The 72089-nt window shown below is 39.1% G+C and overlaps 3 protein-coding genes and 1 long non-coding RNA gene across 6 annotated transcripts in view; 1 reads left to right on the top strand and 3 right to left on the bottom strand.

The window, feature by feature from the left end:
- Window positions 1–12463: 12463 nt before the first annotated feature.
- On the bottom strand, window positions 12464–28805 carry gpr83 (G protein-coupled receptor 83). Its single transcript, XM_056372230.1, has 5 exons — window positions 28296–28805; window positions 27579–27704; window positions 16236–16369; window positions 13741–15188; window positions 12464–13651 (listed from the first exon to the last, which is right to left on the bottom strand). Exons 1-4 carry the CDS (start codon window positions 28740–28742, stop codon window positions 14471–14473), a joined length of 1425 nt encoding a protein of 474 aa, XP_056228205.1. The 5' UTR covers window positions 28743–28805; the 3' UTR covers window positions 12464–13651; window positions 13741–14470.
- A 4782-nt stretch (window positions 28806–33587) lies between these two features.
- On the top strand, window positions 33588–39951 carry ankrd49 (ankyrin repeat domain 49). 2 transcript variants are annotated; one of them, XM_056372938.1, is made up of 3 exons: window positions 33588–33655; window positions 35122–35357; window positions 39207–39951. In XM_056372938.1, the coding sequence occupies exons 2-3, from the start codon at window positions 35127–35129 to the stop codon at window positions 39681–39683; spliced, it is 708 nt and encodes a 235-aa protein (XP_056228913.1). In that variant the 5' UTR covers window positions 33588–33655; window positions 35122–35126; the 3' UTR covers window positions 39684–39951. The 2 variants fall into 2 exon arrangements, with proteins under 2 accessions (XP_056228913.1, XP_056228914.1); XM_056372939.1 differs by having other exon boundaries at window positions 33634–33655; window positions 35125–35357.
- LOC130167023 (uncharacterized) lies at window positions 39506–45543 on the bottom strand. Of its 2 annotated transcripts, XR_008827219.1 has the most exons (4): window positions 45074–45543; window positions 44581–44643; window positions 42101–42190; window positions 39550–39635 (listed from the first exon to the last, which is right to left on the bottom strand). It is a non-coding gene; the product is annotated as an uncharacterized LOC130167023 (long non-coding RNA). The 2 variants fall into 2 exon arrangements; XR_008827218.1 differs by lacking the exon at window positions 42101–42190 and having other exon boundaries at window positions 39506–39635; window positions 45074–45537.
- Window positions 45544–57574: 12031 nt separating this feature from the next.
- si:dkey-117m1.4 (serine/arginine repetitive matrix protein 1) overlaps window positions 57575–72089 on the bottom strand; it is an 18864-nt gene continuing 4349 nt past the window's right edge. Inside the window, exons 2-9 of the mRNA XM_056371931.1 lie at window positions 68506–68600; window positions 68053–68134; window positions 66954–67317; window positions 65779–65853; window positions 62928–64081; window positions 61103–61932; window positions 60575–60829; window positions 57575–59446 (exon numbers count right to left, since the gene is read on the bottom strand). Coding sequence (XP_056227906.1) covers window positions 59193–59446; window positions 60575–60829; window positions 61103–61932; window positions 62928–64081; window positions 65779–65853; window positions 66954–67317; window positions 68053–68134; window positions 68506–68600 — 3109 coding nt within the window. The 3' untranslated portion in view covers window positions 57575–59192. The remainder of the gene's footprint in view (window positions 59447–60574; window positions 60830–61102; window positions 61933–62927; window positions 64082–65778; window positions 65854–66953; window positions 67318–68052; window positions 68135–68505; window positions 68601–72089) is intronic.

The raw sequence follows: 72089 nt of genomic DNA, 5'->3' as shown, positions 1-72089 counted from the left end.
GCTTTCATAAATCCAAAGCAGCGATGTTGCTCTGTTCCTCTCAGATTCTGTGTGGTTGTGACATGAAAGCATTTTGTTTGTGTGCCGCAGTCTGTTTAATTTTGTTTTCAAGGCTTTGAGTCTTTCTTTACAGATTCAACAGAGAAGACTCCTCCATATCCTCAGGCTAGAGCCAAAGAATCAAAGGGAAAGGGATAGTCAGAGGGAGAAAGATGCATCTGTTTTGCAGTAGACAAAATTAGTCAGTGGGTTTAAATCTATTAGTTTCATCGAGGTAGTCATACTTTCTCATTTTCTTGGGGCAGACTTCAAGCAAAAGGATTCTTTGAAATAGATCACTGATATTTTGAATGGTGAGAAACTAGAAAAGGCAAAGAAATTTGACATGGTCCCAGAAAGAAGATTATAAATTGAAGGATTTTTTTGGGCAGACCTAGAATGTCTTCTGAAAGAGAAAACTGGCTGAGCTGTCACACACATGAGTTCTGAGATTATACTGACAAATGAAAGATTCATTTTGAGGTCTCATATCTTACAATGTAAAACTCAAAGTGTAATTACCAGTGGCAAGAGGTTTGAGCTTTGTGGTCTGCCTTAAAAGACAGCAGGAATTATGCATGCAGGACAGGAGACTAAACCAGCGATGGTTTAAAGCCATTTATAATGTTTTTTTCACAGTGTAAAAGGAAAGGAAAGGCAGAGCACATCCATCAGGTTGTAGTACAATATAAACATGTACTCATAAGATCATAAAATGACAGAATCTTCATCTGTAGAGCTTTTAAATGAGTATTATCAAAGTCCAGAAGTTTGTACAATACTTGTTTGCATATATTTATTAGTTTTGGTGTATTTAGCCTTTAACTTACTAATAATAATAATGATAAATAGTAAATATGTATAGTGTAATTCATCATTACATCATAATGTCATACACAAGCTGCATTTCTTTATCAATAGTTCATAAATGCATCATGCATTCCTGAGTAAAAGAAGATGCATCCACATCTCGAGAGCCACCAATAAACAGTTAGTGCTCCCATTTTGATTTTCCAGTGAAGGGCAATACAATATTGTGCCTGTAGAATGCAAAGGTTTATTCCTGAGATTTTGACTGTTACAGTCATCAGAAAAGATTAAAAAAAAACTAAAACAGAAAAATATTTTAACACTCTGACATTTGGCATCTTGGCATACCAACCTGCAGGTTTCCCTAAATCCACGGTAGAAAAAGGTGGGTTAGAAAGGTTAGATAACGATACATTTATTATAAAGCAGAAAGAAATGCTGACCATGATTCTTATTCATCTTGTCTCAATTCATAGTCACCAAGAAATATCCCACTAAAAGATTAAGACATATATCACAGTATTCTGGTGTAAGAGTGTACCGACAGCAACAAAAATATTATTCTTTGGACAGTACAAAAAAAAGCCCTGAGACATAAAATTAGATAAATAGATAAATTTAAAGGACAGCACAGCACACAGAATGTCTGCAATTTATACAAGAACAGAAACACCAGGTTTATATTATGGAGGTAAATAATAGAAGAGAAGGTGGATAGGTGTGTTGCCTCTCAGGCTTTGCATAGCTCTGGTAGATGAGGTTACCAAAGTACCCAGATGTGAGACATTATTCTTTGATCAATATATTCTGGCTAGAGGGAAAGCTGCTTAGAGAACACAGGCATGACCTTGTTGCTGTGTTTTAATGTGCATTAAAGTAAAAGCTATGTTTATATTCACTATCTTAAAGAGGCTATGATCTATTTTTTTTTAACAGTGTAACACATGACAATGTGAAAACAATTAGATGATGTGAAAGAGGTTACTGATGTTGAAGAACCTACAGATAATTACAGATATCAATGATTATCTGAAAAGCTGTAAAAACCCACTGTACACTACTTATACATCAACAAAAAGCTGACAGGCACAATTAGGGGGTAGCTCAGAGCTGGTGAACGTAATGGAGCATTTAACAGGCTACAGAGCCAGATATTTCTCTCAGGACCAAACACAGAGCTAAAAGAAAGTAGCATATATATATATATATATATATATATATATATATATATGTGTGTGTGTGTGTGTGTGTGTGTGTGTGTGTGTGTGTGTGTTTGTGTGAATATAGTGGTCAGAAACACAACTCCAAATGACATCTGTTACATTCAAGCCTTTGCCAAATGAGTTCACACAATGCTGATTAATCCTATTAGAACTAATCACTTTATGTTTTGCAGTTCCTATACCAGAATTTTAAATCTGGTGTCTGTGGCGACATTCCCGTTCTGGGGCACCAGTAGTTGCTCAACCAGCAATGACTAAGGAAGGAAGCTAATGAAGAGAGAGATTATATCTCCGGAGACTAAGTAGGTTACAGCAACTAGAAGTATGGTAGAGCCTATGGCGGAAAAACCTAGGAAGCGTCCAAGAAAATTCTCTGATGCTCCAGGTAAAAAAGAAATTTATTGTTGTTGTTGTACTGCTTTTGGTCAGGTTGGCAGTTGTAAAACTCTTACATCCACTCTACCTAAATGATGGATAATTGTCTTTGAACTAAGTGTGTGTCAACAGTATTTTTGTATATTACTCTCACTGCCAGGAGGGGATTAAAAAGTTTCACGCTGCAGGTGAAGAAGTTGTGAAACAGCTTGTTTCCACTGCCCTCAAGTAGCGGATTCATTTTCTCCATTTAGACAATTAGGGGAAATACTTATTCAACTATATTATTTCAAAACTTTTTCAATGAAAACTCAAAATGTTCAGTGTTGTTCTTGGCAGGGGACAATAATGTGATGGTTGATCTAAATTTAGCAAATGCTCCACCATAATTCACTTCATCTGACTTCATTTTTTCTGCGAGTATCATCATCTCAGCAAGCATGTCTCCTGCTTTTTTCAGCTGCACCATTTTCACTCCTGCTTATCTCTGGTGCGTCATGTCCTCATTTGTTCTCATTTAAGCATATAACTTAAACCAAGGTGGTGTTTTAACTTCTTTTAATCTTAAAATCAAAAGTTTTTACAAGTGTTTTGGTATCTTTCTTGAAAATTGGTTGTAGTGTAGTAAATTACTACTGTTGTGAATGTCTGTGATTCGGGGAGACGGTGCTTCTCCGCTCAACAGTCAGGACATGTAAATACACTCTGTGGTCTTGAAGCTGAAAGTAAGAGTTGGACACGGTGTTACCCCATTTTCTGCCTTCATACTTCTAGTCCATCACATTTGAGAGGCATGTGTTGTAATACCACTACATTTATATAAGAGCTTTAGTTACTAGTTAGATTGCAGATTCTGATTATGAATAGAAAATAACATTAATATCAACATGTTAGTTTCAGCAGCATTTTAAAAGGCATATTTACACATGGCAGAGAAAATAAAAAAATTACCGCTTTGCGGGTTGTGTGCCTCCGTCAACCAGCCATGTTGCAGGACATATGGTCACAATCTCTCCTTCCTGAGTTACAGCATTGAATAATGGCCAGAAGTATTTTTGCAGAACATTATGATGTCACAATGAAGTTAACCTTTGACCTTGACATTTGAATATACAATTTGTCACTTGATTTTATCCTTATAGACATTTCAGTTAAATGGTGTCATAAATAGTGTATGAATTTGTGAATCATGGCCAAAAACATGTTTTGTGAGGTCACAGTGTGCCAGAAGTAATGAAATTCACTCCATGTGTTCCTGATATATTACATTCACAAGAATGTGAGATCACCGTGACCTTGACCTTTGACATTTGACCACCAAAATCTAATCAGTTCATCCTTGAGTCCAAGTGGACATTTGTGCCAAATTTGAAGAAGTTCCATCGAGGCGTTACTGAGATATTGTGTCCACGAGAATGTGACAGACGCACATACCAACGAACAGAAACCCGGTGCGGAGGCATTAAAAAGAAAAGCAGATAAGAAATGTTCACAAATTTCTAGAACACACAACAATCTACAGGGACTAAGAGATGATTCATGATAACTGCATATGACTGATGAATTACCCAGTGAGGTGCAGGCTGATAAGACAATAACAGTCACCCTATTTTAGTTTTTTTTGCACGTAAATGTTTAATTTATAGTTTAATTAATTCAGATTCAACACATTGTAAACCAGCAGGAGTTGAAGCGGTGAAGACTCCCTACCTGTCACTGTGTCTGTTCCTCCATTACTTATACTCATTTAGTCCGGAAGTGTCCACACATAAAAAAAATCAAAAGAGTTTTTCATAAAAGTATTCCAAGTCATGAATATTGTCATCCGAAGTCTTTGCAGACTGTCCTCTTGATTCGCAATGCTCTTCATATTTCTTTCTCCTTCCGGCTGCCGGACAGTGAGTACGCTTGTTTTCCGCTCCAGTCCAGCTTGTGAAGGTGCATGGGGTCTGTCATCTTCTGCTTGAGGATCGGACTCGTGCTCTAAACGAAGCCGCCACAACCGTTTGTTTACACCAGACGTGCGGAACGTGTCATTAGGTGCCTTTGAGTTTGACTTCGGCTGACAGCGCCTGACTTGACAGTCAAGGTGAGTTTCCGGTGACTTCAGGGGCGGAGTATCAAACGACTGCGGTCAAGTCAGACAACAGTCTACTTCAGTAGCGCGAGTTCACCTGTGTCACAGCAGCAGGTTGTTCACACAACTCACTGCGGAAAACTGAAGAGCTGTTCTGTTTTTTAATGTAAATATTATGAGCCTTACCCTCAATATGTGAATATATGTGACAAACATGACTGTTCTGCAAAATCTATTCACACTGTTTAGTCCCCCGAAACAAATGTTCTTAAACATGTTCAGACCAGACACAAGTTTACATTAGACTTTTGACACATGAAATAAAATCTTAGTAATGTTTTATGAAAACATGGCAGGGGATGGGTTAAGGTGTTTGGAGGGAAAGGTAACACATTAAATACATCAACACTTATAGGGAGATAACAATTTTTATTTATTTCTCTTTTATTGAGAACCATAGACTTGATAATAAAAAAGTGGCAACCATTTTGTCAGGAGGTGAAAAGAACATAGGAACATTACTTCTTTTACAGTAACAAACTCTGATCTAAACTGTTTTACAGTTTTCTGTTTGGAAATGAAAACTATTGAATTGGTGTCCATATAAAAAGAAAAAGAAAAAAGAGCTGTTAGACGGAGGAGATCAAATAAATTGCTTTCCCTTAGACAGAGATAACCATGAAAGAGCTGGGGTGGACAGTATAAGTACATTTAATTGAGTCCTGTACTCTTGATCTTCACTCCAATAAGCTTAAAAGACTTATTAAGCCTATTGTAGGCTACTTTTGACTCAACATACTATGAAGTAGCTTTTAGTCAGTTGAATGAACTTTCTTCTATTATGGAAAATGTGATAGACCATACACTGTGTCCACCACAGGAATAAAACAATCACAGCCAACTCTCTGTCAGTCAATTTTGAACCTGTCAGTGCCCTTAGGATGGCGACGTTAGATAGATGAGGCAGAAGATTCTTCACCAAAGAACATGGTCTGATCTGAAGTCTGTGTTTGAAGGTTTAAAGAAAGATTAATTTAGTTTGAAATGTTTGCTATGTTTATCACGACCACACTTCATCACCGACTAAAAAAAATACGAAAACAAAGGCTCCTTCTGTTGATTCAGTTGTTTTTATGTCTATGTCTAAAGTCTGTATCATATTCTACAAGCTTTTATTCTCCAGATTCTACTGTCAATCAGTCAGTCAGTCAGTCAGTCAGTCAGTCAGTAGGTTGTTTCAGAGTCATCAGGTTCAATAAATGTGGAACAATACAACAATATGTTGACACAAAAAAAATTTACTTTTGAACACTCAAGTATTTTAAAATCAAGTAGTCCAGTGTTTTAACTGAAGTAAAAACTAAACTAAACAACTTTCACTTGTATTGGAGTCATATTTGACCAGGAGGATCTATGATCTGACTAAAGTAATGGAGCTGTGTACTTTGTTCACCTCTGTAAAGGAGGATCTGAAGTAGAACATAGAACACAACTTGTGTGTCAGTGAATCCTTCGGCCAATCAGGATAAAGTGCTGTCATCACAGAGGTGGTTCCCAGTCGGTGAAGCCAGTGGAGAGCAACTGCAGCCGCCTGACTCTGAAAACTGAAGGCACCTTGCTGCCACAAGGTTTTAATGAGCAAGTAAATCTATTTTAGTAGACACGAAGAATGAAACGATTACCACTAAAATGGCCATAATAGGTCCTCTTTAAAACCCTTTTAATATGCAGCTATGATTGGTGACATGACAGCCCATGTCACTGTAACGAAATTTCCTTTCTGGCATGTGAATTTTCCAGGTACACAACAATCAAATCAAGCAATAGATTATGACAAAATCTAAACAAGTCTGCATAGTGTTTCTTTTAAATAGAAATGGTAGGCTACATGAGTGCAGGACAGCATGAGTGCTGTGTGGGAGAGAGGGCATGAGGGTTTCCATGGAAATAAATAACTCACTATTAAGTGGTTAAGCTTGGTTAACTTTTGGAATCAATGGATAGTGAACAGTAAAAAGAGATTTCTGATAGATTATTTTATTATTATCCCGCCACCACAGGTCAGCTCAGAAACATGGTCAGAAGAAACACTAAGAAATTTCACTCTTGAAAGACATTAGTCTGCTGCAGCCTCATATTAGCTAAACTAATGCAATTTTGCAAAATGAGGACGTGGATTTTGTCGCCCATCTCTTACATTTTAGTCGTGCGAAGAAGGCAGAGGAGTAAAGATTACACTGAGCAATAGCTCCTTACATGTGTAAATAACCATGCTGTAAAGCACATTTACCTAACTGCTGCACTTAAGCCACTTGATACTTCTACCCTGTTGTAGCCTGAGGTTAAGAGCTCTCTCCCTGCTGCATTTAAGGGAGGGGGAGCAGGGAGGAGGGAAGGAACGATCTTCTGAGTAGCAGACCTCAAGTCCTACCAGCAACTAAAGATGCATAAATGACGGAGCACAGAGTTTTATGATCTTTCAATGAACTCTGCAACTTAAACAAGTGTACTGAGGGAATTCATACTAAACTGTATGTTCAAGGTATAATCCCGTAGAAAGGGAGGCTTTGGAGGTTCAATTGCTGGGCAGAAATACCAACATTTGGTGATGCAGAGTTTTGAGGGTGTGAACCTGGGTTGTTTAGAGTCACATCCAAAAGTATAAGAAGTCAGGCATTTTCATATTATGGGGCTTCTTTGATGATTGCTGGGAACTCTGTCGGTCCAAGGTTGGTTTGTCAACGCTTTTTACTTTTCTTTTTGCTTGAATTATTCTAGAATGAAGCTGTTTTCCTACTTAGACTAAATATCATCCATGTTTGATAAATGCCTTTAATCTGCTGGTGAATGATTATTCCTTAATTATAGATTGCTTTGACATAGCAGAGAGCTGAGAGTTTATTACTGTATGTTCTGTAGTCTTTGATCTGACTACAAACGTATCTGCATCCCCTTCACTCTCCTTTTTTCTGTACAGTCAATACTTTAACAACTGTGAACAGAAGACATGTAATTATTTTACATCGTATGTCTTGACATGCCTCTGACAACATGATTGTGTGCGCTGACAGGGAAGCAGTCCTGACGAACAATGCAGCAGTGTATTTTTAGTGTTCACACATCCTTTGACAGTCTCCTTCATTTCAAGTAAAAACAAAACTTGTTGCTTTAGTGATGAATTGATCAAAACAAAAAAATTATTTTAAGCTATTGCAAATAATTTATATATTATATATATTATATATAATAATTATTTATTTATTATTATTATTATTATTTGCTTTTGTATAGCCAGCAACCTCAGCAATACTTTTTAAATCCTATTTCCATTTCAAGGAATCATGGGATACTGAGAAATAAAGTTCGAAAAAAAATCATCACATCTTGTGGATCTCCAGATTCTCAGCCAGCGGGTGCATTAGAGGTGAAGCAAGAAAAACATTGATTTGGTTTAAGTGCAACAACATTTTGCTAATTAGTTATGGATTGGCTGAATACAAAAAAGTTGTGTACAAGCAGGGTGAGGTTTAAAGACTGTCTTTCGCCCACATTGTGCTTGTTTTATGTAACTGTTGCTTCAGTAAGAAACAGGCAGATACGGGTTCATAACCAGCTCGCAGGTAGAGACTGAAAGAAAAAAATGGAAATTTCAATCCACTTCATGAGAAAATGAACAAAGGATGAAATAATCTTTTTACAAAAGTATGCATGGCCTGCAAGGTTGTCAGACTTGTGTGTCTGTCTGAAGCAGACAAGTGGAGAGATCCTAGAAAAACACAGTAACTGAAACTGTGAACTTGATTTTGTTAGGTGCAAATGTTGCTAACACTGTGCAAATTGATGATAATATTAATCAGCTAAAACCTAATAAATGTTCTGCAACACACCAGTCAGCAAGGTATTTTATGTTTGACAATTAAATGATAATAAAAAGGAGCCGTGAGACAGCAGATGGATGTGATGAATATTAAGGCTAAAGTGTGAAAACTGACGTGAAGCAGCCTTCAGGTGCACGACTACTGGCTAACAGAATAAAATAATTAAATCAAAAAGACAACACATGCAATTATAGTGGTTAATAAAGTAATTACATTTCATACAGTGTGCCCAATCTGGAACACCATCATATTTCAGCCTCTTTTCTCAACACAATTCAATTACTGTGTGACGCTTTCACTATTGGGTTTTACTATGTTATAGAGAATATTTCCATCATGTTTATTATATCCATTAGACCCCAATGATAAGACACCTCCTATTTTTTTAATTGCAGAATCAAAGTGAATTAGTTTTCAACAAGTGACAAGCAACAACAGCTTTAACTAGAATGGCACTTAGTAGAGCACAAACCTCCACTAACAAACAATCCTACATTTCTGTCAGATCTAAATTGTACAAAGTCATAGAGGAGGCCATGTCTGATTTGAATAGAAATATGTTAAAGTCCCTGAAATCTTGGCTTAAAATTTGAACAATTTCTCTATGACATTAAATATTCATGAATAGATTAAAAAAAGTTTTCCATGTAACATGTTTTAATTAAGAGTTTTTACTATGAGTTTGAATTTATTAAGACTAATTTAGGCAGAAAAGCCATGTTCTGATGCCCTCTCTGGTTGAATATTTCAAGTCTGTTTCAGCCAGCATTTCTGATGGGTGTCGTCAGAAGTGTGCTCTGTTTTACCTGTAACCACACCCAGCAGGGGGTCCAGAAGTTGACCAGTACATCACTGCAGCAAGGTAAGAAGTTAGGTAGGAAAAACAAGACTTAATCAATCTGCTTCATCGGGACTGTGTGGGTGTGGCTTGATCAGATCTGACTGTCAGCGAATGAATAACCCACTCACTCTCAGATTCTGATTCAAACGTTGCTGCATCCTGGTGTATGTACAGATGTACATGTTGAACTGCCCATTTTCTAGTGTTAAGTAATCAAAACCATTATAACTGTAGAAGAAAATAGTGTGCTCGTGAAGGATCCCATCTCTAAGAAATTTTCCCGTAGATGTGCCTTAACGAATGAAAAAGATTGCATTCCCTTGTCAAACTGTCCCGCCAGAGTCGCCATAACCCAGACAGACTCAGACTCATGACGAGTGTGAGATGACTTAAAACATAAAAAACTCAGGATCCGGGCAGTTTAAAGTCAGTGGTAATGCACACTGTCTACTTGGCAGACCTTGGGCACCAGGCACACATCAAACCGAACACAACCACCAGGATTGTGTTTGGCTGGATTGCCTGTTTTGCTTGAATTTTTGTACACCTGTTTTTTCCCAAGTAAAGTCTTTTTACTTTTACATCTCGCTCCTAAGTCGTGTTCCTTTTCTGAGAACCATAATAATTTTCATAATGGCAAAATGCACTGCAGGTCAGTGCTTGCACAATCAAATGACTCATGCTGAGATTGCAGTGTGTCTCTGTCCCATCATCTCTCCTGGAATATGCAACTCCTACAACAGTGATTTTCTTCAGATGGCATTGTATTGACACTGCCGGTCAGTATGACCTTCATCAGCTCATCCATTTGGCATTACCCACATTTCTGTTTCTACCCAAGGTCTCCCATCAGTGACAGGAGTGTGTATTATTTTGAAGTAGACTGTCAGGCTGTGGGAGTCCTGGTGAGTGACCTGCAGCTAATTTTGTACTTTTGTACTAATTGTCATTTCTTTTGTGGAGGTGGGAACATCTAAGTAGTTGCAGGCAGGTCCAATTTGAAGTGAGGTTCAGGGGTATGGCAAGTCCCCTCATAAAGAAAATTATCAAAAAGATCCCTTGAATTGCAATCCACCTTTTCCATTACCTTTGAATAAAGGGTACTACTCCTTCATTTAATTTCCAATATATCCACTTGTTATATCACATTACAAATTTGCAAAGTTTTACAACAGAAAACAGACGCTCACATTTTGTCTCTCCCTTTGTGCCCTGCTCTCTCTTTCATTCGTGTAGATGAGGGTAGAGACAATTTCAGCCTCAAATAACAGAGGATTGATAGCTTTAGACTTCAGACTAAATTGGAACCTGAAAACCTATTTCAAAGCTACGAATTACAGCAAGACAAAGAAAGGTAGTCTCTCTCTTAAGTTAACCCATCACCTCCATCACTAAATTCAATTCGTCCCATTAATACAATGCCTTCAAACAATACGAAGGCCTGTTCAGACCTGGCATTAACATGTATCAGTGATCCGATTACAACTACACAGCTTTAATTACATGTGTGAATGACCCTAACCCAACATGCACTGAGGTGTGTGCAGCACATTGATTTACTCAGCCCTTCCTTTTGTTTTGTAGGTATTTGGTATTAAAATCAAAGTATTAGACAAAGTGAGATTTTAACATGACAATGGCACTTGATGAAAAGTCAACACAAAAGAAAAAGTCTGTGTGATTCATTGTCTGGGAACCATAAGCATCTGTACAAAAATTCATAAGAATCCATCCCCAAGGTTGTTGAGATGTATCAGTGAGGTGCACTGGGTTGGACTGACATTGCCTTTCTTAGAGCATGAGCTGTTGGCTTGGACAAAAATCTGCTGCCATTAAGTTTCCTTTCTCATGGTTTAACTGTTGTAAAACCGCTGGGTAACTTTGCAGCTCTGTGTTTGTGAGATAAGTTTTTTATCCTGACCAAACATGCTGCTGGGATGCTATAGAATTGCATGCATCATTCAACAGGGCTCCTGGGAAAGATTAGGCCAAGACCCCAAGGATGGTTGAACTCAGCACACTCTCTTTACCCACCCCCCTTTGCAGTGTAATCTTCAGATCAGACTTTAGTAGGAACAAAGGGTCTTAGTGACTGGACATCTTCCTGTTTGTCTCCCACAACTATAATTCAGTGTTAATGACTTTAAGTGACAACGAAGTACAATGTTTCCTATGGTCAATGGTCCACTCAGAGTTTGCTACTGCTGTGGTCTTCATGTCACAAATAACATCCTTGCTGGGCATCGAGGATGCAGTTCTGTGATTCAAGATATGCCAATAACTGTCATGTTTTGACAAGTTTCACAAAGGACCTGGTTGGATGCCAACCCCCTCTCTCCACAAGCTTTATTATACTTGTGCATCTTAGTGTTTGGCAGGTGCCTCAGGTCTTGATTTAAAGGGGACCTATTATGCAAAATGCACTTTTCCATGGTTTTCTATCAGTAGTATGTGTCCCTGGCGTGTCTACGGACCCCCCAAACATGAAAAAGTCCATACTCTCGTTCTTTTGCTTTCTCCACCTTTCAAGAAATGTGTGCTCAAACGAGCGGATTGGAGATTCGCCCCTGGTGACGTCAAGAAGGGCGATGCCCCTCCCCCCGGGTGGGTGACGCTCCCCGAGCTAGGTGTGTGTTCCGCCCTCTGAGTCCGTGTTGCAGACGGTTTAAGTTTAATAAATTATTTCACCCATTGATACCGGTGCAAAAAAAACAAAAACAGATGTATCTGTTGTTTGTTATCTGGCTGAAACATGCATGTGGATGTTGCTTTCTCCACAGTAATTTTGTTTATATTCTTTCATTCACTTTGTAATACATAGTGCCAATGGGCATTAAATTGTGTTTACACACTTGCATTCATTGTAACTGAGAGCAACAATGGCAGTGAGCGGTAGGTTTTGCAGTGAAAGCTTCCTCACTGCAGCTCTCCCTGTGCTATTATGTGTACTGTATGGGACAAAAGCACACATAGAAGGGTCCCACCAATGTTTCTAGCCCTGCTTTTCTTATTCAGAGACGAGATCCATTCTTTTTGAAGGTGCATTGTGTTGGAAATGCAAGATCTCTTTTTTTCCTGCACCATATATTGAGAATCAAAGCAGTTTTTATTGCTCTATCAGAACCTTTGATTGTTCCAGAAAATAGAGAAAAAAAAAAGTCTTAACTTTCAAAGCCCACATTTACAATCACATTTAGTTGTTTTTATTGAATATATTTTTTCTTGCAGATGTGGTACCGGGGAGGCAAACAATCACAAAAGACAGCAAAAATATTACAAATCACAAATACTTTAAGACAAAGGCGAGCACACATAGTATCATTCACATTCCTGAATCATTACCTGTGGGAGATGAAACTACCTTAACAGATGATTGTGTGTTGCACTTGAGGGCACAAATGAACCAAAAAGAAGGCAACTGATTCATTAGTTACGATGATAAAAATGCTTTTACAAAACATGTACAACCCACAGGCACATGTACACACACTTTACTATTTTCAGTTTCTTAGACATAAAAATCCAGTTTGTTCACAAGAAACACAGAACATTCACAATAATATAGTTTCAGTAATTTCACTGTCATTTTTGCTTTTACTGCATGATTGTGTAAATGCTATGTTAGGCGTGATTGTGAAGAGCCTGAGAGAAAGACTGAAGTGTCTTATTTCCATTTCATTTAAAAATGCTGGAGCACAATAATGTCCCCTAAAAGCTGATAATATACATTATATAATATATATTTTTCATTCTTTATTTTCAACTGTCATGAGGAAATTCCACAAAAAACTATTCAATGAATATGTGTAAACACAGTAACACAAGCAAGTTTTTGATAATCAGCTGATATAATTTTCCCTCATTTGAAAAAAGATAATAGGCTACGAGAGTTTTGCTTTCAACACTGGGGTGACCACCATCCAAGTTTCATTGGGCTTCATGTTATTCAGACCAGTAATGTGATGTAAAGGCAGGATGTTGCAGTGGAGATGGGCCCTGAACTTTCTCTGTCACTCTTTCAAAAGGAAAACATGTTTTTTCCTTTTCAATTTCTCTCTTTTTCTTTTTCAAAATGACAGTATTTAAGCCCACAAAATAGAGACATAAAATCAATATTTTTTTCTGTGTATACTCCACAAGCCCTCTGGCTGGATGACAGTGAAACAAGGAGGAGCAGAAAAAATGTACGAACAGTAAGACGGGGTTGAAGTCGCCTGTGGATCAATGTGAACATGATTTCATTCACAACATGTTCATACATCCACTGAGACGCTGTCTCTGTCGGCAGAATGGTAAACTGAAGTAAAATCAAACCTGCTGATACACTCCTTTTTAGACAGTTTCAGGGAGATTCTGGAGGATGATAGGACTTTGTTGCTACTCCGACAGTCATGCTGGTCTGTGAAGGCTATTGAAAGAAAAGAAACACACTGTTACATCAAGACATCAGCATCAATGCCTAATATTTCACAAGACATTTTTAGACAAAGAACTTACACCAGATTCTGTTGTGTAGCCTGATGGACTGTTGAGTTATTTTTCTAAGAATACAGCATTGAGAAACTGCAGTCAAAGGAGCTTTATAATGAATTCATCATGACAAATGAACAAAAATCTTACATCTTACGAATGCTGCAACAGCACTAAGGCAATTTTTTTTTAAATTGATCAAAAGCTCCAGGGCTACTACTTCTACTACATGGACCTTGTGACGCGACTGATTTATCAACTGCTGTTTCCAAGGATGAAAATGTCAATTTCAGTTGTCAAGCCAACATGAAGGTGTCCTTAAAGTGCTGCAAAAAAAGTGGAAATTTGAAAATCTACAATTCCTGATGTAGGAAGATTGTGTGATATGATTGAAAGCTACAGCTGCAGCTGTTAAATGGACCCTGCGGTGAGATTGTTTTGTCAGTTTTTTAGGGGATGAGATCTGAATTCTTGACAGACAATGAACCAAAAAAGTGTGAAAAGTAGTGTGGAAACAGAAAATGCCACAGTTGATTACAGTTCCTAATGGGACAACATCACAATTTCTTCCAATTTGAAGCCATCACAAAACGCCATCTCCTCTCGTTACTAAAATCCTGTGTAGGTCCAGCAATACAGTAGTGAGATTTTCAGATTTCCTGTCCTCTTTGGAACATGATGAAATCCTGAAATAGGATTAAGAATCTCAAATACTGATGCCTTCCCCACCACGATTTGGCATATGTAGTTTTTCCAGTCAGCTCACAGCCACGATGGGCTCCACTGAGAGGATGTCAGTTCTCCCTGTGAGCACCTGCCTGGCAGTGAACAGCACATGTGTATCTTTCAGGTTGTGGGACTGACTGGAAGAAGCGTGGCTCTGCTGTGAAGAGGCGTGGCCCGGGTCTGGTAAATCATGCCTTGGCCTCGAGAATTCATGGTTGTCTGGCCAGGCAGTCCTGTGACGAGGAGCGCAGATGGCTGCAGGACGGAGCTCAGGCTCCAGCCCTACCACAGCCCTCTGTCTCCTCCTGCACATGTCAAAGAGGAGCCGGAGCTCCTGGCGGAAGGTGGGATTCAGGCAGCAGTAGATGAAAGGGTTGTAACAGGTGGAGCTCATAGCTAACCAGTGAAAGCAGAAGTACAAGGCGTTGGAGGAGTGGATGGCCTGGCTGGACAGCAGCACCACATAGCAGTTGAGGGGGAACCAGCAGACAGCGAACACCCCGACCACCAGGAGCAGCATGGCCAATGTCCGCCGGCGCTTTCTTCTCTGCGTGGCATGCTGAGCTGTTGTGGTGTCACCGATGGCATTGTGGCGCCACAGCCGACAGGCCACTGTGGTGTAGGAGGCAGTGATGATAAGGAGTGGCAGCATGTACAGTAATATGAAGGTCAGGAGGTCAATATACTGCCAGTAGACATCTGATGGCTCTGGGAAGTCTGGGACACACAGGCTGCGCTCCTTCTCCTTACTGGTGAGGAGAATCACAACACAGAGTACGCAGATTAGTGATGGGGTGAGAAAGTAAAGGTGAGAATAATCTAATAATAATCTTCAGTATCAGTTATGCTGTTGATCAATTACTCGAGTTATTGTTTTGATGTCAGAAAATAGTGAGAAAGGCTCATTCTAATTCCCCAGAGCCCAAAGTGACTCATTCATATTGCTTGTTTTGCCCAACCACCAGTTCAGATTCTGTGGAAGGTGGATGGCGGGCGCACAGAGTGCATGATTATCTCACCAGAGGCTGGTTTCCATCCTGACTCCTGACTGTGGTTAGGTTTAGGCAACAAAAGCACTTTGGCTAAGATTAGGGTAAATTGTGGTTTTGGTTAAATGTCAATAAACACACTGTGTTTCAAGTAACTATGAACAATTTTTTTCTGTATTAAACCAGATCTGCATTTTTCTCTAACCTGAACCAACCTGAACCTGTGAATTGTCAGGTGTGTTGGAGAAGACAATGGGCCAATTGAGGTTGAGCAAAAAAAATCCTGCACACGGTGGAGTACACTTGCAATTGGAAAAATTCTATTGATGACATTTCGGTGCACACCGAGTTATTATAATAACAACCTAAGTCACTTTGGATCAAAGCATGGGTAAATGTTAATGTAAATGTATTTCTTTACCCTCTAATCATCTCTACCACATCTGCTTTCAGAAATTCTGACATCATCAGACCTAATCAATTTTTCCTCCCACGTTACTCAAGTCAATTGGTCCTTGAATGCTGTCCTTTAAATATCACTGTGGTCTTTTCATACTGTATTTTAGACCTTTATGACTGAGCAATCAACCACACACCCATCACCGCAATGACTTCCAGGATATTCAAGGTGTAACAATGGATTATTCTGCCAGATTTACTTCATCAGCACCTAGACTCCAAAGATGCTTCACATCAAGTGAGTGGATTCTCATCGCCAAATGTTTCTCTGTTTCTAATCCTCAATAAATATGGTTCAGTTCCAATTGCTCTCTCTTTATTGGAATGTGTGAGAATGTAGTATTTTACCTGTATGTAAAAGTCAGGAGTTTTTGGTAGATTGCGTGTGGGAGGGAAAAGCAGGTGGCCATTATCCAGATAACAGCAACCCAAACGCCACCTTGAGCTAGGGACATGCGAGGTCTCAAAGGATGTAAGATCACCTGGAAAAAAATCACCAAAAACAGATCAAAGTCAGTGTGGTTTATGTGTCAGGGGAAGGATAGATAGAGACCCCTAAGTATTTAAGATTGTGAGCAACAGAGATAGAAAAAGAACCCACCAGCATCTCTAAACTGAGAAAATAGGAGAGCACATATTGCCTGTTATCACTACTGCTGAAGGGTTAGCATACCATGGTTTAATCACTGAGATAAAGCCTTCAGATGGTGCCATTCCAGCCGGTCAGTGACAAATTGACACTATGGTTTCCTGACCATGAGGGTGAATCTATAACATGAAGCAATTGATGGACATTATCAGATGGTGGTCCAAATAATAGTAAATAGTTAATAAAGGCTGTTTGGTCGTGGTATACCAAATGAGGCATATAGCACTCAAACTGCGTTGCCAAGACCTGAGAAGCTTGTCCTGTCCTTCTTTACCAAAGGAGAAATAACAGCAATATTTGAGCTAGTGGAAAAGGAAACTCTGAGCAGAGGGCCACGCTGGGACCAAAATGAAATTTATAATTCTGGAGATAATCCATCCAGGCCTGGCAATCCTCCTTTATTCATTAATTTGATGACATTTCTTAGCTCTTCTAGAGTGATACGCACTTCTAATGAACACACTGCCTCTCGGTCAGCTTAGATAAATTGTAAAGATTCACTACAGACTTTTTCATTATGAATCACCTGTGATTTATACAACTTTTGATAGAAAATTTGAAAAGTGCTATTAATATTTATTAGATCAGATTCTCAATTTCCTCTCCTTGGTCCTAATTGCTGAAATATTTGCAAAATGCGACGAATAAAGATTTTTCTGCTTCCTGTCTTAACGGGCCTTTGATTCATCCAGTAAATTATGTCACCTGCGAATGTTTTCAGGTGAAATGTTATTTAGCATGCTTTGTTGTACTGCTGTAATTTCACTTTCCAGAAAAGCAATACAATATGTGACTGGGTTTTTTTTTTCCTCAATTTGTATTTTATTTTGGTTTTAGCATCTTATACAGTGTAATACAATTTCTCATTTTAACACATTTCTCAACCAGTTTCCAGCAGCATTCATATTTTTCCACCTATCTTTTTTAAATGGTATGGATTATGTATGCATGTAGGTGTCATGTGGGAGGATGTAGCCACAAATTGTTCTCAAAGTATCACAAGTAAACACACTCATGATGGCCTTTACGTGTTGTATTATTGGCTCATTGCTCATTGATGTATTAACATCATTAACATTGAAAGTGCATTAGGAATGGATCTTTTAATGGCCCATAAACAGGAGGAGTGTTTACAGCAAGACAAACATCTTTTAATTTTAATGTGGGTACTTAACTTTTGTTTTATGATAGACTTGAAAAAAATATAAATTTATCCCTAAGGTTTGGACAGTGTTCCCTGATCTCTGATCTTTCTGAGTGGAGACCTTAAAGGGAATGCTTCTTCAAGAATGATTCTTGGTGGGAGACAGACCTTGCAGAAAGAAAAGCCTTCTGATATTTATGGATGAGAAGTAACTGTCATAAAATCTGGATTTATGTGCCTGCATTTAATAGAATTTATTATATTAAAAAAATCTAACTTTAAGGCCACGGTTGCACTGCTTCACAAATACGTATTATCTCTTTTTGTCTCAGATCATGATTTAATTAGACAGTCCAGCATTCAGTCATCTCAGATAATTAATTGTGGTAACCCTCTTGTTATAAAGGAGTGATTAATCTGCTGCCACAGATGGGATCACATGGATAAAACCTCTATTTTTCTACATTAACATAATAAAACCTTTTATCTTCCTTTATGGTTTTAAGTTAGCGAATAAAAAGAAGCATTTTCAGTTCCAGACCAGGGAACGGTTGATGGCGATATAGATGAAAGAAAGGATTAATAAACAACTAAACAGTGGGTAACCAATGTGCAAATGGCTGTGGCTTAAGGCCTATTTAATTGAGGTCAATCTTATAATGGTTTCAAGGCCCAAATATTTGGACTCTTACAGGCCTCACTGGTGATGTGACACAGTCACCACTCAACTGAAAACAAAAATAGTACAAGGTAATTTCCACCAGCAGCAGAGATCACATTAGGCATCAGATTTGTCATTAAAAGTTTGATACAAGATTGGTGTCTTGTATGTTTGTGCTGTGGAGGGGCAATTTAGCTAGTTGGAAGTACACCTGCCACTTGAGCTAAATATTTTGATGAACTGGTAAAATGAAACGCCACTAACAATTACCAAAACACTGGTTAGACAGTACGTGATTAGCATCCATTCTGCTTCACAAACCATTTGTCCATTTCACACATCAGACTGCAACATTCCCCAGACACCTGCACAACAAACCAGTCAAACATCTCCATTAAGAGGGTTTTGCTCATGTGTTAGTTCTAATTATAGAAGCCTTTTGGACTTTCGTGCATTAGCAGCTTAAACGAAAACCTGCATTTACAGTCCTTTCTTTCAAATGAATCCTCTCACTCTTATCAGCTGTATTCTACTGTTTTATTTGCATATGATGGTGGATAACTGTGTATCCACTAGGCAAGTGAATGAGATGTGACAGTATGAGGTTCCAGGTGATTAGTACTGATGTACTAAAAGCATTGGAGGAAATTATAATGTCCTTGCCAATGTCATTGTTTAACTCACTTCAAACAAATCTGTGTTCAAGTCACAATCTTCTACTCAGTCCTGAACCTTTACCTGACAGCAAATGTTAGCCAGATTGAACCTGTACTGCCTGTTGTTGACTACAGTAACATTGACAGGTACACCAACATCTTTGATTTCATCAGATGCCTGAAAAAATAACAATTCTCATCATTTCAAATTCAGCACCATGGACAGCGTAAGAAAAGTCAAAATTAACTCTGAAACTCAAAAAATTGAATGTAAACTTGTTCCCACAATGCAGTGGTTTTCTTCAGTTCCTAAGGCATCAGTCATAGATCACAGTCATGCAACACTACACCTTCAGCAGTGAGACAAAATTATGAGTCATGAGTGTCTGAAATTTCTGTTTACTACTCACTATGAGAAGGTTTATCATGTGGGGAGTGTTTGGTGGTGATACATTTTTTTTTTGCATCGGGAGCTTTTTGCTGTGAACTTATTCTGGTACATGTAGTAAACAACAGAGCAATGCCAGACACAGCTATAGAACAAGACTGCAGTTTATAACCTGCACAGTGTCCTCACATATCTCCAGCTTAAATAATAATGCTTACTACAGCTGTGGTGAGAGCAGCAAAGTTGGAAAGTCTGTCAGCTCATTTTCACCTTCTACCTAAGTTGTAACTGTAAAACTGTAAAAATATTCCATTCATCTTGTGCCTCTATAAAACGATAAAGAAACTACAACAAGGCATTACAGAAGATTTCCATTTCCAAGACTTGTGAGGATGTCGATGAAGCTTTTTCCCACATTGTCTTTGTGGTGCTTGTAAGAAGACCATTAAATCTATAATGTTCTTTAGTTCTGTGACTGTGACACCATACAGTATAATGTATGGTAGCTTTACTCAGCAAAGTTTGTTTGTTTTTTAGATTCCCTTAGTTGTAACACTGAGAGTAAATGCCTAGCTTTGCAAATAGTCATGTACGCAATGGCCTGTGTAATTGTGCAATGATACTGATGTCCATTAATGTAGATCTTTATTATTTGCTTATAATTTCAGAACCACATACAACTTCATATTCAACTTGTTATTCATCTGGTACCTGAATAAACACCACTGGAGGCCAGTTCCCTCTTAACCAGTCTTTTGGTAGTTTTGGCACATCCCACACACCGGCTACATGATATGGACAAAACAAACTCCATTTTTTTTTACATCTCAGTGCCATCAGATGACAAGATTTTAAATCCCCTGTAGCCTTACATTTTCAAGGAGCTGGTCACCCTGTGTCTCCTACAATATGTCTGTTGAACAGATTCACCAGTCTAGGAGATGTAATGTAAACTGATTTTTTTTTTGTTCTATTCAAAGATCAAAGATTAGATTCCTTTGGTCTCAGTAAGGAATTGATACTATTTTGCTTATTTTAATCTGATTATATTATTACCATGGTGAGATCCTCATAAAACATGTCCCATTTACCTGAGTATACAGCTCCAACAGTGGTCTGGGTCTGATCTTAAAATCAAAACAAATGCAGCTTACATCTTATTTTCACTGTTGGCAGCTTGTAGACTGAATTTGCATTATTTGTAGTGCAGGATAAAAAAAAAATACAAGTAAAGAAACTAATTAAATGGACTGACACTTTATAATTCAATTTCTGTCTGCTGGTTTACTTTTTTTTTATTGGGGCAACATTTTTTTCATAATAAGAAGTATTGTCACTCTTCAGTTTTATTTTATTTTATCATATTTTATTTTATGCACTTTCTTACGTTGAAATGCAGCTAATTCAATATTGAGGTTATGGTAATTTATGGTAATAATATGAAATTAGTTTGACTTGAATTGAATCACCTCTGGACATTGATTGCATATTTGGCCAACTCAGTCTGTGTGCGCTATTCAGAAAGAGAAAGGTTTGTTTTCCAGTTGACTGGGGGGGGGGGGGGTCAGAAAGGATGTGCATGTGACATAATGTGTGTGCATGATTCTAATGGATCGTGTGTATGAGTGTGTGGACAAGAGTACCTTTTGGTGAGTTTCATGTGACATGAGGACATGCAATCCGCCACCCCCCTGGATTGAGCCCCTGCTGGTTGTGATGCTGAGGATAGATTGTGAAAATGTTTTTGTAGCTGTAAAGAAAAATGTCTTTTTTGTGTGTGTGTGTTGGCTAGACCTAGCATTATGTCTCTGTAGTCTTACTGAAGTGTCCCTGAGAGATGTACTGTATATGTGTTGCAAGGGAACCTCTGCCATGTGACGGTACCTGGATGCAACTGGGTTTGTATTCAAATGTATCTGTATCTGGAAATGTTTATAATATCTGTAAGGAGATTTCTTTTTTTTTTTTTTACCATATAGCCATTGTAAGGTCATGGCCCAATCTTTACTGTGTGACATAGTGTCAGTTGGAGGAGTGGTGCTATAAAAGAAGAGGCACTGAAATTGGGTTTTTGTCATTTTACATGGTGTGGCTGAGAATGACCTGGTAATAAAAAAAAATGTTTTATTTGATAGTTCAAAGAAAAGGGGGCTTGATTTTAAGATCCTTGCAGTATAAACGTTGAGAATAATTCTAGTCAGGTTATCAAACCTTGACAAAGATTGCCCACCTACAACACCATCGTTTCCAAACCTCTCAGACATGGATGGTGCTACATCGGGCCCGCCAGTCAAAATTTACTGTCAAATCTACACCATCAGGTACAATTGTCTTAGACTCATCCATATTTTTTACATTCAGTGGTGTAACTAGAAAATCTTGCAGTGGATTTTTTACGAGGTGGTCCACTATGAGAAATAATATAAGGGTACAAAGCAGTCTCTTCCATTTGTAATAGAGCAGTGTGAGGCTATTTTTCAACACATGTGTGAAGCCAAGATGTTCTCCCATCAGCAGTGAAGTTGTGAAAAAAGGTGACTACTGCCATGGTAAAGGTTTCATCAGTTATGTGATAATTTCGATGTTTTTGATCAAATCAGTTTCATGGTGTCCCACTCATACCCTCACAAGATGATGAGACAAAAAATGAGGAATTCCTTATGAAGATGACAAAGAAAATGTACCATCTGGCCGAGTATGGTGAAAAAAAGCTCGTGACGATGGAGGAAATTACTGATCCAAAGGATCTGTGACACCCTCTTCCAACACAAGCTATCAACATTTTGAAAGCAACCAGGTGTTTGAATATTGAAAATATCAGCTCTAAAAAAACATAAAGGAGGATCGTTGCAGCTGTCACAATAATCCCCAAAGCCAGAGGCAGCATAGTTGTTTATATGAGGTGCCTTTGTTTTACTACAAGATGAGTTTTGCATACATAAGTGAAAAGATTTGTGACTCTATGAGATATGCAACTGTCGCCAGGTGCTCCATAACAACCATTAAGACATATACAAATGAATAGCATAGAGCTAATTTCTGCTATTAACAGCATATCAAAAGAAGTCTGTTTTCTGGAGATATTTTCTTGTGTTCAGGAATTACCCGCTATGCTTGTCGTCGACACAGATCCTTTAGGAGGCACCCACTGATTAGTAATGTATGTTACAAAACACAGAGCCCCTGATAGTACATCTACATATCTTCTTAAGCTTAACTACAGAAATGTATTTTGTTCTACAAGGCAAGTGCAAGAGTGTCAACACAGTATTAATATTCAAAAAGATCTGTCCTATCACTGTTATCAATAGTATAGTAATGACTTTGTTTGTAATGATCTAATGGTCTGTAAGTCTGTCAATCAAATTCAGCCTGATTTATATGCACATCTCTTTTCCAAGAGACACATGAGAACAAGAAGCAATCAACAACCAACAAAACAAAGACAGCATAATTACACAATACAAAAAAAACTAAGAAGCACTTAAGAAAAACAGTTACATGACTCAAAAAAACATCACATGATAGAGATTTAAAATAACCAAGGGAGACAAGACTCTAGCTTAAGGGCAGTTTGCAAACCAGTTCTGCCAACATAAGTGTGTACCAAAGGGATATTGAAGGTTAAGAAGTTACTTTGTTACTGTGAGGTAGTTCGGAAGTTTCAGCAGTAGAGCTTTACAAATTTTATTATTCGTGTAGAGAAAATAAAAGTCAGAGACCAAAAACACAGTCGACATTTCAAAGGGTTTATTCAAAAATTTTTTTTACAAATCCGTATATGAACAAAGCTCAGTTTGTAAACATTGTAAACATGTTTTCTTCTTTCATATTAGTAATACTTATAATAATGACAATAATGCTTATACATATATAATGCTTTACATGAATAAGAATGAAACAGTGCATTAAAACAAGGTATGAATGAAATAAGACAATAAAAAGGCACTAGATTATAAATACTGTATAAATGAAAATAAAATCAGTAAAATAAAATAAAATCAGTAAAATAAAATAAAATAAGAGTGTAAGTAGATAAAAATAAAACGAGAAAATACAATAATTAAAAATAAATTAGGAGACCTCTGTCTTTTAATATTCATCAATATTACGACGAGGAGAACTGGAACTCTTGTAAGCGGTAATAAGCTGCCTCACCAAAGGGCTCTGCACTGGGTTCTGCACAATGAGTTCATTGTAAATTGATTTTTTTCATATCCATGATATATTTAGCATTTTCCTTGTTTCTTGTAGGTGTATGTTGCATTACCTCAGAAATAATGACACTGTATCCTCATCACTGTACAGATGTTGCTTTTCTTTCTGCTCATTAACTCCATCATCAGGAAGTGATAGTGTCAAAAGTTTCCTTTTTCATCATCACCTTCTCTCACCTTCTTTCTTTTTCATGCAGGTCTGTTCTGAGTCACAGATTATTTGGTATCTGGGCTTTAAAGTCAAGTAATAAGTATGGTATGGTATTATTAAAGATACAAGAACAAGATAATTGGTATTCGGATCAATGGTTCAACTGGCCTTGCCCTGAATAAATAAATGCTCAGACTCCTGCTTACACTTCAGAAAGGTTTTGACAGCCGTCAGATATCCTATTTCAAGAGCCCTTCGAAGCTCAAACGAAACCAAAACACCAGCACCATGCTCTTTCTTAACTAGTGTGTGTGTGTGTGTGTGTGTGTGCTCTTGACAAATTCAAAGTAGGTGTCAATTGAATCAAAATCTTTAAATATGATCTGGGGCTTGTGAGACTGTACAGTGGATTAGAGAGATCATATTATCTGATTTTTTTTTTCATGCTCTGTTTTGATGGTACAAGTTTTATTGTTTTATCTGTTTGACCACCAAACAGGGCATTTTGAGGCTTGAGACGTGCCGATGCCTTGTAGCTTTCAATAAACTGCTGCCTATAGTCGAATCCCCTGATGTCCACTAGATGAGATTTTTTTCATAGAACTGTCTGTTCAATACCCCACATGTGATCTTACCGACAGAGTTCTCATGACCTCGGTTATGACACTTTTCATACACTTTTCATTCAGAAACACCCCGCAAATTAGTAGACAGTGTGTGTATTAGGTGGTTGAGCGCATGTCAAATGTCAATGGCATACTTGTTAAGCTAAAAACTCGAGTAACTGTATGGAAGCGTTAATGTATGTTTTGTGTTGGTCTATGTAACTACCATCATCTGTCAAAGCCATTATGCGTCATTAGGCAAGAAATTTGTTCTGTAATTACAGTGTTGTACATCTGAAGCCAGCACACCCGAGAATTGCTTCGCGGTAGACCATGCATGCCTTCCTCAACACAACAACATCATTGAAACCATAGTGATGAAACTCTTGGAAGGCAAACACCTGACAGATTTATACCACTGCATGAACGCAGTCACCATCCATAACTGTGCTGTAAAAGGATCAGGGTAGGAGGTAAAACTCATTAGCTCCGGTGTTGAGAGGGGAATATCCTTTTTCTACATAATCAAACAATACAGCTGCAAGGGTCTTTGTTAAACACATGTAAAGAATTATAAAGGAATCAATCTACCTGTGCTTGTATGCCTGATCATACATAAGAAGGACCATCGTGCCTCCCAAAGTCAGGCTTTGTAAAGTAGCCTCCTGCAATCTGCACCTGTGCTAAACCACTTTTCAACTCCGAATGTGATGGCACAGACAAAGTTGGGCTCGTGTCTACCATCACGGTAAAGGGACTGAAACGCTGTATGTAGCGTTCGTGTTTCGTGTCACCAGCCAGGACTTCTCCACGGTGGTGACACATCTCCTTCAAACAGCCCCCTCTGGTTGTGTGTCTTTGTCTTTCTTTCTCTATATACTATAATACGTCTCTTTGAAGTGTTTGTGCAAAAGCCAATTTCTCATTTTCTGAGGGTGTAGGGAAAAGAAAATGTGCAAGGCACTGTGAGAAAAACAGTTTGCATTGTATCTGTATTGTCTGGCACGTAGAAACAGAGCTTTTTCTTCTTATCTGATCATATGGTGCAGGGCTTTTATTGCAAGCTATACCACAAGCAGTGCTTATTGCTTCGAAATGCTTGGGCTACCTGCTTTAAAACCGCATATGCATCAAACTCATTGTCTGTTGTCAGTATTGTCTGGATCTCACTGGCGAGAGGGGGGCCACATCAGACTGAGTGACTGTGTGGCGGTGACTTCCTCTATATTATCCAGAGGGATTTCTTTTAAATCAACTGGTTGTCTGACATATATTGCATTGAAGTGCAGTATTGTCCGCACCTGTACCACCTCCTGTTTAATCATCAGCAGGCTCTATCCCATCAGTCACTCATGACAGCCACTTTCATCATAAACATGCCCTCAGTCTTCTTGATTTAAACCGGTATCATTCTGTGGTTCACCATAAGGGGGACCATGTAGCTCAATCATGTCAGTCAACTCTTAAGTATCAGTATCTTCCTTTATATAGTGTTCACTACTGAGCATCAATAATATCATTAACCACATCAATCTCAATATAAATTCAGTCTCTCTAGGATGTCACGGTCTGTCTTAATTGGTGGTAATGGACAAAACTGCGAAGCTCGCTGCCATACGAGTATCAACGTCAGAATCATCATCAGCACCATCCAAGACATACCATCTTCTCTCTGCATGACGACGACCAGTAACTGATTTGCGTTGTATTTTTCTTGGAGGCATTATAAATTCTTATATCTAGTACACAACCACGCAGCAAAGAAATCACGTGAAACAAATAGCAGGATGTTGCGTTGTAAAGTAATTTTCATCCCAAAAATTTAGTTAGTCTTCCTACCACGATTACAGACGTAAATTCAGCAAATGTTCATGTGATGAATCTGTGAAGAAGACATGAAACAATACAATTAGAACACTTCTTTCATTTTTTTTTTTTTAAATAAGTACTGAAATACCGGTGAAGGCGTACAATACTGTCTTTTTGCAGAAGGTACAAGATTTTTAACACAGAATCATGTTCATCAGAATAATGAGGTTTTCTACTAGAAATTTAAACAAAAAAACACTGAGCACTTTCAATTAACAATCAACAATTATTCTCTAAAACTGATCAGATCATAAAAATAAAAACATGTGAGATGTTCATTTGACTTACTGTCATTCTGTTCTCTGTTGTAATGTTTTAGAGATGTATGATATTTCACCACAGTTCTGGAAGTATTGTCATTGGCCTTATCATCATTGACCAAACCTGCAACACAAAAAATTTATAATTTGTTTAACAAAACCACATATCGTGTGGTCTTGCTGTTGTTATAGTGTTTCAGTTGTTTAGGATGAACTTCTCTTCTGACTTTCTCTCGAGTTGGTTCGTTAAACAAGTCTACACACATACAAAAAAATTTATGTTTTATATGTTGAACATTTCTTAATCTATTACTTAACTTCAAGATAAACAGAAACAAATAATAACCCATTTACAAAAGTATATATAAAATAACATTCATACAATAAATCACCATTGCTAGTAGAAGCTCTTTCAGTATGCACCTATGTCTTAAGCACAGCATGGAAAATACATTTCAGTCTTTTGTACTGTTCTTTTTTTACATCACAGCTTAAAAACTAATTACATTAATACAATACTCACCATATATCAGCATCATGATGACTCCAGGAAGGATCTTCTCAGTGTAAAGCCTTGTAGAAGTAGTTTGTCGTCACAGATAAAGTGTAACATAGTGTATCCTCATAATACCGTATTGCTCTGTTTTAAAATACTCCCGTTTAATTGCTAGGTCATCGTCAGAGGTCACACCTTTTCAAAAAAGACATGTCATTATAATGTCTCAGCAACACAACCAGCAGGGCCCCAGGGGTCACTGAAGGGCTCCAAAGGTTGCTTGATGACCATGTAAACTGACGAGTGAGTCTATAGTATATCATTAATTATTGCAGTACCAGAATCAGTAGGAGTGGCTCATCTGATCGTGTTTCACTCACCATCATTAGACCAAGACAACCAAAGTCATAAAATGGACATTTATGCCAAGTTAAAAAAAAAAAAAAGAATAAAACTACCCTTCATGCCATAATTTCATGTATACATTGTTCAAGTATAAGTATAAGTAGCATCACATTATACATCACATTATAAAACTATGATCCTCTCCAAGGACAGACGAGCATCACTGCTTCATCTCCTGATGATGACAAACCTGTCGTCGGTCCAGTGCGATGGCAGTCAGTGTGAGAGTGGAGACGTGCAGGGAGCAGTACTGCACAAAGCGGCTGATATGACACATTGTCCTCCCAAACACCCAGGTGCTGTTCACGAATCGGACCTGAGGGAGCACACGCATGCACACACAGTTTAGATCATGCACACCTGTCAACATCCCAACCCCATCCATCCATCCATCATATTATGACAACTAAAGCAGTTAAACACAAAAGACCTCTAAATTAATATTTAATTGGTAATGGGAATATGCTTCCAAAGTTACTGTTTCAAAGTAAGCCATACAGGGAAAAGATAGGACCTTGATAGATACATATTCAATTAATCAGTCTTTCAAGCACACAGGCACATTGCAGGGGGGGGGGGGGGGGGGGGGGGGGGGGGGGGGTGTATGGCTTGAATTTAGCACAGCTTGAATATTTCTTAAGGGTGTAGCAAAAAAGGAAAAGGGGGAGAAGAGAAAACTGTTGGATAAAAAAAAGGACAATCTTTCTCCCACTTTTTTTTGTTGTTGATTATTTCATGTTGAAAACGTATTTTTAAGAGACAATTTTGGGCAATATTTGGGCACAGCCTACCTATATCCACAAACAAGCACTAAAAGTTTGAGCACTTTTTTTCTTGGAAGCATAAAGCAAAAAGTCTAACACCTGTCAATTTTCCAAACACTATCCAGAGTGAGAGGTGGTCTTACCAAAGTGAAAGGCGTGTTGAGGACAGTGATGAAGATGTCAGCCACGGCGAGGTTCATGATAAACAAGCTGGTGGCGGACTGGTTGCGCTTGTTTTTCACCAGCACATGGCACACCAGTGTGTTCCCGAACAGGGAGATCACGATGATCAAAGAGTAGGCGGCCACCAGCAGCACCTTCACGCTCCCCTCCTGAGACTCCCCGCCGCGGCGCTTCTTACTGGCCAGAGAGCGCCAGTCCTCCAGCATCCCCTCGTCAAAGTCCAGGAGGAAAAAGCCCGAAGTGCGGTTATCCATCTGTGCCGAAACATTAAGTAAATGTTCCTTGTAGGAAAATATCCTCTCTCCCAAAAGTGAGGAATCATTGAGTCTCTGTCCCGAACCTGCAGCTATCCTTCCAGGGCTTCCCATCCAGAGGACCACATATAACCAAACACACACAGCCCTCATTTTGTCAGTGTTTTCTTTTTTCTGTTCCCTCCTTTCTTTGTATGAACTGATCTGTGTGGTCAGTCTGTGCGGCTGCCAGTTGTGCTCCGTCTCTTGTGACACTGAAGAGATGCAGAGCAACAAGTTGCGTGATGCGACTGGCGGCTGCTGTTTTAAAACCTATGCGTGTGTGTGTGTGTGTGTGTGTGTGTGTGTGTGTGTGTGTGTGTGTGTGTGTGTGTGTGTAATCCCTCAAGTCGCCTCAAGATCTAATATTCAATAAAGCCATAAAGATATTAATAAAATATTCCTCTCTCTCTCTCACATACACACACACACACACTAACACGGGATAGGTGACAAATTAAAGGAAAACAACAAATGAGTGCAGGGAGAGATTAAGGGCTTACTGACTGGTTTTAGGAGTATTAAAATTAATGATAAGTTAGCTTTGCATTAATTGAGCTTTTCTATCTCTATTTGAAATGTTCACGGCAAAGTTATGGAAGTCCACTCTTACTGATTTGCAGTTCTAAAACTTATAATCTCGCTGAGTTTATTGAGTATGGTATGAGCAGCGCAGTTTGTTGTTTGCCTGCAGGGTGGAGCAGCTGTTTTGAAAGTCAAATGCTGCTTCATACCAGGGGGATCTGCTTGCACTTAGGTAGAAAACAAGGAGAAACTTTTGTCTCAGACCTTGAGCTGTACTTGTACAGACTGATTTCCAGCTCCCTCTGTGCTCGTTGGGCCTGTCTCTATTATTGAGTTGCAAAGTCGCCCCAGGCAAACACAGTATATGAAACCATTCATCCTCAGGCATGTATGCACTTATATATTATGTAAAAGTGGTTTACATCCAGTTTACATGTTCTCTCTGGATCCGTCAAGTAAAATACAGTCAACAAGGCTGGATTACCCACTCAAGGTTCTGGCTTCATCATGCAGTAATTAGTTTGTGGTCATCTGATTAGTCACAGATGTGTTTGGTAAACCTTTATGCACCACTAAAGTGCAATATAAAAGGAGTACTCCTATGATTTAACATAGCACTTGGTACATTATTGTTGGACCGTACAGTTGAAAAAAGGATTCAAATTGATGCAGAAATTATATCAACTCTTTTAGTTCCTTGACAAAACCATGCTGCCTACATTACACACAGTGCAACTCAACTGCCAGCAATTCAGTCACAGATTAGGGTGGTCTTTCTAACTCTCTAACTTCTAGTCCTCAGCCTCACTTTGGTTTGAGGACTGGAGGGAACAACCTTTTTATCATGTTGTGCTCAGACTTTGCACAGCTCCCTCTGGAGCCACAAAAAACACCTGTAAACAAACTTTGATGTGTAAAACACTAGTTGGTTCCCCTTTAATGTAATTTAGGGTAATTGATCAAATTGCTACAAATAAATTACTAACAATTAACTACTATACATACACACTAGGTGCACAGAAAATGGGAGGAATGGGAGGTCAGCCGGGACCCCCTACTCGTATTTACACCAGAGTTCCAAAGAGGCTTGATCCAGATAGACAGCAGTTGTATTCGCATGTGAGTAAAGTTTCACAAATCAATTTTGCAATCTTTCTGCTGTAGCAGAAAATTAAAACCAGAATGATTATTGCTCCTCTCTTGAGCTCAGACCCTGGGCTGCCAAATTCTTTAAATTAATGACTTATTTGATCACCTTTTGTAATAAATAATTGTGAAATGATTTTTGTAGTTACTTGATTTGACTGTAACTTTTGTCTACTAATAATCTGGTTGGTGATACAAAAACTCAAACACAAATTGTCCGTCATGGCAACCCATGACACTTGGAGTGATTGGTTGTGAACATCAGCCAAGAAACAAGTGCAGTTCTGTAACTGGACTGTGTTCTTTTATTTAGCAGGTTTTTAAACAAATATGCTACTAGAGGAGCCAAACTCTTTTTTTCCTGACTTTAGCTAATCATTGTAATGGGCTAATTTCTGTTTCATTTTTCTCATGGGGCTTTCTAATGTGTTAAAAGGGAGGACGGGGTGGGAGTCACGTGGCACGTTTGCTTTACTGTGTGGTTTGAGCTTAGCTTAGCTTGATGTGAATAGGTAAATTTGATTGTCACAGAACAGTTTTGATTTGGTTTTAATTGGTTCATGTGAAGTGGTGGTGTATTCATAATTTACATTTTTTGTGAGAATTCCCTCTTTTTACACATCACTCTGCAGTGGCCTCACTGATGGTTAAGCACAGGCCAACATTGTTTATTTTCTTAGATATCCTAGAGTTTTGAAGGAAGATCCTGAGGTCTAATTTTTCAGCACAAACTTCTTTTACCAGAAGTATCATGATGATCAAGCAGCGGTGATTATTTAAGACAAAGACAAAAATGCTGATTGCTACTTAGTGTGGAAAATTATTCTGCAAACCTTCTGTGCTGTAACAGGTGCCCCAAATACGATGTGGATAATAAAATATATAATTTAGAATTATTGAGGAGGCCCAGATTCATGACAGTCATTTCTTATCACCATCTGAGTCACATCCTTAAACTAAAATGGCAAGTGAAGAAGTAATAATTTATGTGAAAACAATGACTATAACAGTGTTAGTCATTCACACATTAATTCATTCACACAAATATCTGTTTTCTTGAGACATGGTCTTACATAATGGATGATGATAAAAGGAAGTGTGAGGACATGGGGACTTGTTGTTTACTAATTATTTCAATAATTCATAATTTTTTTCATTATTTAAATTTTTTTACATTTTGGTCATCAAAAAAATCTGTGAAGCGTGTTCTAGTTGTCCCCACAATGAAATCTGGAGTCACCATGGATCAGGCCCAGTCTTTAAGTCTATCCATCACAGTCTCTCAGACATCACTGATTGGATGTGATTTATAGAATGACTTAACACACATGATGAACTTGACGACGGATTTTTAGAGTTTACTGATAATCTCACTTCTTTAATCCATACAAAGACTAAAGTGTAAACACAACACACACAACAATTCTTATCCAAAATGTTGAATTGTTGCTTTAAGTTATATTTTTGCTTTTATTGTTGTTGATTGTTTCCCTTTGCAAATCAACCTGGGTTTCAAAAAGTGACCTAGAAATAAAGATTATTATTATTATTATTAATAAAATGATGCATTTCTTTGCCCTATTCAACTCTGAATCATTGAATGAAAGAAGCTTCATCATTTCTCTGCATTTGGCTGATAATGAATGCAGTCTTCAAGTACAATATATGTTCCATTTTCCCAAGGACACTGTTTATGATTCTGTTTTGTCATGAGTAGAAGGGATGTACATGCATTACATATGCCCTTCAATTAACTGAAGGGCAATGGCCCAACATCAGTAACCAAATTATTCCTGAAGTGTCTCTGAGTCCACGAGCATGGTGTTATGATGTGCTGACCATCCAGCAAGCGGGAAAAAAAATTAAAACAATAATAGGGATCAGAAATATTATTATGACTGCATCAGTACAACTTAACACTGTATTGTTATGGAGCTCTGTAGTTGCTATTTTAAATATAGTTTTACCAGCTCAAGCCCAGGCGAACATCAGATTATCAAGCAGCACAAACGCCATGTATAACTCATTGCAATAATGAGTAGACACAGAGACATTGTGCTTACTTCATTACTGTGCTCCTATCCAACAGTGACGGAAGATGTGGCTCATGCAGAGACTAATTTCTGATGACTTTTCTGGCTGGAAATGCAAATCACCTTAATGTGTTCCAAAAATCCAAGTTGTCCTCCTTTTCCTTGCAACATTTCAAAGGACCCTTTCTATAGTCTGCAAAAGTTTCTATTAGTTTCTGTCAATGTTTTTTTATTAGTCTCTATTGTACCACTGAATCTAGTCATTGTCAACAGATGACCAACCACCCAGCACTTTTAACCATGCAGGGACAAGTAGTGCACCAGTGGCTGCTGCTAAAATTAAACACCACAGGGTTTAAAAGTAGATGTTTTGTAGTAGTTTTGCATTTTACTTGGTTTGATGGACATAAAACATTGCCATGTACATATGTAATATATATGGTTTATGTAGTAATTATAATGTATTTCCTTTTACAGGTAGACAAAGACGGTCTATGCACTGCATGAACAGATTAGCTAATTGTCATAGAATACATAAAAAATAACAAATCAAAGTTATTACTGAATTGTGGTATCGTTGTTTATTTGGATGCATTGCCTTTGGGAAATTGTACCAGGATGTATTAGGGCTTACTAGGGGGCCTTAGGGCCTTTTATGTTAATGGATGTACTGAGTTGTAAATCCAGGGGTTATTATGAAATTTATTTTTCCTATTTACAAAAATGCCAGGCTGGTTCTGTCAAACTGAGTTCATTTTCTACTAATGTAGCATAATGTTGTCTGATTAAAGCCTGAGCCTGTGTCATTTGTTTGTTTTTTTGTTGTTGTGGTGGAGCTCTCCTATAGGATTAACTCTCCATACAAATCTCCTTAGGACCACTTTAATGATGGGAAATGCAGTGTTTTTACTTTACACCAATGTCGAGGTGTGTCATTTAAATCATTACATTGAGTTAATAGAAGTCTCCATCTACACTCTGTACACTCTTAGCAAAAGTGTTTTAATTGATATACTGACATAAAAACTCCAGCATGTTCATATAGCTTACTCTATATTTAGAAGTGATGTGATTTTCTTCCAGGCATCGTTTAGCTTTCGTTCAATGCAAATGATGGATGGCAGGTAGCAGAAACAGGCGGATACAGCGTCTAGATCACTAGAATTTAAGCCAACGAAGAAGAAAAAGAAGCTGCGAGCACTTATGGGTAGTCGAGTCTTTTGATAGTAAATCTCACTGAAGCTAACCTGGAAAACAACTACGTATCCCACTTGTCTTTGCTACAGTAGTCCGTGGTTTGTTTTGAACCGGCAAAACTGGAAGGTGAGGGTAAAACTATGTTATGTTTTATTCCTTTAAGTCGTTAAATGACAGAGATGCTATTGGGGATTATAAGGACTATTAGGCTATTAGCACTTTGTTTAAATCTCCTGACTGAGTGAGAATAGATGCGGTTCTGATACGAGAAATGCTAACCAAGTGTTAGCCTCAACAGCTAGGCTACATGTAATTTCACAGAACGTTGGGCAGAATGGAACATCAATGTAAAATTCAAACATAGAACCTTGGGCGTTCTATAACGGCAATGTAAACTTAAGGCATGGAAGCGTTGGACATTAGATGGAAAAGTGGCTGAATCAGTTTTGTGAATTCAACCATACTTACAACTACATTAACAGTCAGGTGTATTTAACTATTAAGCAAATATCGTCCCGTAAAGTGTCATCATGTATCAACATCAGAGATAGCAGGACTATCTAAATAAAAATCGTTGTATACAGTGTGTGATTAGCGTACATTCACGTCTATTCATGTCAAGATAATTAACGTACGATCCACAAAAACTCAACAAAGTTGTTTAAAAACACTTACCGCTGTTCTGACGCTGTTTTCTGAACACTTTTCAACCGTCTGGATGAAATAGTATTTCTCCCGCTGAACAATGTAAAGGATTTTTAACAAGTTTCCACAGTTGCAATTCTGTTTACTATACAGGCAGGATTGGAAAGGAGTGAAAATCTTTCTTCTCTCCTTTTTTTAAATCATTCTGTGGACTGAATGCTGTTTATTTTAGAGATAAGCAAGTGTTTTAAAACGAGCTCTCAGGGTTTGCAAACATCGCCAATTAACTTTCTCTTAGACAAAATTATCTCTCTCTCACACAAACTGAGGCTAGCAGCTAGCTAAAACTAAAAGTAGCTACACCACCATTACTATGACAACAGCTTTGCAATAAAACATATCCCCCTTATGTTGAGACTGGTTAATATATTTGTTGATTCAACTTAATGATCAGTTTGGAAGATGTGGTATGTGGTGCTGTTTAACTCATTATACTGAGAGGTGTTTCTAATTTGTCCTTTATTGATGTAAATGGATTGGAAAAAATATGCTGGTATGCTCATCATGCTTATCATTCCACCTAACAACAGTTTTTGTTTGTTTGTTTGTACAATGCAAAATAGAAAAAAAAAATGTTAAAGGTCAGGGCAAAATCTACAGTTGCAAGTGTGCTTTTTCTATTGATCTGCATTTTTGTTTTTGTTTTTTTTATTAATCATTTGGTCAATAATATGTCAGAAACCTATGAAAAATTCCCATCACTATTCTCAGAAACAAAGTAATCTTTTAATTTTTTTAAATACACTAGACATAGAATATTAATCAGGAAATTGAAATAGTGTGTGTGTGTGTGTGTGTGTGTGTATTTCTTCTTCATGAGTTAAGTCCGTATATCTGTCCGATTTCTTTTTGTCTTTATATATCTTGCATTCTCTGATTAAAAACAGCAGTGATGGAGTTTCCTGAAGATTTTAATCAGCTTGAGCTTCTGAACACACATGGACATTTGATCCCCCGTGGGGCCAGCAGCCTGTGGTCCGGTAGCAAGAATAATGAGGAGGAGGAAGAAGAGGAGGAGGAGGAGGAGGAGGAGGACCACAGCGAGGAGTGGTATCTAGAAAAGGAGGAAACTCTCAAAGACAAACCAGCAGAGCTCATATTGTGGGCAGCGGAAAACAATCGCGTAAGTGACCAAAACTTTACTTGTTTTGCTGCGGCAGTGCTAAGCAGGGGATAAATTGGGTCGGAGGTTGAGATGACTGCCACAGGGTTAACCCATGCAGTGCATTATTCTCAAGTAGCCCCGATCTTCCACTCTCTTTGCTGACATTGCCACTAGCTTTCCATGAGCACATACTGCCATGAAACTACAGCTCATTGTCTCTGAAAAACAGCCTATATTTATTGTTAATGAATGCATAAAAGATCATTAGTAAAGCCAAGTAACAGATTCAGCATCATAGTTTATGACCACTTGGCGGGAATGATCTAGAGTGTGGAGGGAAATATGATGCTACCCACAGATCTTCATACAGTCTTCATACAGTTCATACAGCATTTCTTTTGAGCTTGGAGGAAACACACAAAGAATAAACATGTAACCTCACAGACACAGAGAAAGCACTGGTGAATGCGGGACCTTCTAACTGTACTAACAGCTTAACTGCCATGCCAAGAAGAAGTTAATCTGATTGTTTAAAAAAATAAATAAATTACTAATTATAGAGGAAGCTGATAATTTTAATTGCGAGGGGGGAGTATTTATTTGTCAGGTCTGGAGGTCGGAGGAATGCAAGTAGTAATCACTTAAGCCGTTTAAATAATTTCAGCATTTAGGCCTTCCAGCCTTTAATGTCATGACAATTTTTAAGTTTTTAAACTAAAATTAAGAAGGGTGGGGTTGACTAAATATGACTGAGACTAACATGGATGTTTTATCTCAGGACTAAGACCAAGAATAAACCCTCAAAATAGTTGACAAAATTAACAGTAGTATGGACTGGCCAAAGAATAATAATTTTGCTCAAGCATTTTGCAGAGAATTGGAACATATGCTTCTACCACTGATCAAAGTTGTATCTTGACATAACGTATTGTGTGAAGATGGTGGTTGTACTGACAGGTGAGCTCCCCATTCACAAGGATATACAGCGCAGCCCTCATCCCTGCCTCACTCACACCGAAAAGCACGAGAGTGTGTAACCACATGCAATTATTATGTGATACTGTAAGTAATTTGGATTTTACTTGTGTGCCTGCTTTTTTGATATCAGTTAATTGTATCTAATAAAGAGCTATTAGAGTATAATAAATGTGTCTGTGAGAGACTGGCTGCTATGAATGCTGATTAGGTATAAAGTACGCAGAACTGCTCCTTGTAGTCTTGCTGTCCAATTACTAGGTCAAAAAACCTACTGTTTTTGTTTTCTGTAGATTTACATGAAGAATATCAAAGTGTAACAAAAGCTGCTTTTATGCACAGCAGAAGCATCCTGTATTACATCCATAGCCTTCTCACAATACTTTAGGAGTATAGTGCCAATTTCGTAAACATCCAAGAGAAAACTTTCAAAGATGGCCATGTAATGATATTAAATCAAAATAAATTTCGAACCTTTAGAGCAGAAGAAACCACAAATAAAACCCTGTCCCATGCAGCAAAGTCAACATTTAGTTGTAAATAAATGCAGAAATTAGACTGAGGAATGGAAAAGCCATGTGACTTTGCATACCACGACGCAATAAATAAACAGAACATTTGACAAAAAAAAGCAAACACATTTTATTCACCCTGAAAGTTCAGTGCAACTAACATAAAAAATATAATAAATAATGCACCCTGTGGATAGTTATTCTTCACATGGTTTAGGGAAAAAAAAAAAAAAAAAAAATCAACCTAATTTTTTTTAAGCTAACAAAATCAAAACCAAAGAGGTGCAAGCTTTTACCGAACACATTAACTCAGTGGACAAAAACATCAAGTTCACCAGAGAGGATGCCAAGGACAATAGTTTGCCTTTCTTAGATTGTGACGTCCATATGGAAAAGGACAGGAGCCTCCACATTGGGGTATACAGAAAACCCACACACACACAGACCAATATCTACTTTTCGACTCACACCACCCTCTGGAACACAAGCTTGGTGTGATCAGAACCCTGCAACACAGAGCTGATAACGTGCCCACCAGCTCACAGGCCCAAGGGGCAGAACACAAGCACCTGAGGATTGCCCTCGCAACTTGTGGTTACCCTAGCTGGACCTTTGTGAAAACTGCAGCTACTTCCAGAAAGAAAACCAGCAAAGTGGTTGAGAAAGAAAAACTAAACAAGAGAAACAACATAGTCATTCCATATGTGTCTGGAGTATCAGAAAAACTCAGGAGGATCTTCAACAAACACCGTATCCCTGTGTATTTCAAACCCAGCAACACACTCAGACAGAGGTTGGTACACCCCAAAGACAGAACACCACACACCCGCAAAAGCAATCTGGTGTATGCAGTCCGGTGTAACGAGGAATGCAATGACCTCTACATTGGAGAAACGAAACAACCACTGCATAAACGCATGGCCCAACACAGGAGAGCTAACTCCTCAGGCTTGGACTCTGCTGTCCATTTACATCTCAAGGAGAAAGCCCACTCCTTTGAGGACAGCAATGTCCACATCCTAGACAGAGAGGACAGTTGGTTCGAAAGAGGAGTAAAAGAGGCCATCTATGTAAAAATAGAGAAACCATCCCTCAACAGGGGAGGAGGTCTCAGACACCACCTATCTCCAATTTACAATGCTGCCCTTTCATCCCTTCCCAGGAGACTCAACAATCTAGCCTCCAAGAATAACAACTGTTCACAAGTGGCGAGTGACTCCAACGACTGTCGTTATAACACGATAGAGCACTAACGAAGTCGAAACCAATTTTCCACCAACGACAGTCATGCAAACGACTGTCGTTGACACTTGGAGCACAAAAGGGAACTAGTGACATCATCATCCTTGTGAACGCCCACAAGAGGTTAAATACCTGGGTCTCCACACCAGAAAGTAGGACCAGTCCTAGCCTGGTCAGATGCGTACACGAACTGATGAAGCCTCTTGGATGAGATGTGAAACGTCTTCCCAGACAAATAACCTAGTCCAGTTGTTTTCGATTTAAAAAACTCCTTTAGGATAAGCTGAACTAAATAGTATTTTTTACTTGTTATGTCTGTAATTCTAGGGAAGATTGATTTGTTTAAATTGAACATTTCTCACCAAAACACCCTTGTTATATCTTTAAAGCATTACATTACAAACATGTTGAATGTGTTTCCTTCAAAATACATTCACCGATTAGGTTTTTGTTATGTTATGAAACCTTCATTTTTTGTGCAAAACCCATTGGCAGTCTTCTGCTCTTTTATTGTCACACTTTGACCTATTCATTACTGCTAACACCTGTTGACATGCCGTACATTACTGACTGACTGAGAGATCAGTTAAAGAAGTGCAGTGAATAGTAAGTGCTAATTAGACATGGTGTTAGGGGTATTAGGCGAGGAGTTGCTCTCAGTAGAGATGAATCTTCAAGAGATTCTCCAAGATAGAGAGGGACGCCCCTGCTCACTTTTTTGACGATCGATTACTTGTTTAATTATTTAACTGGCATTCTCTTGTTTAATAGTTTGACCTTTTTTTTTTTAACTTTTTAATATTTCCAACAAGGATTCAGGCTTGCCTCCCTCTGAGATGGTCAGGCTTAACAGTGTCTTCAGTGCAGTTTTCCTACAGATGGAGATTTTGCTCTCTAAAAATACTGATGTGTGTACTCACACAGAATAAGCATGAGTGGGAAACCACAGAATTCCTCAGAATAGAAGATAATGCAGTCTTGAATTTTTAATTTACAGCGACGTAAAAATTACCCACATGAATGGCTCGAACAGGATTAAAATTGTCAGAGTGTTGAATAACAACTCCAATTGCATGACCTCTTCAAGTAGTAAGTTTGTAATTTCGTAACCCTGAGCATATCTGTGGTTTTCCTCCAGCTTTCAACAGTCCATAGGTTGTTAACCGCTGATCCTTTGCTGGTGCACTGCTGTGATGAGGATGGTTACACTCCACTGCACCGTGCAGCATACAGCGGCCATGTTGATGTTGTGTCTGCTTTACTCACTGCCGGCTCCAAAGTTAACCCCCGCACCATCGACGGCTGGACGCCCCTTCACAGCGCCTGCCGCTGGAGCCGCGTCACTGTGGTGAGTTTCCTCCTGCAGCATGGAGCTGAACTGAACGCCCAGACCAACGGTGGGCTCACACCCCTACACCTGGCTGCTTCCCACACCAGCTCCACAAAAACAGACTCCGCACACACCTTAGAGCTGCTCCTCTCTCAGCGACACCTGAAGCCGGGGCTCCACAGCAGCAGCATGGAGACGGCTAGTGAGGTGGCCCGACGTAGTGGTCCCCATCACTTCCTGTTTGAGATGGTAGAGGACTGTGTCAATGTGGTAGCAGTGTCATGAACAAAATCATGCACAAAAGTGCAAATCAATTCTCACATTTATTTTATCAGTCTGGACAGCAGATACATTAGGGCCACAGCTATGTCATTATCGTATAATCCTCCATTTATAAGTTTGATTGTATCACCTATAAAATGTAATTTTTTGGTCCAACCAAAAATCTTTACAATTAAGAAGCTGAAGCCAGCAAATCTATTGTATTTCTGCTTAAAAATCTAAGTTGTGTTGAAGTCCTTAGTCATCATAATAAATGAACGCTGTAGTTACATTGTCTTGCATCATTGATCTTTGAAAATCTGCTGTACACCTGTTTTTCTTCTCAACTGTTGTGTGGTATAGATTTAATAATTAACTACTTCAATGTTCTTTCTCAAAATAGACTTGCCTGAGTTTTCATTTATTTTTCGCGTAAGGTATCACCATTATATTCTGTATTTAGCACCTATTTGCAACCTCTTCATACACGTCTATAAAAGAGCCCTCTTTATTCCAATGAGCCACTTAAGGCAGAGGAACAAATGCAGCTACACACCTGAAGCAGCTTTCACCTCTTGTGAAGGCTTCACAGATTTTACGTTAAGTGATATTTCATCGACTACTGACCCTGTTGGAGTAAACTGCCATGATCCTTAGATGAATGGAACAAGGTAAGTATTCAAGCATAATCACACATTGGTGTTTTGAATACAATAAATTGTGTTTTGTTGCAGAAATCGTTGAGAGTCATTGCAAGCAGCTGTTCTGTCCTCTGCTGAGGGGTGTGTGTTAAAACTTACTGTTACACCGTAACAAGGTACTGCGTGTACTGTACCTTGAATTTGAAATATGTGGAGGACTGGTGTAAATGCCACTGCAAAATATAACTTTGCTGTGGAAAGTCAGCCCACATTTAAACCTTAGATGAACCCAAAATATAGTCACTGAATGATACAGATAGAGTGAATAAAATAACAGTTTTGCAAGAACAAAATCAGTTCAGGATAATCTATAAAAGCAGCCCTTGTTTCACAAAGCTTATCTTCAAGGTGAGATTAGAAAATAATCACTTAGAGAATCTCAGATGACTCTGAAAGCAACATTTTTTTTTTTACATTAATGAAGTACAAATTTTCTTAATTACAGAGTTATAGCTGAGGTTTTTAATAGCTCTGTAAAGCTTCTGTCACTGTGGATGTAGCGTCTCATTAAACTGTCAGGTGTCATGTTTTAATATCAATCAAACAAAATGATAATCTCTCGATTTTCCTTCTCAACAGAAATCTGTTGTGTTCTTATACAATGATTATTTCAACATTAATTGCAACTGTTTTACTAATTACTTGGTTCATCTGAAAATAATGGAGATCTATCGCTTTTTGCAGATGTCAAAGTGATGCCTTTCAGTGCCTTTTTTTCCATTTCATTCATCCAACACTCATTCACTTCATAAAATCCACATTTAGTATATTTGAAGCTGGAGCCTTCAAATATTGGCTTATTTTCCCTGTAAAAACAATGTAATAGTTGCCGATTAATTTTCTGTTGATCAACAAATTGATTAATCAACTAAACGCTTCTGCATAAAAAAAAAAAATTATCTTTTTGACCTTGAGGAAATTATGTGGTTTGGAAACAGGTTCCTATGACATCAAGTCATAGTGTCGTCTCTTGTCCACACACTCAGAAAAACTCACACATTTTGATGTCAAAATACAGTGTTGAGCAATGCCATGTCATGATCATGTCTTTTCCTGTAATTGGAAACCTCCTACAGTGTTCCGTTTAGTCAGAGAGATTCTATTAATTTGTTTATTCATAGCAACAAGGACACTTGGTCACCAAGTGTCTGTAAACTGCTGATTTTCATCATCCATCCACTTTTTTTTTTTTCCAGTGAGATGTACTTTTAAACGACAGCACTGCAGGGTGGTGCTGGTCCAAGGACAGCTTGATCTGAATAGATGTAGTGTGAAGTACTGGTATTTCATGACTTATACTTGTGCAGAGAGGAGAGAGGACAGCACTTCAAGTAAACCCATTCAATGTTTTGTTTCTGCTGTCATCAATCACATAGTCACAAGACATGCAGCCTGTACGTGAAAATCCTAGAGCAAAGGCAAAGATAATACCCTGTATTTGAGGGTTTTTTAAGTCACTCTTTTGCATGGACATGGTGATTCTGAGCTGTTTATCGTGACTCCTGTCAAATCAAAATGTAAAGTAATGCGAGTAATCCTAGCCTGCAAGATTAAATTAATATCAGTGAGCAGTGTCAGCCAGCAGCTAATACTGAGTGCAAGGACAGAATAACAACTTCAGAAAACAAGGCTTTTTTTTTTTTGTTGTTAAATGTGAAAACAAATGTCAGGCTCAAATATCTAACCTTAGGTGATGGAAACACAAAATAAAAACATTCCTACCTGCAGGGAAACTCTTACCTCCAGTGGAGTTTCATGCACCCCATTCTTCTCTCTCAGAGCTAATGCCAAAGTCATATTTGCAGAAAGCGCTTGCTGTGCAGCCGCAGACTAAAAATGTAATTTCATTGTATTTAAGAAGGGAACTTACATCAGAACATAAAATGACACTGGGTTGTAAGGCTTCAAAGGGCATTATAAAGCACATGCAACAACACAACAAATATCGAAATCAATAAAACAGTTCAATATCTATAATAGAAAAATAAACACAACAGATGACAATAAAAAATGAAATGAAATAGCTCAACATACTTAGTGGATAACACACACAATATATAGAAAAAGAAGAGGAAAGGTCTCAGTATACAGTATAGTGTGCAATGTTATGTAAACAGAGTGGAGTTCAGTATAGTGACTTTGTAATTTGATTACTTCAGTAACAACAGCCAACAAGTTTTTAGCCAGTTTAAGTGAAAAGTTACAGAGAGAGAGAGAGAAGTTCTTGTCACCTGGTTAGTTTGATTTGTGCCTTTGGCCTTTGCTATATAGTTCACAATTCAGAGAGGAGAGTCAGCCTGCAGGTGGATGACCTGGGGTCATACAGAATAGATTATCAGGTTTTGGACAAATTTCAACTCAGACTATGGAGTTTTGACCCACCTGCAATTAAATTAGATGTTTATTCCACCTTTATGTGTCATCGTCTAATGTCTAGTGTAATGTAATAAGAGTGGTTCCAGAATGATTAAACTGGATTAGATATAGATTCAAAGGCATCTGCATCCCAGAAGAGTCCATAGCTCCAAGCGATGAGGAGACAGGTAACTTTAAGTCTTCTTCTCTTTCACACATCTCTGCTTGGAGGACATGCAAATATATGAATGTAAGAACTGTCCCCAGCTTTCTGAAAACAGTATTTTGTAGTGTTTATACTTAATCCACAATCCAAATGCACTGATAGAAGACAGTTATTCTCTGATCAACATATGCAAGCTTCAAAGTCAGCTCTAACAATGTTGCTGATTGTCTTTTTCCTTGTGCTCTTGCAGAAAAATATTTCAAAACTAATAGGTTTGACAGCCTATTGACATGCCTTGAGAGTCATAGTGCATATATGTCCCTTTGGGTGTAAATCTAGCAACGTTTTGCAGCAAGTAGCAGTAGTTCTTTTCCCTCCATCTCCAGTGCAGTAGTGGGTCAGATAATCAGTTAAATCTGCATCCCTAGTTTTGTGGAGACTAACTGCATAGAGGCTGGTACTGTAAAGTGACCGCTCAAAATCATGATTAAGGTATACAGTGTGTGTGTGTATGTGTGCTCTTTGTGAGGACCAATTTGACTCTTGAGAGTGAGGACATTTTGTCTGTGAAGATGATGAAAGTCCTCACATCTTCAAAGGGCTGTTTGAGGGTTAAGACTTGGTTTTAGGGTTAATGGTGGAATTACTGTTGATTTATGTTAATCTTGAGCATTTGTTACTAGATTTAGAGACCTTTTTCAAAAGTCGCCAGTGCTGCCTCTCACGTCTACACTGTTCAATGAGTGGCAGTGAGACTAAGCAGCAGTTTCTTGCCCAGATGGAGGCTGTTCGCTCTGTAAGACATAAATCATATACTGTCACTTCTAACTTTCTCCCTGAGTAATAATTTTACAAGTACCTATACCCAAAATCGCAGTACAGTCTTTGTCGTTAATTTATGTGTTTGGTGATTTTGTCAAATGACGTCACGGTTATAAGATGAAGATTTTAGCAGCAGCAGCGTAGGAGCTTGGAAATGGCTTGGAAATTAACATGTAGTCTTAATGGGCCGTGTTAGTCACTATTTCAAACTTTGTTCCATTGGCCAACAAAAGAAACAGAAAAACATGTAAATAAGAACAGCTTCATTGGAAATTAGGCTGTATTAAAATACTGTATATGTCAGCATAGAGAGTGGGAGAGAAGCAAACAGATAAAGAGCTGAAACCAGCTGATACCAGGCAGATTGAAAATAGGACACCTTGATTCCACGGCTGTATTCAATTTCGCACAATGACCATACGCGGTAAGTTGTTGAACTAGTTTTGTTTTTTTTCTGCATCCAGAAACAATGCTGATAAGAGTGAAACTAAATGGTAAAGTTGCAGGCTGTAAAACCAGCTGAAAGATGCTCTCTGCGGTGTGGAGAGGGGACTTCAGAGTTGCGGGACAATAACATGAAGGTTCATAACTATAGAATGAACGATTCCTTTCACATTACACACAAGTCATTATTATGTCTCAGCCAAGGAGGTCATGTTTTCACCAATGCCTGTTTGCTTGTTTGTTTGTTTGTTTGTTTGTCAGCAGGAAAAAGTACTGAGCCAATTTGCACCACACTTGTTGGAGGGATGGAGCATGAGCCATGGAAGAGGCCATTCAATTTTAGGGCAGATGTGATTAAAGGGTTGGATCCAGGACTTATAAATAATGTGTAGCACCGTTACACTCTGTAATGTGCGTAAGTGTCTTCACTCACCTTAGGCTGGAATGATGGGGTGTTTGGGTTCGATTTCTTAAGGTAGCAATCACGAAGGGTTACCTGTTTTGAGTGAATTGATAAATGCTCTACTAATGATTACATAACATGTCAATCTTAGCAATACATATATTCACTTCGGTTAGTCTATGTTTTAAATAACTGATCCCAGACAACTCTTTACAATGAAAAGGAACAGATATTTATTGTCAATATTTTTAGGAGTATATAAACAATATTAACCTATACTATTGAGATGAATCAAAACCCAAATTCAGACTAATTAGACCACTTTAAAATAACAACCAATAACCTACAAAATAATATTAAACAAAATTACCTTTTCCAAAATTAGCAAATTAATAAATACATCAAATACTTAATAAAACTCCACAGCCCACACGCGCACACACACACAAAACAAAAACGTTGCAGGCCCGTGTGCCGACAACATCCTTATTTTCAGCAGGGCAAAACACAAAGTTCAACTCACCGTTTTGGCGGCAGTCCTTGAGGAAGGGTCCAACTCCGATGAGAGAAGTTAGATGGCAGCGGCAACGGAGTTTTCCTCAGGATGCACAACAACCGCTTTTTCCGATCAGCGATGGTCCTCTGACCTTGCAACTAGTAAACCTGAGCAGAGCACCGACACACTACGAGAGTCCTGCCCGATCAGCAATGGCGTCCTCTGGTCCAGCGACACGCCGCCTTCAGCTTAGCACAGACACACTCCTGCAACGTCTTACTCGAATCAACCGTGATTGTGCAAGGCCATGGCTGTCCACCTTTCTTCTGTTTACACACACTTTCAACAGCTGTTTTGACCTAGTGTTTTGTCGGTATTTCTCCTGCTCTGCGTCTCTCTCGCTCCCCTGTCTCCTCTATGTAGTTCCGTTTGTTTCCACCCCGCCCTCTGCCACACCTCTGGTCAATTACCACAGGTGACACAGACTGATACCTGCAAAAACCAATCAGAGAAACTACAGATACTTTAGTTTACTAAAGTTTGTTGCCCGTATTGTTTAGAACGGTTATTTTAACTACTTATTTAACTATTTACATCATATCTTTCTTATTTGTATGATGCTATACTGAGTGCTTTTCTAGTTTCCATTACTATTACAAAAATCTTGATTAGTGCAACAAGGGTACAACCATTTAAAACTATGATCCAGTGAAAGCATAGCCTCATGACTCAAACAACAGATAACAGACACCGAACATCAAATAAGCATATACACAGTAAAAACACATTCAAGCACATTTAATGTGTCTATATAAAAGCAGGTAAAACCAGTTAAAAACTGTTTTAAGATCTTCATGCTGACTGGAAAGGCGCCATCACCCATTGCACGCACCCTCAGCCAGCGCACCAACTCAGCTGCAACATGTATGTTAGATGAGGCAATGATTAGGTGTATTTATGCAATTATTTATTTTTGTGAGAAAATGGTTGATGAAGGGTTTAACATTTAATCAGTGAGGCAGCAACTGATTCAGTACCAAAACATTCACCCACTCCCTTACCCATCACAAATGAATCCTTATTCTAGTTCAGACTTGATCACATCGTCGGGTTTGTCACCTGCAGCTCCTGGCACTGTAAGGACACCACATCCTACAGACGCGCAGGAGGAGTTCAGGAGTAGAGCCAGTGTCTTATTTTTATTCCTTTCTTCTCGACACATAATTATTTCAGCTTTTGTCATTCTTCAGTTTATTCTGTGTCACTTAGTGCATGTAGAAACATAATCTGAGTGAGACAACCATTTCTTTTTAAAACACAGCTTTCTTCCTGGCCTTTGATTTTGCTTAGGTCAATAACTGGAGAAGAGTGGCAGCGTAAATGTCTCGTAAATACTTTAAAAGTAGTCTTTGTTGCTTTTCAGCCAATTAAAAAAAATAGTAATCACAATATAATCACTTAGAAGGCTTAGAGACAGCGTAGGCATCATTAGAACTAGTTTATGTAAACAACAATGTGTCTGCCTTGTATTATAGTCCTCACTGAAATGTCCATCGCTTTTCATTGCATCCAGGCAATCACCATGACAGAAGTCACGGAACAGTCTTTATGTTGCCCATAGAGTTGGAATAATTTTGTTTTGAGACACAATCCTCTGTTTATCCCTGTTTAAATGCATCAGTAATCACTTTTGACCAGGTGCAATGATTACATTATGTGTCCCAATTACTCAGGTGAAATGAAATAAATCACATTGTCACAATCATTTCATGGAAAGAGGTAAAAAAAAATTTTATTCCAACTTTATGAGCAACAGTGTATACATATATATATATATGTATATATATATGCCTTTAGGTTGTTGCTTATTATTAGTGCCACGGGTGCTCAGCTCCGAGGCATCTATTAATCTTCTGTTTCGGGTTTATTATTCTTCCGCCAAATTTCGGCGCGTAACTTGTCCCGCAGCTTTGAGAAAACCCCGGTAATATATACATCAAAACGTGCGTCTTGATCCCGCAAGGGGTGCTATGACTTTTGGTGTTAAAATTCCAATTTTTCCCGAAAGTTATTCCCAAAAAACTGGGAATAAATAATGCATTAGAAATGCATTGGAATTTTCTTTAGAAACCCACCTTTTTTCTACAAAATTGCACCTTTTTTCTGAGTCACCCAGCTCTCTCATACCTGCATGTAGAAATGTGATTCAAACTATAAAACGGAGGAAAACTTCTGCTCTCTCAAAAAGACAGGAACTGTTGTTACATAACATGTAAACTTTTCAAACTGTGAGCACTCAAAGGAGGAGTGCAAATCACTTTTTCTTCAAAGTTAGAGTGAAAGCGTCAGTTGGCTAGAGTGCGTGAAGTAGTAAAAAATAACCTTTATTTTTATTTTTAACTCGAGCTCGCGGCCAAACCGTAAAAAGGAGACAAATAATTCTTTCTGAAAATGTAGACATAGTTGTTGGGATTCATAAAATGTAACTTTGACAGGCAGGGTCTGCACAAAATTTAAACGGGGGTGCCGAGTCCGGCAGCAATACCTGTCGCACTCTCATTGACACCTAATGTAATCGTCTTTTTTTTTCAAAAGAATCTCACTCTGTCTTCGCACTGAGCTTACTCACTCATTTTAAGGAATATCTGAATAAAATAGAGACTGTAGAAACTTCTGGCTTCAGTGTCTGGCACGGTCTTTTCGGTTTATGAAAAGAAGTAACGGTTTTCTCATAATTTGCAGTTGTTTGAAGCCATGTAGAAGCCAAATTCTGGGCAAATTTTCACATTGCCATGGCAACGGCAGCTTCGGACCTGTGTGCGTGCATGCGTGCGCCTAGCAACCAGATAACCAACTCTCCAAGCTCCGCTAGCTTTACATTAGCCGCATGTTAGGTCTTAAATTACATTTAGTTAGGTCTTAAATATGTAAGTCCATTTACTGCTTCCTTCGTTGCTTTTTTTTTTGTTTTGTTAAAAGAGTGAATGAAGTTGTGACGGTCTCCGCTGAGACAGAGGAGAGGAGAAGCTACTAGCCCTCTCTCGCTGTCACTTCTAGTCGCGTTGCTCTCCTCCCCTGTAATGTTAAATTTAGCACAGAAAAAAACATAATAGTGGTAATTTAAATAGCGGTTCATGGGATTTATTAACCCTCAGGGGTCCCTCTGTCCTTTTTTGGACATTTTCTTCACTTTTCTTTTTTGATTTGCTGATCATTTTGGCTGTGTTACAGCTGAAGGTATGGATTTCTGCAAGAAAGTGTTTTTTTTTTTTTTTTTTACATATTTTTAAAATCTAATGTCAGTTACTGTTACAGGTCTATTATACACTGGTAACACATTTTGTACCCTCTGGGGTTCCTCACGTCCAAAAAAGGACACACAAAGAAAATGCTATAAAATCATCATATATCAATATTTTTTTCCGCTTTTTTTGCATAAATCTCTTAAACCACTTCAGTTCTGCTCAAACCTATCAAATGTTTATTAGTTTTCGGGACCTTTAAATGCCAGTTTGAAGACATGTTGCCTCTTGTTTTATTAAAAAAAAGAAGACAGAATATGAGATATTTCCCACATAATACATGATGGAGGGATGTGACATTGTTTTATATCAGAGTCTTTTATATCAAGACATTTCTCAAAACCAGAATATGATCAGGGTGACTTTTGAACACTGGAAATAAATCATGTACTCCCGTGGCACTCAAAATTTCCCTGGAATTTTCTAGTGTTTATATGTAATTGTAAACATACTTTTCTTCATGAGATGGGGAAAATATTATTCCACGTTTTGCAATCTACCGACAAAAAAAAGATAATTACAATGCTGTCTCTGTTCGTGGTAAAGATTCTAACCTGAAAATAAGCGCTTTAAGTCAACACAAAGTATATGTATATAGAGTTAAGAGCAAAAATTGTCTATAGCGCATATTAATGTTCACAGACAGTTGTTTCCCCTGCAGACTATTATCTATTTTTCTAGCCAATTTAATGTAATTGCTGCCGTGAATAAATCATTCCTTGTCATGGTGTACCAGTATGTTATAAAACCTATGTGAACTGCAGTTATAGAGACCTAGCTTCCCAAATATGTCATTTGAAATGTGATTTTTTGATCAAAGGAATAGTTAGATATTTTGGGAAATACACTTTAGATGAGAAGATTGATATTACCTTAATATCTTAGCTTAGCTTAGCATTAATACTGCAGGATGACACGGTTAGAGTATCTTGGCTGTGTCCAAGTTTAAAAATAACACCAACCAGCACCGCTAAGTTCACAAGTTAAGATGTTTTATAACCTTGTATATCCAACAACAAGCAAGAAAAATATCTTTGCTTTGAAAATGAGACACAGCCAATTACCTCAGCTGTGATTTCATGACGATAGCTCTATAATATTTATATTATTCCATATTTGTGGAAGGACAGGGCAAGCAGGAATAATCGTTATTTCATTTAAGGCATGTTCTGTTATCAACCTTAGAGGTTTAAGGTCAAACAAACACAGGTGTATTGTGAGGAACATACAGAGTTGTGTGACATATTTGTGAAAATCTACATTTCACCATAGTGATGCAGAGCTGCCGCCTACTCCATGACACAAACGCAGTGTGCCAGAGCTGGACTAATGATTTTTTCAGATGTATAGCTCTGGATAGTTTTCTTAACATCACAGCAAGGAATAATTTTCTCTTAGCAATTACATTTATACTGCAGGTAACATAATTGGCTGGCAGTTGATGAAGCAAGAGGGAGAGTAAAACCTTGTTGTGAGTGCAAGAATTCAGCCCCATGTTGACAGCAAGAGGAGTCTCAGGGAAATGACAGCAATGTGGCTGCAGTGTGGGTTCATTTAGGTGTCACTAGAAAGCTGGTTTAACGCTGGTAGAAAGAAGAGTCATTAGGCTTTGTGGTCCCATTCTGTCGGGCTCTGTTTTCGTGGTTTGTGTGTGTATGTCTCTGCAGTCATTTTATTAGTTGCTGCTTTTGGAGGAGGTGCTGCTCCCTGCACTTTTAAGTCCACATAACAAAAGTTGGTACAGATAAAGCGCAAAAGTTAATTCTCAGCAGCATCTCACAGTCTTCATTAAGCAAACGTTATCTACCGACTAAAACTCTCAGATGTTAAAAGTAAAGTCATCAAGTAAACCTTGATTCAATGTTAGTTTGTCCTAATCTGTGTATGCTGTGTGTTAAAGCGAGTGGACATACTTTAAACCTGCAATAACTAATAATTGAGCTCTGTTTTTGGTCTCCACCAACTCTTGAGGGAAATGCTCTTAAGCTGCTAAATGCTTCACTATGTTGACAAACTGTGCCTGTCAGCATTTGATCAGTGGTGACACTGCATTCATTGGGATAATGATGTTTCTTGCTCATCTAAAAAATGAAAAGTAAAAGAAGACCACAGCTTATTGGAGGGTCAGGGAAACTGCTTTCATTCTGTCTTTCTAAATGGCAAAATGAATTTCCTCAGGAGTGGGTGAGAGTTGATTAGAGGTATATAAAAAGGATATTTATCACAGTGCTCCAATGTATATAGATGCCTCACTCCTCCAGACTATGAGTCACGCAACCTTAACTCAATCGTCTCATATGAAGACTGCAAATAGGTTCAGATATTGTTTGATATGACTTTGAAAAGCAAGTTGTGAATTTTCATTAACTTTACATATGTTACAATATAACATTTCAGTGCGAAAAGAAAATTAACATTACCTTGGAGAAGTCATGTCCCTAAGATTATATTTTGAAAGCAGAGTCCCAGTATCTTCTGGGTTTATGAAAGAAACACTGTCCTCTGAGTGTAGTTTGTATTTCATTCTGCCACATTTCATAAAACAACCTATTAGTGGTTTCATCTTTCACTGCAACCTAACTACCTCTTATATCTAACTGAATTCACTGGGAATCCATGTCAGGATTCACAAAATGTAGATTTTCACAACTTCTTTTAATTGCTTACATTGCTACGTATAATCTTCTTTGACCACAGTACCTCTCAGGGGAAGGAGAGGCTGCTGGCGGTACTGAAGAAATTACAGTAAACAGAATGGCTAATTAACACAGCTTCAGAGTAATGTGTGACTGTGTGGGTGTGTTCATGAAAATGTATATTTGAAGGTATCTAGGGGTAAGTCAGTTTTCTTTTTTTCCACCAGCACATACACATACAGGACCCTCCTAGGAGAACATATCAGTAGTAGAAAATCACAAACATTTAATTGTGCTTTTGTTCCAGTTGGTTGCCTTGGAAAACAGAGGTAATGGGAAAGCTGAATGTTAAAGCACGACAACATAACCAAGAAGCCTGCGAAATACAACAGTGTGATGATATCTCTTAAATAACTGAGGGGATAAGGGAGCAAACACTTGCTTGAAGAACTGTTGTCAAGATATTTTTTCCTGCCATATAATACATCCACTTCAGGTGTTCAGCATGAATCTGAAGCCATGGTGGAAGTGACGAGAATACATTCAGAGCCCCAAGTTACTGAAATGTCAGTGAAGCATGCACATATCTATCTATCTATCTATCTATCTATCTATCTATCTATCTATCTAATCTTATCTCACATTGGCAGCTATTCAATCAAAATTCTCTAGTGGTTTTAATCAGAAATAGTAATGTGAAGAATGTTCGCATCCATTTGCCTGTATATTGAACCAGGACTGATCCATTTGTTTTTTAAATCAAGCCTAATGGCAGCTAATGGCTTTTAATATACTGCACTACCTAGAAGTGTCTGATGAACTTTTTGTTTTTGTAAATCCTCCCTTTCTTACACAAATAACCTTGACAGATACATGCTTTCCAATTCCTGTATACCATTTTGCTCCAAGCAAGATAAGAGTCAAATGATGTCATTTTCTTAACCAGTTTAGCTTGCTCGGGATCATGGCTCCTACAAGCTAGCTCCGGTATGCATCAGGTAAGAGGTGCAGAGATTCCCTGCTCATTTCCATCTCGGAGCCAAACCAAATCCATATCACACAAAAACAAACAGATTTGACAGATTTACTCGCATGAACACGGGCAGAAGGGGAAGGTGAAAAGTCTAAAAGTAAAAGACTGCAAGCTGGTTCTGGTGGGGGTTCAAATCAAGGAACTTCTTTCTGAGAGATGCAGTGGTAAATAATAGAAATTCTTATCACCACAATGGAGTGGTGACTGTCACACTGTCGGCAAAAGGTATGCTGTAGTGAGATTATATTTGAATCTTTCTTTTATATCTGGCAGGCAGAGTGACATGAGCTCATGAGCTGTTTCTTGCCATCAATTATCTGCTAACGTGCTTGACAGCAAGGCACTTGTGATCTTTGAATTCACACATCAAAGTATATAATGTCAAAACCTGATACTGTCCTGAGTGTGTCATTTCTATATGATGGCAATGTCAGCCAGTTAGTTGGTTGGCCAGTCAGTCTGCCACTTTGAAATATCTACTGGAAGGATTGCCATGATGTTCGCTACAGGCAGTTGTGGTCTCAAGAGAATGGATTTTACTGATTTTTTCGATCTCCTGACTTTTCAACAAGCGTCGTGATCAGGTCAAAGGTTTCAATCATCTGTCGAAATATCTCCATATTTACTTGATGGATTTCTATGAAATTTGGCACACACATTCAAGATTCATGTAGATGAATTGTTATCACTTTGATCTTCTCACCTTTCCTCTAGCGCCACCGCCAGGTCAAATTTTCAATTTGTCCAATACTTTGGTTCATAGTATTGATGACATCCTCATCAACCTGAGCTGCACTTTGTGTTTAGTGCTTATTACCAAGACTAACCAGACTAAGATGGTTAACATGGTAAACTGGCCACTAAACATCCCCATGTTATTGTCATCGTAAACATGATATGATGTGGTCATAGGGAATTAGCTGGAAGCACTTCAGTAGAGTCACGAGTCTACAGCAACGCTCGTAGCACAACTTCAAATGTGTTGCAGAGAGCCTGGTACATTTTGTGAAGGAGGTCTGTGAATGGAAATCTTGGAACATAGCTGTTTTCACAGATTTCACATGCTTTGACTGCTTGTATACCTGCCTGCTGACCTGCTCAGTGCCCACCTCAGGAAACCCACATTCTGTGAAAGCTTCAATTAAAGACAGAATTTCTGGCCCTGACCTTTGACGGACAGTTCTTATTTGAATCCCCAGTGGCTGCTGACCTCTCTGTACTATTGTGTCCATGTATAATAGTGAGAATATAGTTGTAAATGGTCTACATTCTTATATGCAGCAGGGCAAAGAGCTCGCTCACACATACAGCATGTTCATATACCAGTGCTGACCATCTGCCACTGTTAACGTGTGTGTGTTTTTTTTTTTTCTTTTTTAAATCCACATCTCAGCCATCTCAGAAATTTATATCTGTTCTGCTTCTCTTCATCTGCATGCACTCCTCTGTAATTGCTTCAGACCCCTGAGGAGAATCAAAAATTTCCCTCCTTAGAATGATTAAATGTCATTAAATGTCAAGTTTTGTGAAAGGTAGGACTGCAGGCATGCAGTCTGTTATTTGTGCAGCCTCGCAATACCGCTTTTACTGAGCAAATATGAAGCTACACTTTTATACGTCTTCTATAAAATTATTATGGTTTGATTATGACAGGATGATGACCCATTTTGTCCCTTTACTACCATCTTCTGGATAAAAGGAAAAACAGCTGCTTGTCCTGCATTTTTTAAATTAACAATATGTTTGGAAATGCATATACAAATAACTGCAATATAGATATTCCTGAGATTATAAGCAACATTTTTTGACAGTATTCACTCTCAAAATATGAACACCTCAGTCTTTCTTGAAAGGTCTGACATTTAATTTGGAGAGAGACAGGAATCTCTTAAATGCCAAGGTCCTTAAGAACTTTTGCTCCTACAAAGCTTTTACATTTGACTGTAAACACATTCAGCAATGCTCATTAACACAAATATGTATTTGCTGCAGCTCTTAAGGTTGTTTTTGCATTCACCTTGTTGGCGGCTTTGGCTGAGAATATTCTACATTCATAAATCATAGAAAATAGAGGGAGATAAAAAGGAGTTCATCAACTTTGTCCCTCTGAACAGGGGACCCTGGAAAATGTGAGTCCACATGTAGTGTTGCTGCTGGAGGAGCCAGTTGTGATAAGATTGTATCATATTTAAAAAGCACAGAGAATATAGAACCTCAAAACAAAAAGGGACATCACGCAGGGATTCCTGCTGTTTAGCAGCCAGCTCATGCTGAGTGGAGACTCTGAGCTTGACAAACCTTGACAATGATCAGAGGTGGTTCTAGCTTGTATGGTGCAATGGGCAAATACCGCCCTCAGGCCCCCGCCCTAGCTACAACTAAAGACACACTATTCTGTACAAATTGTAACTTTTTATTAAACAAATTATCATATATTTAGTTGTTTTTTTAAGTTATGATAATGTATTTAATAAAATATATGATGATACTGTAAGATAATGACTGCAGCATGTTTGAAAATATTTCTGTAAATTTCTATAATATTCCTGTGATATTATACCCTTAAGTATTCTGATAATATTTCTGTTAATCTGCTAAAATATTACTGAAAATATTCTTGTAACAAATTATCATTACTTTTAAAAAAAAAAAAAAAAAAGATAAATACCAATTATATACAATCATAAAAACCAAAATAACGTCACAACAATAGAAAGAGTCTCCGTCCCTCTTATATACACACAATCAAAGTACTAATCTGCACAAATCATTCATCCCACAAATGGATGAACAAGAGAACCTATTCATTTTTATTATTATTATTATTGTTATTATTATTACACTATTACACACTTCAAACAATTCTAAAGCCTGACTTTTATATACAATCATAAATACCAAAATAAAGTAACACATCTATCTCTCTCTATAGATCTATATATATGGATATATAGATAAAGATGTCAACATGGTGGTGTGCAGACTAGTTTATTATTCTAAACGATTTAGATTAGATTAGATTAACTTTATTAATTTCACAGTATTATGAATGAATTGTGGTTTATTTGGCAGCTTTTCCTGCTCTGGCTGATTTTACTAATTGCATTAGTTTTTTCCAGACATAGAAGTGCAAACTCCCCCAGCCCCCTCCCCAACTACACCGCCTCTGAGAGTGAGAGGACGAACCATAAATGGCGTCTGCTCTGACACGGTGACATGACGTCATTAACGTGATGCGCAAATGAGCGATAGCAAACCGATCGCGCAAATGTTTGTTTTTTTTGCAAGCACCCCTCCATATGAGAAACTCAGATGTCAACTGAAAACAAAAGCAGCCAAAACGCCTCTCCAGCTAGCTACCTGGCTACCTGCAGGCTTCATCTGTGTGTAAACCTGTTCAGTTTCCTCCTCGTTGGAAATTCGCACGGAGAAATCGAAGCGAACGGACAAGTTTCGTGAACGCGGCGTTTGTTTGTCGTTTTTGCTTTTTCACACACACACACACACACACACCACACACACACACACACACACACACACACACACCAGTGTGATGTACCTGCGGTTCGATCCCACATCTCCATGTTGAAAGTCGGCGTCCTTCCTCTCCAGACCAGCTTAAGCGCTGGTTGATGCTCAGACTCGTATTCTGACTCACCTGTAGCAGGTGTGGATCAACTGTAGAATTCACACTGAAACGTGGCGTTGGCTACGCACGAAGCTGGAAAGATGTATACACACCAGACACATTTTTTTCTTGACCTTTATTTAACCAGGATCGTCTTCAAATGATTCCTGGCCAAAATGTCACCACATTCATGTCATATGAACCAACACAGAACAAACGTTCACAGAGGGAAAAATAATAAAAAACAACTGTACAATGTATTAACTAAACATTTCCCAACAAAGAACTATAACAATACATTATTGCACTTAAACATTTCATTGCATTCAAAACTAAGTTTTCAAGGCAGTATAAGTCACCCAAAGATTTTATACATAGACCAAACAGTCTTCGTTTTTAGACTATATAGGCTGAGGTTGAAAAAAACTGGATCCTACAGGATCCTCTCAAGCACCCAGTTTGTAAGGCAGGGTTTCTATTTTTTATAGAGATAATCCCTGATAATGTCATCAGGGTCATTTTCTCACACTTTAGAAGGTTTCAGAGCCACAAAAGGTTTGAATGGTACTTATGACAAGTAAACTGAGCTCTATGTGTAAAATCAGTGGAGCACCCCCCTCGTCTGCTGCTACATAAGGTTGAATGCCCTGGAAAAAACTGGAATGTGGACTGTGAGATTTTCGTTTTCATCCGCAGATAAAGAGAGTGAGATGAATTGCCATGGTGTGACCATGAACTACAGACCTCCTAATGATAAAAGGTGTTGTATTAAATGCGAATGACCCCCTTGACTTTTTTCCAGCTGTTTCCTGACCATTCGTTGATCATTTTGACACCTTCAGGGTGGATGCTGTGACCTATGTCGTCTGGTGTTCAGACAGTTCATGTTGTCTGTTCCCAGTGCTCTTCCAGTTTCTTACCCTTGCTGTTTGTTTTTTTTTTTTTTAACCTTCAGTGACAGTTTACATACAGGAAACTTGAGGAGTGCGATATGCAACAAAGGTACCCAGCTAGAATTGATTTGGGGACATTGCAGCTCTGTGTCTTAATCACTAGGTCACCAGTTTCACTAAGGTCGTAGTCTGTTGCAGGTCATGTCACAGGTAACTCCAGTCTTTCTCTTTGGGAGATGCCGATCTTAAAATCATATTAGAAACATCCTGTTGTTCAAAATATGATTTAACAACATCTCAGCATTCTCGAGGGCTTTTGGCTGTCAGTGTTAGTCTGCACAAGTCTGCCTAAATTAAAGTGTTCAGCAGAAAATGTTACATATTAACATAGTTTCCACTCACACACTGCAATGTTTTCATGATGTGTGTCTGTATCTGGACAAACGCTCACCTGGAGGTTTGGGAAGGTCGGTCCTCCCTCTGAATGAAAGTAACTACAGACAATGTAGAGTTTGGTGTTGTTGCAGATGACAGATTCATGGCGGCTCTTGCTTTCATTTGAGAAGTCCCATATTGAAAGCGTAGACAATTAATTATAGGTATAGAGCACCAACAGTCAACTAAGAAATATAATCATAAAATAGTTGTGCTGCTTTCTCAGGCATCCATAGATGAGTCAGACTATCAATACACACACATCCACTCAACAGTTTCACATTCAGGAGAACATTTTCTTTCTTTTACCTGGAAATCTACTGGTATTCTCAGAACTATTCCTCGCACTGCTTTCTCAGAACCGTTAAGGGTTTATGAACCAACACAGCCATCTAGTGGCTTTAATGCTGAACTGCAAGTGGGATACAAAGTTGTAAATACTGGACTCAATTACATAACTTGCAACACATTTTACAATAATATAAGCGTTTTACATTTAAGTTATGACTTCCAAATCCCTGGGATATTTTCACCAAAAAGAAAAACAATTCACTTTTGGCAAAAGAAGGCACTGAAATAAATAACCACAGCACAAAACATAGAGCTTTAAATTTTTATAAGACTTATAAAAAAAGAAAAAACATAACACAATAACCAAGGCATGTCATACATTGTGTTTTTTCTTTGTTTCTCTGAGGAGTATTTACAAACAGGCTTATGTACAGATAGCAATAACTCAGAAATGGAAAAAAAAGCTACATATAGTCTAGCACAAACAACCAGTTAGCATAATGATAATATATTTGTTATGTACAATGTAACTGGCAAGGCTAGAGCAAGAAAGAACATAAAGATTCTGCAAAAGGTTTAAATAACTTCAAGTATCTGTCTTGAGGTTTCATGGAGGTTTTAGTCCAATGGACGCAGATTTCCAGAAACACTGAAGAGAAACCAAAAATCTGGTCGAGCTGCAAACCATGTAGTGTGGCTGGGAAAGGACACAAGGAGCTCTAGCCATTGGGGAAGACGAAACAGACAATGCAACAAACGTGGCGACACATAACAATCACTTCTCAGATAAATGCCCACTTTTTTAAGAAACTTTGAACACAACCATGGCAAATCTCCTCTCCACATATAAAGTGATATCCAGCTTATTGGCCTATAGCACCTTTTTTTACTTCTCTGAACAACAAATGTGCAACAGGCAGAAAAAACAACAAACAATAGGAAACATGAACATACTGTTCCTCAGGGAGAAATGGTAGCTGTCGACATCTTGAGTGTCTGTTTATGGGAAAAAGAACGAGGACAGTTCTTAGAGTATGTTTCTTGGACATTGTAGTATAACTAACCATCTTAGGTATTCAAAAGTAACTTCATAACATTCTGATGCCATTTAATTGTTTCTGTCATGAAACCCACAACTCAAAAACAAATTATCGTAATGTGTAAAAAACAAACAAACTTCATAGTAACTGCAAAAGCGTAACTCATTCCTCATCTAGTACCTTATATGTAAATTAAGGTCCAAATATATTGAAACCAAAGTCAGAACTGCACAGTCAGCTGTATGAAAAGAGGAACTAGCTTGTTTGAGGCTATTCTTCTAGGTTAGCGTTAGTTAGGCCTACTCTAATTATCAAGCCACTATTAAGAAAAGTGTGGCCCAGGCACAGGCCATTTGTCCTATTAACGTCTCCAAGTGCATAAAACACTAATGCTACTTCACGACGTTCATATAACAACACTGTAGGGCTCAGTTGCCTCCCTTGTTTACACTTCAGTTTAGTGTATCTGTTATGGAAGGAGAAAAACATAACCATATACAACACAACACAGGCTGCGGCCAGTGCCATGGTCTCCGAAGTCCCCCAAGGCATGTCTCAAACGGCACCCATCCAAGTGCACTGCTTTTGACAAGACTTGCGCTGTAACCCTTAAAACAGGAGCACCATAAAGACTCTAGTGTCATTTTTTTAAGACCTTAAAGTAGAGCAGCGAAATAGTGAATTGAAATTTCTGTTCCTGTTTGGCTCAAAATAAAAAGTTGTCAAATTAGAAGCCATGTCAAAAACAAACAAATTTATGACCGTCCTCTCAAAATTAGTGCATTTCCTGGGCAGCAGGGTACCATTTGAGAATCTGCTCTGATCAGCTGCTCCACAGACGTCCCTCTTCCAGTCCCCCTCCCTCCCTCCCTCGAACACTTCCCCCTCTCAACAGACAGTGAGGGGCTGTGGTTCGTTTTCACGCCGCTGGTTTTTCTTCAACAGCTGAATGCGGTTGTGGCAGTAGAACTTGATGGCTCGCCAGTCGCGATGGTTGCTGACCAGCAGGGGACACTGCTGCAGGCAGCGCTCACAGTCAGCTTTGGCAGGGACTCTGAGCTCTGTGATGTTTCGGGTTAGGTGCTCCTCGACTGCTGCACGCTCCGCCTCTGACCAGGGTCGCTTCAGAACGCCTCGCTTTCCTACAAGAGAGGAGAGATGAATAGAGTTACAGATTACATGTCTTTTAGCAGCTTCTCTTCAGCATGAGGCTGGTGAAACCTCCAGTAGGACCCAAACCATTCGCAAGTTCCATTTCCAAGGCAGAAAATGTATCAATGCTTTATGGTTTTGGCAGCTACATCAGCCCCATAGTTAGAAAGCAATACAGCTATAATATTACTATTAGAATTAGGCATTTGAGTTTCTCATAATGTTGATGTTTAAATGACACTGTTAGAACACAGTTTGACTCTGACTGAGGAAGATCTAGGCCACCTCCAATCAGATCTAGGTCACTTTCAATCAAGTACTAAGTCCCTAGCATTTCTCAGTTCATTAACGTATATCCCTTACTTTTTTAATTTCTCAGATTTACAATTAATAAGAAACTGAAATCACCGTACATCAAAAATGTCCTGATCTATAAAGAATAGTTTGCATCTCCCAACATAATGTTTCATGATAAGCAGAGGATCCAGACCATGACAGTAACATTTGCAAATCAATCTACATCACTCAACAACTAACATGGCAGAATGAGATCAGTGGATGCAGCAGATAGACATTTTTGTTAAATGGGAAATTCTGAGCTTGTACATATTATTTTGTGTCTGTTGTATGTGTTTGCGACAGTGTGCATTTCCTGCAAGTCCACCAGTGAACCTCCTTGCTGGGATAAACATGTTACGGTACACCTTGTGCTTCATCCTTAAAATACTGACCAGGAGTCTGTCTGACGAACCAAAGAGCTTGAATTGCCTTTGTTGTAATTTTCCACCTCTCTTTACCTTCACGTCTCAGCTTGTACACACAGAAAAAGCCAGGGAGACAACTAAGTGTGCTCTGCTTATTTTTCTTTGTGTTTTTTCTCATTTGTTAAAGTATGTTTGTTTTCTCTTCAGTATGTTATTATTGTTGTGTTTTTGTTTTTCATTTCATCATTTCATTCTTTCTTTTAATCTAATTTTCTTTGTTTTTACCTTTGCACTGCAATGTCTTTTAATCTCACCTGCACATTTTTCTTCATTTATTTTGTTGTTTTCCTACAATTTGCTTCCTGCAGCTCTGTGTTTCCTTTTGGTACACTTTTATTTGAAACCCAAACAAACCTGATTTGGGCTGACCTGAGCCTCTCCTGCGGTTTGCGGGTGGAGGTGGAGGAGGCAGAGGGGGTGGCTGGGTGTTTTTGAGCTTCTTTGGTCGTCCCACCCGCCCGTTGTTCTTGCCCTTCCTGACATACAGCAGGGTAGGTGTAGGGTTCGGAGCAGGAGCAGGAGCAAGAGCGGGCACCTCTGGCTTCTCCTTCACCTGCTCCCCTTCAGACTCTCCTTCTGAGTATGAGTCTGCAGAGTTTCCTGACATAACTGGAGAGAGGGAGGGGGAGGAAAGGTTGGCAACAGGTTAAGAAAGGAGTGGAAAGCAAAAGCAGAACTTCATTTGTCTCATCTGTTACTAATCTCCATGTTCCCAATAAAACTCCATTCACACACACATACAGAGAAACTGGAAGGAGGGTTATAATCCTTCTCCAGCCAGGGTTTGTTTGACATCATTGAGGAAGGGAAGATACAGCTTGTCTTGGACAACAGAACAAAACATCAGGCCCACTCATTCGTTCAGCCATCCATCCACCTCACCATCCAGTTCCAGGCAGATGTGGTTCAGGCTCATTCCTCTGAACAGCACTCCGTCCCTCTCTCCACAAAGCACGACTCGGCCCACTCTGCCCATCAGGCCTGGGTCTTGGCCAATTCCAGCACAGTTCTGTGTCACATGGTACTCCCTTTCAAGGAAGTGCTCCAGCCTCTCCACAGCGCTGCCTCCTGGCTGCCCAGGTTCCTCTCCTTCTCCCAGAAGCAGCAGCTGGGTTAGAATTGCTACCTGGCGCCGTACCCTGGTCTGGGTCAGGGCACGGGGATTGCGGGTACCACTGGAGCGGGCCAGGCTCCGGAGGAGATCAGTGCCTCGCAGTGGTGTGGCAGGGGAGTGGTAGGGCCTGGCGAAGACATATGGGTTTGCGGGGTCAACTCCTACATCCTGCCGTGTCTGCAGTAGCAGCTCCAGGCATGGCTCGCAGTGAGGGGGGAGGATGAGGGGCTGGACGCGTCCACGCTTACCCTGGACCCCAACTCTCGGGAGATGAGGAAGCACCAGGCGCTCAAAGGGGGACAGAGAGGCCTCCAGTGGGGTGAGAGCTGGAGGGGCGCCAGGTGGGACAGGAACAGGACACTGGGGAGTGACACGGGCCCGATATTCAGCAATGGACAGCTTGGAGACCTCACACTCACGTCGCCGGTTGTACAGGATTAGGAGAGCCAAGCTGGAGTGGCAGAGAAGGCGCCAGGCCTCGGCTGACTGCAGCTGCCGAGAAAGGGACAGGAAGGCTGAGTGCTGCAGCCGTCGAAGGTACAGCACCAGAGAGGACAAGGACGAGAGCAGAGGCAGCATGTGGTGACGCCCCGAACTACTGAAAATAGAGAGACAGTGAGTGATTAGTTCATTATTTTAATAGTTTCATTTACCTTACAAGGACTTCATGCGTTGTTTGTTAGAGTATCTTTTATAACCCACTGGCATGTTACTACAGAGCCAGGCAGGTACCACTGGTGAACTTTGAGATTATTAATGTGCATAAATTAGTTTTTCCTCTTAGAGCTGCAAATAACAATTATTTTCATGATTTGATTAATCTAAATTAATTGTTTTGTCTATAAAATGTCAGACAATAGAGAAAAATACTGTTACAATTTCCCACAGCCCAATCTGACATTTTCAAATGTGTTATTTTGTCGGACCAACAGTCCAAAACCTGAAGATATTCAGTTTACTGTCATGCATGACAATGAAAAGCATCAAATCCTCACATTTGAGAGGCTGTAACCAACCAATGTTTGTCCATGTAGTTGGTTATTTATTTTCAGTCAATTTAGTAATCGCTTAATCAATGACTCTTTGCAGCACTAATTTGTTCCAGCGATTTAGTAATTCATACACTGTGAGCATGTGTTTGAGTTGTGTGTTAAGTTATTGAAGCAGCAGGAGGTTAAGTTACAGATTACTGTGTCTAGGTGGCAAAGGTGCCAAAATAACCATTGAACTAATTTCCTCAAATTCAAAGTGTAAAGTTAGCACACTAATTGCCCTTATCAACACTCTGTTCCCATACCATTTTGATGATGCATCGTTTCAGCAGTTTGCTTAAAGCATTGATAATTGTCAGGAAATAGACTAAAACTCAGGGTTTAGCTGTGAACACGATGTTGTGTTATCTTTGGCGTCTCTCAGTAATTTTTATGCAGTAATGTATGAAGTAGAGATCAGAGAACATATGAAGTAATTGCAGGATACAAATGATTAATTTGTGTTGAAGAATTATCAAACAAAAAGAAACACCTGTTCCACATGGTTCACACTCACAGTCTCACAAATTTGCTCACAAAGCAGACAAAGACCTCATGTTACCTCAGCAAGTCTTTGTCCTTATCCTCTGTCCCACTTTCATCCTCCACCTCCATCACTCCATTCTCCTCCTCTTCCTCTTCTTCCTCATCCTCCTCATCTTCCTCTTCTTTTGGTGGCTCCATCTCTTTGGCCGACTTGCTGCTGAAGGACTGAGGACACACCACCTCTACATCCTCCTCTTCTTTGGGCCTCTTTACCTCCACAACCTCCACATCTTCTTCATCTTCGTCCTCCTCATCATCGTCCTCCTCCTCCTGTCTGTCTTTCTTAAGCCTCCTCATTGCTCCCTTCCTGGACTGCGACACAGCCACAGGGGGTGGGCTCCTCTTTAAGACAGACACCGGCACTGCATTCTGTCCTCGTGGAGGACTCAGCACAGGTGGGGTGGAGTTCCTTCCAGAGGAGGCGGGGGATTGGTTGGCTGCTGTGAGACTGGGTGGAGACATAGAGAGGTCCTGGACGCCACTCTGTGGAAGATCAGAACTGCGGCTCTGTATCGAGACCTGTGACGACCTCGAGTGCTGCTGAGTGTGTGTGGTGTGAGTTGTAGTCGGATTTGTGTTTTGTGCATGCAGGCGGGGCATCTGTGTGTAGCGCTCAACAAGGGCAGAGCACACCTCTGGTTGGTGGGCGTGGTGTTTGTCTAAGTGGCGTCCCAGGGAGCGGAAATGGCGTCCACAGTACTCGCATGTTTGTCGCATGGAGTCTATGGACACTCCTCCTCTGGGGACGCCTGCGTTGATGTTGCTCGTGCTGTTGGAGCCCAAAGGAGCTGGAGCTTTGAACAAAGGCTTAGTTGAAGTGGAAGAAGACGAGCAGGGAGGGGAGGACTGTGCGGGAGGGTGGAATGAAGGGAGCGGACGGTTGTGATGAGGAACGCTGGCAGGGGAGACCGGTGGTGGCCGCCCAGGTGGGATCCGATGGGGGGTCTTTTTCTTTGAAGGAGTGCCACGACGTTTCTTGCGGCGACGTAGTGCACGCCCTCGGGGGCTGGTGTTGTCCTCATCCCCGGCATCTGAATCACTGGCATCAGAGTGGGAGATGGGGGAGGAGGAGGGGGAGAGGGACCAAGAGGGGGTGACGTACTCCTGCTGCTGCTGTTGCTGCTGCTGTTGCTGCCGCTGCTGGGCTGTCAGAGAGAGGGGCTCATCCTCCTGCAAGTGAGGGGGAGACACATCATGGGATTTGATTTTTGACATTTTTGCCCGACAGCAATCACTTGTTACTTGTACTTAATGTGTCGTTTTGCTGTCCGAATAAATCTTTCTAACCTGGATCTTGATGGCCTTGCCAGAATAAGACCACTCTTGTTTGGTTTTTGCTCTTTGATGAATCAGATTAATTCCACTTCAGAAGTTCTCCATATTTTCCCCTAGTCCCTTCTGGCACCCCTCTGCAACACCTCAGCCCCCAGTTTGAGCACCATGGAAATAATGATTTCGCTTTTTAGTTATTTTTTTCAAACTCATTACTTTGTTTTCTGCACTGTAAGTTAGTTTATTATAGTTTACTATAATTAACGTCAATGTTGACTTTAGTTCATGAGCATATTTAACTTTTGTCAGTCTAATTAGATTCTCAGTCAGGAGTGTCATTAAGTTCCAAAGCAATAAGCAAAGGGTGACCATCACTGGCAAAAGAATCAACAGTGAATTGTCTGCACATGCGTGATTTCCCTTTCACAACATATAGTGTGTGACAGGAGGCAGAGAGACAACAGACAGCAGTCTGACACTAAGCATAAGCAGGTTAATGTACTAATGTTGTTTTACTTTGAAGGACTTAAACTCGATGACATCTTAACACACGTAATCAAACAGTTATCCAGAGGAGGGGGAGGAAGACTTTATGATAATGATTATGTTGAGTCCCACATCATGCTGTCCACCCACATCTATACAGGTGTCACCCTGCAGGCGCAGCAGTGCTTCACAACCACATCAACAACCTGAGATGTGCAGCTTTAGTTTAAATTCTAATGAAGATCACGTTGCCAAATTCGTAAGGTTGAATTTTGGGAAAACTTTGTCTTAAATATGCAATTACTAATTGTGTGAACACAATAATGACATTACTATCGCATTTTCAGTTATAAGTTTGCAGGTAACTTGTAAGCAGAGAGATTCCTGTTTACACATCCAACAGTGACACAGCAACATTATCATTCATTTGGAGTTCATGTTTCTGGCCACCATGTGACTCTAATTCCAATATTAACTTTGTTTTTTATGATCTTTGCTAATTCCTGAGGGAAATATCTAGTAAATATTCCAGTATTTTTCACCAACCAGTCTGTCTGCTGTTTGGTGCTGAGCAGGTAGAGTACGGTAGGTTTTTATTGCTTTTCCACAGAAAACAGCTGCCTGCTGCAGCCAAAAACAAAGTTTTGACAGCGGTGAGAGTGAACCAAAACAGTAAAGTTGTGGGCCGGGCAGCTAAACAATGAGATGAAACTCACTACAAAGCTTCATAAAGCTAAAGGGAGCAGCGGATTCAGATGATAATTCTTCGAAAGTTCATTACAAATGATCCCTTTCACGTTACACATTGTCATTTGATACGCTGTAATCATAATTATATTGATTGCAGTCAGTTTAAGATATATTTATATTTGTGCTGATAATTAGAACTCACAATTTTATATTTTTTACTTTTATCCAAAAAACTTGGATTCCAAGCTTAATAAAGTAACTAGCTCCTTTTTAAGGGAAGTAATTGTGGAACATACAAAATGATACCTTCCACAAAACTAGGTGTAAGGTGGGTTACATTAGTGTGCAGTGTCTACTTGTCACTTTTTAAATAATAAAATTGCATGCTTTCAGGGAAACAGGTGATGTTTTTGTCTTACCTTTTTGATATTGTTGTTATTCTCAGTGTCAGAGTTACACTCGTGTTGCGCTGGAGACACAGTACCACGGAAACCCTGTGGGACACAGAGCACTCACATTAAAACAGCCGGCACACTGCTCATTAATGTTTGCCATCACAATCAGCCTAAGCCGTCACTCAGAGAGCAGGAGAACACCCCTCCACAGTTGGTAGTGAGCACAGAGGTTGATTAGGAATCTGAATCTTCCTCTAACAAGCCAAACAAAAGAAGTGAATTAAGTTATACTTTCAAACACTGTCAACATCTCATCAGTCATAAACATGGGGTTATCAATCAGGCTGGAATACAAAGAACAGAACAAATCAATCAGCTAATAACGGAAACCTAAAATGGTGTGTTTTACACTACATCTCCCCAACACTTAAGATATTCAAATAGGTTACCCTGTAACCCTGGACCCATTTAAACCTCTGATGTCAATTTCTCCATTTTGTCAATTTAATTTCCTGAAACAGATTCTGGTATCTTAATTTTGTTGAGTAAATTGATCCAATCTAATGATATCCATTAAAGGAACAGATGTCATGTAATAACCATGGTTACTGTTGCTAAAGCACTATAGGTAGAGAGAGAGCTGGAGCTCAGCCATCACCATGGTAACCCCATGCCTTGCTTAGCTGTGTGTGTGTAGCATGAATGTGTGCGCAGTAGATAGTGTGAGTGTGTGCGTGTGTGTGTGTGTGTTAGAGTGAGTGTGTGAAGCTGATCAACAGTGTGTGAATACACATATGGTTGCCTATCTGAAGTCATCAGAGATATGCACAGTGTATGAGTGTCTTTCTATACTTATGAGGACCAAGTAGCCAAGGACAGATAGATGAAGAATAGAATATGAAGAATAGAAATGAAGAGTGAGATAATTACCTTGCCTTGACCTACTGAAGGATCAGAAATTGGATCAGAAATTGAGTTTTGGAGTTGAGTTTAAATTTAGGTTTGGTTCAGGTTAGGCTAAGAATTAGACAAAGGTAAGACAAATTAAACTGGGAAATTACAAAGTGTAAAGCATTAACAGTGTGTAAATGATTTTGGGTGGTTTACCGTGAGGGAATAAATGTGCTCAAATGTGCTCAAGTGTAATAACAGAAACATATGTGTGTAGTTTTATTGCATCTGTTTTTGAAAGCACTGACCAGGTTCTCTCCCCACTCTGTCAGACTGTAGTCCACAGTGATCTCCTCCCCCTTGGTGATGTCTCGGATAGCGATAACGACCAACCGCACTTGGCTGCCACAGTGGACCTCTCGGATGCGGCAGTTGGGGGATGGAGGGAAGGAGCTGGCTGTTGGGGCCGGAGCAGAGGCTGTCGGAGCTGCCGGAGCTGTGGACGCAGGAGTCAGAGACGGAGCATGGGCTGAAGTCGCCGTGGCAGGGGCAGGAGCAGGGACCGGTGTTGGGGTTGGCGCTGAGGAAGCGGCTGGAGCTGGTGTAGAGGCTGAGCAGGAGCTGGTCTTGGACCCGGTGGAGACTTTGTCATGAGCCTGCTCTGATGGACCGCTAAGAGGGGAAGAGAGTGGGGGATTGGAAATAAAAATCAATGCATTCATCAGACAACATGTTCTGTTTGTCTATTTCTATTCTATTCCCACAACATTCATTTTTTTCATTCTTGGACAGGAAAGATATTCAGTTTTCGTGTAGACTGAAAATTATTTGACAATGATTTTTATAATTGAATAACAGTCTCAATCATTTGTGAAGCAAAAATATCAAATTTCTGTTTCTCAAATGTGAGTTTTTGCTGCTTTTCTGTTTTATTTCACTATTAACTGAAAATATTATTTTTACAGTTGATGAGACAATAGCAATTTAAAGACTTTACTTTGGCATCTGGAAATTTTGATTGGGATTTATTACAGTTTCCTGCTATTTTATTGACTAAAGGAGGGATCCGATATAACTGGCTAATGAAACACTGATGAAAATAAGCATTATTTGATTAATAAACTAAATAATAAATAAATAAAAATATTATTAAACTAAAATGAAAACCTATGGGGTTGGCAGATCCTTAAGACCGGGAGTCAGAAGTGCCTCTCTCAGACAAAAGGTTCTCGCGTGCTGAGTAAAGATCAGTAAAGTGGCCTTTAGACACGTCTCAAGGAATCGTTTAACCATTCATAGGCCTGCATACACACTGATGTCGGTGCAAAATGTTTAACCTAATATGCAAACAGCAAGAAAACTACATTCTAATCACAGCAATTTAAAACCACACAAATCCTCACTCACCAGTTGTTAGGTGCAGGCTCTGTGTTGTAGAAAGGCCCATCCAGTGTGGGCCGTTTATTCTCTGCTGCCTCCTTACGATCACCTGTGAGTACAGAAACAGTCAGTATAAAAGGATTACATACAAGTATACAGGGACACAAACACATTCACACAGACACAGAAAAACACACACACACACACACACACACACACACACACACACACACACACAAAGGTCATCACCCCATCTCCTGGAGCACACACACAGGTGCACATCACAGTGCGTACATAGGCAAGCACACACACATACACATGCACAAAAGTAGGTCACACTCACTTGCATATGCTCCACCCCCATACCAATCACACAGACACATACACACACACGCACGCACACATACACACCCACACACACACACACAGTTGATGGCAGTGAGAATATGGCGTGCAGATATAACACACGCAAACACACACCTTGACTGAAGCTGTGTTCAGGCACGCTCTCCTCCTCAGTGTGTGTAACAAAGACTTTCACGGGTGTCCCTTTCCTTTTCCTTCCACAGCCGCGCCTGCAGAAAACACACACACACGCAATTATCATTTAATCAATCAGCCTACTGGCCAAACTTCACATCAATCAGGTCAGAGAGTGATCAATAAGCTGATAGCCACCTAATGGATCAATAGAAACTGTGTTTAGCCCTCCCATATAAGCAAATGAAATACCAAAAAAAAAAAAAACAAAGTAACAAGACGCTGATTTTTTAAATTGCTCTTTACTGTTTATGACTGGGGCATGAGTAAAATCTACTGCATGGTTTAGATTTGACATTTTCTCCACTGATTGACATGGGAAGGGAATTAGTTTAGTCCAAGCTCTGCAAAGCTCCCTTGACCATACTGATTTTGAAACTTTGCCATCTTTCCTCACCACACAAGGTTTCAGAAATTAAAGAGAGCTCAGCACAAGAGTACGCTTGAATGTTCATAAAATGCCCAAGAAGTTTTCATTTAGAGGCTAAAAACGCCCCCAGTAATTAGGCATTTTAACCTTTTACATTTATTTTACTGAGTTGTCAAATTTTCATATGTGAACTTTGTCCCCTATGGACCATCACAGGAGATTATTTGCAGTGCATTTCTAACCCTTAACCCTTAAAGAAATTGAAGTAATCATTTAACTTTTTCAATCTCAAGGCTGTATATTGTGTCTGAACCACAAGAAAATGTTGCCACTACATACCACAATAAGACAACTTTGAATCTTTGAATTTGTGATACTAATGCTGGTCACTGATACAAAACCAATTTATATTTTCAAATCCTCACCTAGAGTAATATAAACATTTTTTTCTACGAAACATTTTTTTATATTTCAGATAAATTTATCAAATGTTAATAAACACAAGCAGCCATATAACAACTTAATAAAAAAAACTTAATAAATCAAAAGTTGTGATTTAAATCAGAAACTTTCTGATCAAAGAATAGGTAAAGAAGAGTAAAACTCACCAGACATTTAATACCAGCTTTCAGGTTTAGATACAAAACGCTACAGACACATTTTGGTCAGCACCAAAAAAGTATTGAGGTTCAATACAAATCCCTATATTTAAATCTCAACAAGGACGGTGAACTGGTTAACCCATTTCTTTAATTAAACACACTAGCACTATATTATGACTTAAGGTAAACCAAATCCCACAGGTCAAACTCACTTCTAACTTGCAAGTATGTAATGCTTCGTAGTTGAAAATAACTTCCCTTGAACACAAATTAGCACTTTCAGCAATGTTACGGTTCAAGGGCCTGACAGACAACAAACTCTGTTTGAACATTATTGAGACAAATCAACATACCGAGTCCAGCTTGATGTGATGATTATGTAAGCAGTAACCTCTAAATAATGACCACACTGACCATAGTACGAGTCTGCCATCTAGTTAGTGTTAACAGTCGAGTGCTCTGACCCCTGGATCACCACTGAGGAGTGTGCCATTACCCCAGACAGCTCAAACGCAGCCACCTGTGTGAGCCTAGAATGGCCAAGCGAGATTATCTTCTTCAGACTAAATCCATGCCAAAACCACCACGCTCAGAAAAGCCAAACGGATCCTGCCTCTGCTGATTCTGGGCTAGTTCTGTTACCACAGATCTCAATATTGTTTTCCGTCAGTCTATTTTTTACTCGCATGACATTGGAGGCTCTTAAAACTAGGCCATAGGAAGATCGTGCTTTGGATTTTGAAGTGTTCATTACTGTCTGTGTTAGTGTGTGTGTGTGTGTGTGTGTGTGTGTGTGTGTGTGTCTGAGAGAGAGTGAGAGAGAGAGAGAGAGAGAGAGAGAGAGTGTGTTTGCATGCAGACAAAAGAGAGAGAGAGAAAAAAAAACCAGAGGAAAGGAAGAAAGGAAAGAAGAAAAAGGGAATAGGAGAGAAAAAAAGTGAAGCAGCAAAAAACAGAGGGAGAAAAATAGGAAAAGGGAGCAAAAGAGAAAAAAAGACAGAGAGAGAGAGAACAGAGAGAGGAGAGATACTCATTCAGCAGAGATATCAACCAGACCCACTGTCTTTGTATTGATCCACTCCACTCCCATCTGGACTCGTGATACTGTGCGCGCATGTCTGTGAGTGTTTAAGAGAGTGTGCAAGAAGAGTGTGCACCTGCATTTGTGTTCACATATGTGCAAATCTTTCTTCTCCTCATGAGAAGCTTTGCTCAACAAACCAGAGCCTTGGCTTTGAAAATAATATACGCAAAAATCAAACATGAAAATGACCAATAAGTCATGGTAAAACTTAAGCATTTAAATACTAAAGTGTTAGAGAAGATCTACCTCAAAAAAATATCACAGTGCTGACAGCACAAATAAGACATAGATCAAACAATTTGCTTCAGAAGTTATCACAGCGCTGTAAAAATCACATGACCACCATGTAACACATGGCTCAACAGTCATGATAATGTGCTGAAAAGATCCTCAGCAACCAGCATCCCTCAGCAACACACACTGGTGTCAAACACGCTGTGTTTTTCTGATGAATATGTTGCTGATTTATATAAGAAACTGAGCTCAGTTTTAGGCCTGTACACACAGGGCTGCTTAATGAGGCTAAGGATACTTTATTTATATTGGAAAAATTATCTTAAGTCAATGTCCACTTACTAGCCTTTTACTGTAGCTTTCGAATATAACTCCCTTACAAGCTTAGGTAACGAGATGACAACTGAGCAAACTCCATCTGCTGATTAAGAAGTGAAAAGCAGTTGAAAGCTCTGTAAAAACCCAGTAAGAGGTAACATTATTTTGTCAAATCAGGCCTGTGTTCAAGGCAAAGAGCCATCTTCCACTTTCATGCATTGCTTCTAACTAAATTTGTCAAACATGTAACACAAAAACTTGAATTTCATCAGCATTTATCTACAATATATTTGGATATTAATTTGGATGACAGGATTTTGTAAAACTGTAACATGATACAGTCACATTGTGACAATACAACTCCATTGACAGGCGGTAAGCGATAGCACTGGATTTCTTGCCCAACCCAACTGTAAAAAAAATAATATTATTAGAGAATCAGTTGTACAACAATGCTGCAACAGTTGTTCACACTTATATTACTCACACAGACAGGCTTAGCTAATGGTCCTGAGCTACACTTGATCCCAACAGGTCACCGGCTTTTCCCAGAAAAACACCGTTTTCCTCCGAGTTTATATTTTGCTGGATTATTTTGGGTCTTCTGAGTGTGTCTGTGTATTCAGTTCTGGTTCAATGAGTTTCTGGGAACTTTCTTGCCAACCAAATCTGTCTCACCTCCACTTCTTCAGTGAGCTGACCCCTCAATCTCTCCCTCCATTCCTGCCTCATTCTGTCTCACCCTCCTGATCGATTCTCTCATTCTTCTCTCCCTGCACATTTCTCTCCCTTCTTCACTCCAACTAAAACACACACACACACACACACACACACACACACACACACACACACACACACACACACACACACACACAGCCCCCTCCCGCCAACCCACATGCATGCACAAATACACAAA

Source organism: Seriola aureovittata, chromosome 3 (assembly GCF_021018895.1).
Source record: "Seriola aureovittata isolate HTS-2021-v1 ecotype China chromosome 3, ASM2101889v1, whole genome shotgun sequence".
Lineage (NCBI taxonomy): Eukaryota > Metazoa > Chordata > Actinopteri > Carangiformes > Carangidae > Seriola > Seriola aureovittata.
Note: the sequence above shows the minus strand (reverse complement) of the source record. Positions and strands in the feature narration are given on the sequence as shown.

What these genes read in the sequence shown, in the direction of transcription:
- ankrd49 (XM_056372938.1), top strand. Translation starts at nt 35,127, where the DNA reads ATGGAGTTTCCTGAAGATTTTAATCAGCTTGAGCTTCTGAACACACAT. An exon ending in GGGCAGCGGAAAACAATCGC is followed by an intron (nt 35,358 to 39,206) that starts GTAAGTGACCAA and finishes GTTTTCCTCCAG; the next exon opens with CTTTCAACAGTCCATAGGTT.
- gpr83 (XM_056372230.1), bottom strand. Translation starts at nt 28,742, where the DNA reads ATGAGGGCTGTGTGTGTTTGGTTATATGTGGTCCTCTGGATGGGAAGC. An exon ending in TCAACACGCCTTTCACTTTG is followed by an intron (nt 27,705 to 28,295) that starts GTAAGACCACCT and finishes GTGCTCCCTCAG; the next exon opens with GTCCGATTCGTGAACAGCAC. An exon ending in CTCCTGACTTTTACATACAG is followed by an intron (nt 15,189 to 16,235) that starts GTAAAATACTAC and finishes TCTCCTCACCAG; the next exon opens with TAAGGAGAAGGAGCGCAGCC.